Source organism: Cetorhinus maximus, chromosome 18, assembly GCF_964194155.1.
Source record: "Cetorhinus maximus chromosome 18, sCetMax3.hap1.1, whole genome shotgun sequence".
Classification (NCBI taxonomy): Eukaryota; Metazoa; Chordata; class Chondrichthyes; order Lamniformes; family Cetorhinidae; genus Cetorhinus; species Cetorhinus maximus.
In genome coordinates, this window is record NC_135896.1 from 42,016,284 (window position 1) to 42,072,950 (window position 56,667).

The 56,667-nt window shown below is 44.0% G+C and overlaps 2 protein-coding genes across 2 annotated transcripts; both read left to right on the top strand.

Annotated features, from left to right (window-relative positions):
* The first annotated feature begins 1,618 nt into the window (after nt 1-1,618).
* On the top strand, nt 1,619-20,643 carry inf2 (inverted formin 2). Its single transcript, XM_078563338.1, has 4 exons — nt 1,619-2,021; nt 5,138-5,265; nt 16,871-17,015; nt 20,606-20,643. Exons 1-4 carry the CDS (start codon nt 1,619-1,621, stop codon nt 20,641-20,643), a joined length of 714 nt encoding a protein of 237 aa, XP_078419464.1.
* Nucleotides 20,644-20,721: 78 nt separating this feature from the next.
* On the top strand, nt 20,722-56,322 carry LOC144693568 (inverted formin-2-like). Its single transcript, XM_078563410.1, has 18 exons — nt 20,722-20,834; nt 21,168-21,300; nt 22,577-22,712; nt 23,025-23,381; nt 26,968-27,104; nt 36,834-36,895; nt 42,131-42,233; nt 42,318-42,403; nt 43,568-43,668; nt 47,251-47,321; nt 48,200-48,307; nt 48,400-48,470; nt 50,580-50,700; nt 50,782-50,946; nt 51,061-51,163; nt 52,770-52,919; nt 55,110-55,165; nt 56,025-56,322. The coding sequence occupies exons 1-17, from the start codon at nt 20,722-20,724 to the stop codon at nt 55,136-55,138; spliced, it is 2,046 nt and encodes a 681-aa protein (XP_078419536.1). The 3' UTR covers nt 55,139-55,165; nt 56,025-56,322.
* Nucleotides 56,323-56,667: the final 345 nt, after the last annotated feature.

Below are 56,667 nucleotides of genomic sequence, written 5' to 3' on the forward strand. Positions count from 1 at the left end.
AGTGCGTGTGCTTGGCCATCCTTTTCCTTCTACTGGACCTCAAAATTCTTCACCATACCCGAGAATCACAGCTAAACCGTATACCCAAATGTAACTGTACCCCAAAGTCATATATAGCTGAAATATAATGCTCTTATTTTATCAAGTTTTCTAGCAACACAATCTAAAACTCTATTTGCAAATACCCCCTCTTCCCTCTGCCATGCTAAGTTGAAACTTCCAGGGCTGAATTTTGCTGTCGGTGAGCAGGGGGCGGGGCCCGCTTGCCGACACGTAAAATGATGCAGGATGATGTCGGGCGGAACCCCCGACGTCACCACGCCCCATTTAAATTTTCAGGAAGGTGGGGGCGCAGCAAAATCAGCTGCGTGCCCACCGATCTGTCAATGGCCAACATTTAAAGGACCTGCCCGTCCAAACTTAAGGTTGGTGGGCAGGCCAGGAGCCCCGGCGGCAAATAGAGAAAACATGAAACCTCATCCACCGCTGGATGAGATTTCATGTAGGGCTTTAAAAAGTTTAATAAAGTTATTATGTAAATTATGAAAATGTCCCACCTCATGTGACATTGTCACATGAGGGGGACATGTTAGGGAATTTTTTTTTTTCTATTTTTCAAAGTGTAAGTGATCTCCCTGAGGCAGGACTTAGCCTCAGGGAGATGTGCGCTCTTTCGTGCACATGCGTGAAAGAGCGCACTCTCGCTTTTGGAGAATCCCCCTCCGCCCGCACAGGAAGTGCATAATTGGCCCGCCCACATAAAATGGCGGCGGGGCCCACTTCTCCACCAGGGATCAGCTCCCCACCCGCCAGAGATTGGGTCAGGCACGCCCGCCCGACAGGCAGAAAATTCTGCCCCTTTTTTCTTAAATTTTCAAAAGTCCCACCTGTTCTGTTCCCTTTCTTTCAAACAGTAAACAAACTCGCAGAAGCAGGTTGTTAACACAAAACACATTCTACGTCTTCACAGCAGTAGCTACTTTGTCTTCCTCTCTCTCTGTGTCTCAAACAGCATCTGTCCCTTTTCTGAGAGTTACTGTGTGAAGTTGTGAAAATTGTCACTTGATATTTCAATGCATTTTTGTTTGAGTTTCTCCGCCATGGCAATCAGATTACACAGGCATGGGATGCTTTCAGAGTTGTCAATTTTACCTTATGTTTAAGGAGAGGTTTTAAAACATAACCATCTTGTAAAGTCCAGCATTCGTATATATTGAGTTTCCCAAACTTAAATATATAACACTGCTTTTATCCACATTGATGGGGAGGGAATCAGCCACACACACATCCAGCACCTAACCTTGCCAATTGGACTCAACCAATTGACTTGGTGTAAATTCCAACATTTTTGTACATTTTTTTTTCATTCTAAACCTATGAATAGTTCCACTAAAGCCTTCAATCAAAGCCTTAATGAAGATGGTAAACAGTAATTTTCCCAATTTGCAGTCCTCTTGTCCTGGCCACATACAGATTCATTGGTAACACCCTCTACCTACGAGATCACAGCCAGTTCCTCATCCAGCATAATATCCAATCACGAGTCACATAAATGTAATGTATTGTTATATTGCAATACATTAATAATTATAGGTTTTATTTGTTTTCACAGAAAACTATGGCCAGTAAAAAAGATGCACAGCAGAGATGGATTTTGCTGAAGGAAGCACATCTTAAAGGGAAGAGAAAAGCAATTATAAATAATCCAGGAGATGACATAGAATATGGCGATCCTAAAATCTGCATCCTCTTGCTGCAGGACCCTACTCTTCGAAACTACTATGACCTAAAAAAGTACCTGATAAGTAGTAGTAACATGTGGATGGTAACGTTTCTGGAGCTCAGTGGCCTCAACCTGATGCTGGAAGCCTTAGAGAGCTTATCAAGCAGAGGGGTGCCTAAGATTTATGATGCCCTTCTACAACTCACTTGTGTTAACTGTGTAAGAGCTGTGATGAATTCCCAAAATGGAATTGAGCATATAGTGAATGATGAAAACCAGATTAGAAAACTCCTACAAGGTACGGATAGTGCATTCAATTTAGGATACGTTTCATTATACTGCAATCCCAGTGTGGTGCCTTTCTCAACAGAAATGCAGATTGGAGAATCAAATGCAAAGTTCAGGCTGTCCAATTACAGCGCTGCCAATTTTTAGATTGAATGCATTCAGCCACTATTAAATCATGGAGGTGTGGTGCTGATGTGTTACAGGTCACTCAGGGAGTCTGAGTTGTGTGGCAGCATGCATATTGCAGCCTGGAGCTATGGATAGCGATGGTAGAGGCTCAAACATTCTTTCCATTATATGACTGACCAGGACTCTGTCCCACCCTTACCACCTATCATTTGTGTGTGTTGGAGGATTTGCAGGCTAATACTCAACCTGTTTGGCTGCATTTTGCATGCACCTTCCTTAGCCATGAAGTCCTGGGGTGGGACTTGAACCCAGAGCTTCTGGCTCAGAGGCAGGGATGCTACCCACCACACCCACAAGGCATCCTCCATGGATGTGTAGAAATGTATAAATATTCTGGAATTTGCTAGATTACCTGTAGGGATCAGGGGCTGGTTGCACAATTTTCCCTCAGTTGGGGTGGATTATGCACAATGGACCAGATTTTGCAGTAGGAATAATGGTGAAGTGAACAGCACACACCACTATGAAAGAATAGATCACAGCAACTTCCATCACATGTGCTGTTAAACAGAAATCAGGATACTGCTGTCCAATTCGCCCCGCTCCTCCACAAGTGCCATTACACCAGTATCTCGCTGATAAAATCAGCACTCAAATAACATGAAGTGCGTAAAGCTATGGTATTACCCACTAGATACCTACTAAACAAGCCAGAACAAGTTAAGACTGTAAATGAATTCAAACACAAATGAATTTTTAAGGATGGATAAAAACAAGAAGTGCTGGAAAACCTCAGCAGGTCTTGGAACAACTAAAGAGAGAGAAACAGGGTTAGTGTTTTGAGTTGAATGACTCTTTTTCGGATCCGAAGAAGTGATCTTGGTCACGTCCATCCACACCTATTTGGTTTGAGAGATTCTTTTCCTCCGATCCTTGGAAGAACTCACCCCACTGCAGCCCCTCAGATCCCACAGCAGAATCTCCAGGTAAGAATTAGAGACCCAGGGAGCAGCCTTCCCAGGTTTCCTCTTCATTTCTCTGGTTATTGCAGCCTCAAAAATCCAAGGGCTGGTGAGCCATTTTAACCCATATTCTGGTCCCTTTCTTTAGAGATGCTTCCTTCGACAGAATGGACGGGCAGAATCCTCCCAGATTTGCACAAAGTGCAGTGGCTGGCAGGAAAAAAGTTGTTTTACCCGCCGGCCGCAGTGGTGGGTTTTTGCTATATCATCCCAGTCCCGCCTCTTTAACTATGCAGCCACAGGAAACACGCCGTCTCGCTGGTGGGCGGCCTCCAATTTGCCTGCCACGCCTTTACCTCGCCGCTTCCTCACGCAGGGCGCCATATTTAAACTGCAGCCGCGCGCACACTTCTCAATGTTTGCAGCCTAGGACTGCTCTAGTGAAGACATGGCCCCAAAAGCCAAGAAGGATGCAGCTCCCCGATTCAGTGATGCATCCCTGGGATGCCTTCTGGACACCATGGAGACCCGCCGTGATGTCCCCTACCCCTGTTCTGACCGTAGGAGGCCCATCAGTCTCACCACTCCGGCTTGGGAGTTGGTAGCAGAGGTGGTCAGTGCCAGCACTGCACACAAGAGGTCGGTCATCCAGTGCAGAAAACAGATGAACGATCTCATCTGTGCCGCCAGGGTAAGGCAACCATCTCATCACTCTAAACTCACACACTCACAAGACCATCACATATCCCCTGGCATCTCACTCACTGCCAGCTCAAGGGACATCACCACTCACTCACTCACACACACCCTCATATGTCCATCAGGTCTCATCTCCTCTGGAGACTGCCTCCTCAGCCCTCACCATCTTGAGGCCACTTGCACAGATCAACATGTGCCCCTACACACACCCTGGGATACACCACGGTCCCCAGTACAGCCCTCACCCTGTAGGCTCTTCCCTTGTCTGATGCCACTTCTCCCCTTCCCCAAGCAAGACCTTGCCCTGCAGCCATTGAAAAGCCACCCAATATGGCTGATTTGGTAGGTAGAGACCTACCCATGAGCCCCTCTAAAGGTGATGTTTTGCTGCCTGTGAAACCTGGCGCTGATGACTACAAGTGATGCCCAAAGCAAGGTAGGCAAACAAACCTCAAAGTCCCATGTGAAGTGCAGCTCATCGGGTGCACATCGGGTGGGGGGATGATTCCAGCAAGCAGGGCTTATAATGAGTTGCTAAAGTATTGAAATTAGGTTCCTGACATGCGGCAGTGGGAAATGCAGTCCGCCATTAACGGATGGAGCACATGATCACAAACTGGCTTCACAACGGCATGAAACCGATTTTTGGCCTTCTCGCCATATTGTACCCCCCACTCGCCATGACGCCTGATGCCAACGGGGCTGGCAAATTCTGCCCACATCCCAACCACACTCCCTGTTTAGCCTGGGAATCTGGAGGTGGGATGCTAATGCCATGGCATTAGAATTAGCTAAAGAGGCATTGGTTAAAGAGGCGCCATAAAACCTAATCCAGCTGCCTAAAGGTTCCTGACCTGCAAATGACCCCACTGTTTGGTCAGGGACTAAGTTGCGAACTTCCATCCTAAGTTTCTGTTCAAAAGCCCACTGGAAGTCTGTGGACATGTGCAAGTGCTATTCAATCACCATTGACTGAAAAATCCAGGATTGCCTGTGTAGTGGTTTTGATAGGACAAGTGGCCTTTTTGTAATCCATACTTTCTCATGTCCCTGATTATGATTTGAAGACACTTACCTGTACAGAAATTCATTTAAAAAAAAGTTCAAATACAGTATTGTGTTTGGCATGCATGCATAGAGGTTAACAACACAAGCTTAAACTCATAATGTGCCATGTGCAGAATTTACTTGACAATGTTTTTTAAACAGAAGAATATAACATATTGATTTCTGGTAAAACTGCAGTATTATTTATCTGATATTTCAATCTTTTCAAATAAGTGCAATAAGTAGAAATTCTGACACTTACCATTCAACAAATTCTGCTTACTTACAGCTCTGAACTCATCTGTGACCTTGGTGAAGAAACTAGTGTTTGACTTGCTGGCAGCACTTTGCATGTACTCAACAGAAGGGTGTAATCAGGTTTTACATGCACTGCGACACTTCAAGGCAAGTATGTTTGTTTTGAAATTACCACAGGAAACATAACATCGGCTGTTCATTCAAAGAACAGAGGAGATTTTCAGAGGTCAGTAAAATAAATGAAAGGAAAATTAGACTCTGACGCATGAGGTTTTCTAATATCTGCTGTGCCAAACAATCAAGCAAATATTACCCTTACATGTAGAAAGCTGCCAGCTGCACTTACTATTCAGCACATTGTGCCAGGATGTTTGAGAAACAACCTTGTGACACCAAATCCAGTAAGGTAAATTGCTATATCGATGTAGATTCCTAGATTAGGTATAGATTCCTAAAATATCCAGTGTTTGCCTGTGCAAATACCTGTATCAGTTTTTTTAGTGGTATTGGCTATTGTGGGGTACTTGGAATGGCAAATGCATTGTAAAATAAAGGGCAGAATCATCCCAGATTAGCACTAAGTGTGGTAGCGGGCGGGAAAAACGATGCTTTACCTGCCTGCCGCAATGGCGACTTTTCGCTCTGTATCATCCCAAACCCGCCGCATTAATTATGCATCACTGGGATACACGCCATTTAGATGGTGGGTGGGCTCTGATTCGCCTGCCACACCATCACCTCGCCGCTTCAACATGCCAGGCACCAAATTTAAAGTACAGCCGTGCTCAGTGCTTCCAGCCCAGGACTGCAGCAAAGAAGACATGGCCCCAAAAGGCAAGAAAACTGCAGCCCTTGAGCGCCTTTTGGAGCCCTGGAGACCCGCTGTGATGTCCTCTACCCCCGCTCTGGCTGCAAGAGGGGCAGCTACATTACCACTCCAGCTTGGTAGGCAGTGGTGATCAAATTATGGCAACGATCTCATCACTTTAAACTCACACACTCAAGCCCATCACACATTCAGTGGCATCTCACTCATTGCCAGCTCAAGGAACATCATCACCCATTGTCACACACACACCCTCACATGTCCATTTGGCCTCATCTCCTCTGAAGACTGCCTCCTCAGCCCCAACATGTGCCCCCACATACACCCTCGGTTACCCCCTTCCCCAGTACAGTCCTCATCCTGCAGCCTCTTCCCTTGCCTGAGGCCACTTCTCCCACTTCACCAAGCAAGTCCTAGCCCTGCAGCCATTGAAAAGCCACCCAATATGGCTGATCTGGCAGGTAGAAACCTGCCGCAAGTCCCCCTAAAAGTAATGTGGCGCTGTCTGAGAAGCCTGGTGCTGATGACTGCGAGTGCTGACCGAAGCAAGGTAGGCAAACAAACCTTGAAGTCCCAAGCAAAGTGCAGCCCGCCAGGTGTACACCTTATATATGCTGTTGTGAAACATGTCAGCGTGTTTTCCCGCCAAAATGGGCGGACAATGCAACAGAGGGACTGAGTCTGGCGGACTGGCCTTATAATGATATGCTGATGCATTACAAAGTGGTTCATGATACCCAATGGCTGGGAAGCAGTCCGCCAATGACGGGCTGAGCGGACGATCGCAAACTGGTTTCACAACGTCGTGAAACCAATTTTTGGCCTTCTCGCCATATTGTCCGCTCACACCCCAAAACATTCCCAAAGCCAGCGGGCACGCAAAATCCCAGCCAAAGTTATTTTTTTCTCAAAGGGCAACCTCTGACTTCTTGATGATAAAAAGAACCAGTCGAGTTTAACATGGGGTTCGAGATTTCAAACTGTTTTCAACATAATTCCAGTGTATAATCAGAGCAAGTAACTTGTTGGGCAGCAAAATTGGACAGAAGCCATTCATGATGGATTGCCACCTAATAAACCAGATTACTTCTCTTTTTTAAGTTGATCTCACAATATGGCGGTTAAGTGCCAAGTTAGCTCATTTATACTTACTATCAAGAGGGTCAATGTACTGCAGCTCTGAGTTTCCTGCTTTTACACTGGCATTTGGGGAAAGTTAGAATGAGAATTATAAAATGTAATTTTTGCCAGACGCAGTTGAGGCAGGAGGAAGTGAGCCTGGTTAATAAAGCATGTGGGAACCTGAACTTTATAAATAGGGGTATAGAGTCCAAAAAGCAAGGAAGTTTTGATAAACCTGTATAAAACATTGGTCCCACATCAACTGGAGTATGGTGTCCAGTTCTGGGCATCACACTTTAAGAAGGATGTGAAAGCATTAGCAAGGGTGCAGAAAAGATTCCCGAGAATGGTTCTAGGGATAAGAGATTTTAGTTACGAGGATAAATTGGAGAAGCTGAGGCTGTTCTCCTTGGAGAGTAGCAGACTGAGAGGAGATTTGATAGAGGTATTGAAAATTAGGAGGAGTCTGGGCAAAGTAGATAGGAAGAAATTGTTCCAATTGGTGGAAAGATTGAGAAGCAGAGGACACCTATTTAAGTTGCTTGGCAAAAGAAGCAATGACGACATAAAGAAAACTTTTTCACACAGTGAGTGGTTAGAGTCTGTAATATGCTGCCCTTGAATGTGTTGGAGGCAGATGGAATCCTGGCTTTCATAAGGGAATTGGATAATTATCTGAACAGCAAAATTTTTCAGGAGCACAGGAAGAAGGTGGGGAAGTGACACTAGAAATTGTTCATGCTGACAGCTGGCACAGACAGAGGCTGAATGGCCTCTCTGTGTGCCATAACCATTCTACAATTCACTGATTCTATGAAAAGTGTACAGAGTTTCAACAGCAATTTCTGCAGCTGGATACCAATTTTTGTAGCACTTTTTTGCCATTCTCCAAACACAGACTCGACCCTGAGTGTATGAGATCGCTGGAAGCTTTTCAGCCTCCCCAACCCCCACCCACAATGATGGCCTCTAAGGATCACATGTGATATTCCCTATGGGCAAATGCCTTTCCATCATCATGGAGGGACAGCGTAGGGTGAAGCAAAGGAAAGTTAGACAACATTTAAGGAGGATGAACCCTACCAAATATTTCCTATAGTAGGTAGTGCCAGTCGCATGAGGACCTTAGCTAAGAGATGTGCATAAGCACATCATCAAAGAGGCAATAGGGGAGTCCGACCACCAACCGTAAGAGGTACTACAGTCACAGCCATGTATCTGCACTGTCCTCTGTATAGTTATGAAGGTGATAACCACACTCAATTTTGTGGTTATTTCATACAGTCATTGAGGATCCATGCAATTTGTCAACTGACTGATGTGGTTTACAAGAGAGCTGGGGAATTCATCACAACTTGGCATCACAGAAAGACACGTGCTATCCAACTTTGTGGATTTACTGACTTTCACAAGGTCTGGGATACAATGGATTGTTTCTTGAGTTCCTACAATAAAAGCTTTCAACTTTCGCAACAGGATGGGCTTCCACTCTCTGAATGGGAGTCTGGTTAAATGGCCAAAGGAATTCAGCCCTTGTGACTACAGGGTTGTCAACATCAGTAAAACATTTGACCTATCTCACATCAAAAAGAGAGAGACAGAATATGGATGGTAAATAGTCCTGCTGAGTTTTTCCAGGATTTTCTGTTTTTATTGTGGATGGCAAATACATAGGCCAGAATTTTGACGTCGGTGTGCGGGGGCGGGCCTGACACACCGACGGGTAAAATGATGTGCAGTGACATCAGGCGTGCGTCCCAACGTCACCGCGCCCCATTGCGATATTTTGGTGGGCAGGCGCGCTATGAGCTCAAATGCACGCCCGCCATTAACTAACAGGCCATTTAAGGCCCTTGAGGCATTAAAAGACGGCGATTTTTCGGCACCCGTGCGATCTTCAGAGCATCGTACAGGCCAAGCAGGCGGGCTGGTAGGCCACATTTTTAAAAACCTCATCCACAGGCAGGATAAGAAGGGTGAGTGGGCTCATGAGTGATATTTGGTAGACATTTAATGTTTAAACTTACTGCTACTTGCCTGTGTGAACAGGAGAACTTCAAATCTCTTCACAGCTGCTTGTACAGGAATAACAGGCTTCAGGTCAGGACTCTGGAGTAAACATCATTCTTGGGACCTTGCTGGTTTCAGGAAGCCTTCCCTTACCCTGGGAATGGGAGTTGTGCTCTTCACTGAAGGCACTTCTTCTGAGGAGGAAGGGAGGGCCAGAAGTGGGGGAGACCAGGAGTCCATATTCAGCCTCCAGAGGAGCCATCTTTGGGAGGACAGGCGCAGGCACAAGGGGCGCAGGGCCAACAGGAAGTCCAAGGCGGAAGGGGCTACAGAAGACGCCACTATCCTGCTGCCAGGGTTTACAGGCGGCGATGCAGCTACCTCAATATGTCTGACGTGCAGTGCCGAAGGAGGCTTCATCTCTCAAGGGAAACAGTGACCTCCATCTGTCAGATGATAGGTCCTGAGATCATTGCCAACTGTGTGGGTGGACACCCCATGCCAGTGGCATTGAAGGTCACGGCTGCCCTCAGCTTCTATGCCTCTGGCTCTTTTCAGGGGTTGGTGGATTATCTTTGCGGAGTCTCCCAGTCAGCTGTCCACAGTTGTGTCAAGCAGATGACAAACACTCTGTTCAGACGTGCATTGACTTTCATTCACTACCGCTGGGACGATGCCAGTCAGACATAGCGAGCCAGAGGCTTTGCAGTGATTGCTGGCTTCCCTGGCATCCAAATGACTGCACACATGTGGCCATCAAGGCGCCAGCAGGTGAGCCCAGTGCCTTCGTCAACAGGAAGGGCTTCCACTCCATGAATGTGCAGATAGTGTGTGACCACAGGATGCAGATTCTACAAGTCTGTACAAGGTACCCAGGCAGCTCCCATGACACTTACATCCTTAGACACTCCCAGGTGCGTGGCTCTTCAGTGCTCCAGCCCGGCTGGATGGTTGGCTGCTGGGTGCTGCTATCCCCTCAGAAGGTGGCTCATGACGTCTCTCCGCCATCCAAGAACAGAGGCTGAGCAGCGGTACAATAGGAGCCATGCCTCCACAAGGGCTGTGGTGGAGAGAACCATCGGTCTTCTCAAGATGCACTTCCGATGCCTAGACCGTTCAGGGGGCGCAATCCAGTACCCCCCAGATCATGTGTCCCCAGATTGTGTATCACTGATGGTGGTTGCATGCTGCGCTCTCCACAATCTGGTGCTGGAAAGGGGGGACACAGTGGAGGAAGAAGATGTAGACACAGATGCTCTGGCTGCACGTCCAGATGAGTCTAGTAGTGAGTCCGAGGAAGATCCTGCACAGGAGAATGATGAGGGGATAGACGCTGACCCGGGCGACCTCCAGGGAGGCAGGGGCACCTGGGAGGCTTTAATCCAATGAACCTTTAGCTAGCCTACCACAGATGGACTTCCAACACATGCCAGGGCTGCAGGTTCCATACTCGATACCTGAGAGCAACATCTGCCTGGCTAGGAACATTAACTACGTGCCTTGTCAATAAAGCTCAATGACAAGCAAGTCACTCATAACATCATGAGTTCCCGTACACCTGCAGAAGTAAGGAAACACCCTGAGCCTTGTTCACAAATAAAGCATTTAATGAATTCACAAAACAAAACAGAAGAGAAACTTCATTCAAAGGTGTTGAGCTGCACACCAAATTATAATCAACTAATACCAGAAAACCACCAGTGAGAACCCGTGGTGTGCCTAAGGTGCCTTACACTTACTTTTTCAGGTGCTCCATCTAGGTGCTCCCCCGCCTCGCTGGCACCGGCATTGGAGACAGCCTGCTCACTCTGCTGTCCTGTTGGCCTTGATGACCTCGGCGGGCGTCCTCTGGCCCATGGAGCATGTGCTGGCCCCACCTGGGAGGGAGCGGCCAGTGGCACGGCTGGCATCTCCCCAGTCGCCGCAGCCTCATTGGATCCGACGGTCACTGGCAGAGGGGCGGAGGAGCTCCGCCCTGATCCAGAGCGCCCTGAGAGGAGCCCGAAGAGATGACAGGCAGATCGTGTGCCAACGTGAAGTTGCTTCGGAACTCCCAGCTCACCATTGATAGATGGGCACCAACTAGGATACTGTATGCCCAATCCATCTCCCACACTGACACTGACTAGCTGAAGTCATTGCCGCTGTGAGGGCTTGCTGGCCTGACCACATCCCCAGGAAGCCCTGATTGTTCTCCTGGAGGAGCCTCTCCATGAGAGTCGCCACTCTCTCCATGAAGGAAGCATGGCGCTCGGCCATGAGGGTCATTGCATTGCTGATGCTCCTCATGGACTCCTCCATCATGCCACGCATTCCCTCATGTATCTCCATCAGATCCTCCTGCAGACCCTGCTGGACTTCCAGTATCTGCTGCCTCAGGGACGACTCCAGAGGCCCATTGTCAGCCACCGACTGAGCATGTTCCTGCTCCCCAGCAATTGTCCGAGTGCCAGCGCCATGGGCACTCTCTGCCTCCGCCTGCACCTCAAGCAAGTGTGAAGTACCCTCACCGCTGTGCCCCAGGACACTAGCTGATGACCTAATCCCCACCGAGGTGCTAGTATCTGCGCTGGTGCCTGCCTGGCTGAGATGGTGTGACACTGGTGCTTGTAATTCGTCAGGGCCCTCAGATGTTAGTGGCGGTCCCTCTGCCTCCTCGTCCTGGCCCTGCTCCGGTGAGGCTGAAAGGAAGAACAAGGACATTTGATTAGTTGAAGTTGAGACACTGTCAATGTGCATGCCTGGTCCCGGGATCAGTACGCACTCCTCCTTCCATAATCAATGGGAAACCAATATTGGAAGCTTAAATCACTAAACAGTCAACAGTGGAACTGTTGCAAGGACAGACATTGTGACATCAGTGCATGGCACTCTTACCTCCCCCTGGCACCCCAGCCTCACTGTTACCGGTTGACCTGGGCGCATGGTGCCTCTCCAGCTTCCGAGCATCCTGCTTGTATCTGGTGAGAATCGCCAACTGTGCCTGGCCTCTGCCAGTCTGTATCCGCTCTGCGTTATTGTGTGCAGTTCTCTCCTGAAAAGGAGAGAGGAGCATTGATTAGTCCACTCCATACCTGGATTGCCATCACATCCCTGCCACCCCCAGCTGAGTGAAACATTGCAGGGCTCATGTGAATCGTGACCCTGGAGCAGCCATATACTCACTCCAAGCAGCCAGGACTGACCCTCTTGCCCAGATGCTGCCTCCATCACATTTGCCACCCACACTGTATGACCTTCCAAAGCAAGGAAGCACAACCACGTAGAACGCCAGGGGTAGAAGATGGATGGGTGCCCTGCCGCCTGGAAGTTCCCCTCCCAGTCAGTCAGCAACCTGACTTTGACGTGTTTAGAAGTTCCAGCACTGCGCCTAGGTACAGATCCTTGATGTCACCCCCAAAAACAGTACGGTGTAAGTCTACCACGTGCAGCGGGTACAGAACCCAGCTCAGCACTACCCTCTCAGGGTGAATTAGGCATGGGCAATAAATGCCACATGCCATGAATAATTCAATGCAGTAACTACGTTCAGAGTTGTGGTCGGGGGGGAGGTGAGGGGGAGGTGACAGGGGGCAAACCTAACTGCTGTGTTAATTGACCCATGCCAACACGGTACTCACCCCTCCCAATCGCAACAGCTTGTTGAAGCGCTTGCAGCACTGAACCCAGGTGCGTCTCACCACATCATGCGCGCTGACCCTTTCTGCCACCTCCTCCCAGGCACGTTTTGTCATGTGGGAGAGGTTCCTCCTCCCATCCCTCGGCATGAGGATTTCACGCTGTGCTGCCATCTCCTCGAGAAGGGTAGCAAGGCACTCGTCTGAGAATCGAGGGGCACAATGCCCCACCGACGTGCCCCCCTGTCTATCCTGCTCACCAGCAGCGCTCTCGGGAGCCCTTCTGGTTGCCATTGTTGCCAGCCTTTGGAAGGCTGCCTGCACAGCCTTTAAACAAGCCACCCGGTCGCCATTGGACCCAGCAGTCATTTCAGTCCCCCCGCCGCCCACCCCCTCCCACTGTCCTCGGGAGGCGCGAATCACGCTGGGCAGGCCCCCACCCACGCCCACTCCCAACCGGCCTGCCCGACAGACATAAAATTCTGCCCATGGACTATATTTATTTTTAAAAGTGAGGCATATCCAGATATGTTACATTTTTAACCCTAAATGCCACAGAGATATATCAGTCCTACATCCCTATCTGGTGAAGCTAATAATTTAGGAAAACAAAAATTGTCTGTTGTTCCTTGCGCTGTCCATTACTGAGGTGCTGTCACTTCTCTGGTAGTGGGGCAGGTGTGCCTGAAGACAGAAATTGTCATATCCATACTTGTTTAAGTTTGTCTAAAGTCTGTCACTGGACATTCAGGAAGCCACACAAATAGCAGAAAATCTAGACTGATGCAAAATTCAAATACTCTCAGTTAAGAGATTTAACACTTCTTTCTAGCACAGATTTAAAAATACAAACTGCTTGTAAAATGTGTTTTTCGCAAATAAATATGTTACAGATGGCAGAAAGACTACCACAGTGCTTGTATAATAAAGCAATCAAGAAATGAGGCACATGTAGAGCAGAGTTACAATTTCAGTACCTGGTTTATCAGAAGTTATGACTAATACTGAACATTTCTTTCCACCACAGTTTAATATTCTTGCCACTGATTGCCATTTGCAACGGGATAGTATCACAGGAAATATAAATTATGACAGTGTTCTGCTAAATAATTGTCACCATTATGCAAGACATCAATTCCAATGTATTTTGATGAGAACCAGGAAATACTCATTAAGCAAATCGGCTGCTTGGAGCATATGCTGCCTAAAATCGATACTTAATCAAAGCAGATCAACAGAAAATCCCACCTGGAAGTTCCCTTCAATCAGGGCCTGTTGTCTTGCTTATTGACAGATTAATATTAATAATTGTGATTAATACCTCTACAAATTAGATCAAGCTTTCTGCCACATTAGGTGGACCATTACAGTTAGCAGCTTCATTAGTCTGTCAGATTGAAAGCTCTTTAATTTTTTAGTCCTTTGATCTTGCAAACAGAAGTACATTTTAGATCATTTAATTTCCCTGTGCCAGGAAATCGGAGTCCTCCTTTGGCAGATTTCAGCTTGTAAAAAGTCAACATAGAATCTGAATATATGGTTGCTGAGTGACCTAAATAACCACAGCCTGAAATATCGCTATCATCTAATCCGTTCCTGACAGAAAATGGTTTCTTGGTTCCTTTTATCAGCTGCAGCTTTTTAGGCGCTGGGGCAGTACTTTCAGAATCAGCTTGCTGGATAACCTTTTGGCTCTGATCCATTTTTGTCATGCTCTCTTGAACTTTCTAACATTTTTTAATTGCCATCATTGTAAATTATTGTCATCCACAGCTTTATTTTACTTCCTTTTTTATCATCTCAAATACATTCTAATTTTGTTGCTCTAGCTCCTGTTCTACTGCATGTGCAATGGTCACTCTGCTGGAACCAAACTTTCCTGCCTCCCTAGGTTTCCCCACCATGTGAAAACTTGGTTTAACCTGACATTTCCATTATTAGTACTGTGCAAAGGCCTCATCAGTATCCCAATGAATCCCTATTCAATGAATTTTGAGCTTGACACAGTGCTGAGCTCTTCTTCAAACGTCTTTGTCTCCACACCTCCACTTCTTTAGCCAGGAGTATGCCCCCGTCCAGAGGATCCTTTCTCCCATCCTCAGAATTTTTGTTCCGTCTGGACCCCAACTCTGGCCTCTTACCATCCTAGATCTTTCCATTGGGAACTGCTGGTGTAGCACTGATTGTCCCAATTTTTCTACTTTGTTCACTCAGTGTAACCTAACTCCCTCTGAACTTGCAGTGGTCCATTCTCTCAGGCCCAACTCTAACATTGTCAATAAATCCAATGACAAGGGTGGTGTGTTGTTCTTTAGTAAACTGACTGCTATCTTTTTGTGGATACTGAAAGCCAACCCTCTGATACTGCCTCCTCCTTCCTCCTGGACCATGATCCCACCACCATACATCAAGCTATTGTTTCCAAGACTGTCACTGACCTCATCTCCTCTGGAGACCTTCCCTCTATGGCCACCAAGTTGATAGACCCACATCCCAACCCCGCACAACCTGCTTCTAGCTCCTTCCTTAGATCCGCGAATGTGACTGCTCTCCTAGACCCATCGTTTTAGCCTGTGCTAGCTCCACAGAACCCATTACATGCTATCTCAATTCTACCTTTCCCCCCTTGTCTCTTCCCACCCACATCTGCAACTTTTTCAATGCCCTTTCCACTTTAACAGTTTCCTGGCCTTATCAATCTCCTTTTCACCATGGACATCCAATTTTTCTACACCCCAGACCCTACAAGGTTGGCCGTAGGTCGCTCCATTCCTCCTTGAATGGAGGCTCAACCAGTCCCCATCCACCACCACCCTTCTCTGCCTGATTGAACTTGTCTTTACATTAAGCAGCATCCCCTTTAATTCTGATCACTTCCTCCATCTATAACATTTTGCTTTTGCATTATACATATTTTAATGGTCTCTCCTCTTTTGATCATAAATGTAGCCCAGAACTCCATCCTCCCCTCTTCATCATCTATATGCTGCCCCTTGCCAAGATCATTCAGAAACAGTGAGGCCAATTTTTAAATGTTTGCTGATGTCACCCAGTTTTAGCTCATTCAATTCTGAGCTTTTTGTTTTGCTCTCCCATTGCCTAATACAAGCTCTTGGATGAATTAAAATTCCTTCATTCTGAATCGTTCTTTTTAGTTTCCTTCAGCTGCCATATGTCTTTCACTTTAGTGCATCAGTCCCCCGAAATGCCATCTTGGACTAAGTCTGCTAGCTCAGAACCATAGCAGATTGTTTGATTGGGAGAGCTCCCCTGCATCAGGTTCATCATCAAAACTGTCTTTTTTCAACTTTGAAACATTGCCCCAATTCTCCCTCACAAGTGCAAGCCTCTAATTCATGTTTTTAAGTCTGTATGAGTTGACTTTTCTAATGCTCTTCGAGGCAGCCTCTAACCATCATAAATTACATTTCATTTAGAATGCTACTGTCTGTATCCCTACCCACTCAAGGCCCCACAGTTCTATCTGCCCAGTTCCTCCCAGCCTTCACTTGCTCTCTGTGCTCTCATGTATCAATTTTAAGATCCTTATCTTCAACTTCAAATGCCTCCACAGGCACAATACCTCAGTGATCTCCTTGAGCTTTTTGTCCCTTAATTTACACTTTGCTTCTCTGATACTAGCCTATTTCTTGTTCCCCACATGGTCACCATTTTAGTTGCCCTGCCCTCTCCCCTAGAATTCACTCAACCACTTCAACTTCCTGCTTTAAAAAGTCTTCTTCGGGCTTTTGCCTTGGTCCCATCCTATAATTCCATCTATTCGTTCTTCCCCCCGTCTGATGCCCTTTCTTTGTTCTCTGCCAACAGAGGCATTGTAAATTAAGGGTCTGGAGCTGTAATGCCAATATTACAATCTCAGATGAAATATGTCTGTTTTAGCCCTCAATAAATTAGTATAAAATCAAAAAATATTTCACAACATTCTTGGTTAACTTACAAAATTAATTATCTTTCACTACTAATAAGTTTCGATGCTAAAGTATTTCAGAGATGAGAAAGCATGTATTGCATTTCACACGTCCTATAGATAGCGATGATGATGATAGTATTGGACATGCAAGATTTAGAATTCTTATGCTTAAATTATCATAAATCTATTTTATTCCTAATTATATACAAATAAAAGAAACAGATTATTGTTAATTTTTTTTGACAGAATGCGGAGAAGAATCAATATGGATTTAATGTTATTATGCGTGAACTCCAAACAGATAATGTTCCTTATCTGGTAACATTACTTAGTGTAATCAATGCTATTATTCTGGGAACTGAAAACTTGCAAACACGGGCACGGCTCAGAAATGAATTCATTGGTAATATTTTCTTTGGATATTGTGTTGTTTGTCTTAATTTACCTGTTTACATAGTTTAAAGTAATATTTGTATTAAATGCAGATTGTTATGGTAACTTACTTTATTCATTCATGCAATACAAAAAAAAACTGCTCAGACAATGAATATAATGGGTGGAAGTTGATGTAGGCAATGGAGACTTGCTTGCCAGCTAGAGAGCCAGTGAAAGCCCTGAGCTGCCTACTTTTGGAAAGGCCCACAAAATTAATTGCCACTCAGGCACTTAACTGGGCAACTGTGGACATTCACCGGGATCAAGGACCCCAGAGGCAGAAGCCCGCCTGCCAAGAGCCTCCTGCCAATCAGAGGCTGGCAGCTCTTCATTGCTTGGCAGAGTTGTACCGTAGTGGGCGTAGTTTGATAGGTCTTATTGAGGTATTTATAAACTTAGGTAGTTCAACAATAGGTATTTCTTAACGACTAGGAACGTAAGTACAGTAAAGGTCCAAGCTAGGAGCTGTCTCCATGCTTGCTTCCACACACAGCTCTGTCCAACACTACACTGAACCCTAGGTGAAAATTATATAAATTTTGCTTTTGTCGTAATGGCCTGAGTACACTTCACCTTTTTTTGGTGCAGGGTACACCAGTATCAAATGATGGACGTGAGTGGCTCTAAACTTTATTGCACAGGCACTGAGTGGACTTTGGGTTCAAATGAAAGGGTCATTTCAGACATCCGGATGGATGCGGCAGCCCTGGCGTGAGGTGGACACAGATCTTTGCCAGCCTAGCTGAAGGAGTGTTGGATCAAGACCTCCCTGGTGTCCTGCCTCCCTGAAGGACACAGAGGTCTATCTCCACATCCTCAGCGTTCTCCTCATCATGCTCCTCTTCTAACTCATTACTGGATTCATCCTCTGTGGCCTGTGGAGCTGCCTCAAGATCCTCTTCCCAAGTGGGTCCCCCTTTGCCAGTGCCAGATTGTGGAGAGCGCAGCATGCAACTACTATCAGTGGCACCCGCTTTGTGGGGTATTGTAGTGTTCCTCCTGAATGATCCAGGCATCGGAAGCGCATCTTCAAAAGACTTATGGTCCTGTTTATCACCGCCCTGGTGGAGGCATGACTCCTATTATAACACTGCTCCGCCTCCGTTCTTGGGTGGCAGAGAGGCGCTATAAGCCACCTTTTCAACGGATAGCCCTTGTCACACTGCAGCCATCCTTCCCGTCGAGCTGGAGCACCTGGGAGTGTCTGAGGATATCAGCGTCATGGAAGCTGCCAGGGTACCTAGCACAGACTTGCAGAATCTGCGTCGTGTGGTCTCACACTATCTGGACATTCATCGAGTGGAATCCCTTCCTGTTGATGAAGGCACCCGGCTGACCCCCTGGCGCTTTGATGGCCACATGTGTGCAGTCAACGGCGCCTTGGATGCGGGGGAACCCAGCAATCGCTGCAAAACCTCTGGCTCACTCAGCCTGGCTGGCCTTGTCCGTACAGAAATAAATGTCATTACCCATCTGAACAGAGCTTCTGTCACCAGCTTGACGTAACTGTGGACAGCTGATTGGGACATTCCACAAAGATCCCCCACTGACCCCTGGAAAGAGGCGGAGGCATAGAAGTTGAGGGCCACTGTGACCTTGAGAGCCACTGGCATGGGGTGTCGACCCACACAGTTGGAACTGATCTCAGGCCCAATCATCTGACAAATGGAGGTCACTGTCTCCCTGGAGCGGCGGAGCCTCCTTCGGCATTGCACCTCAGGTATGTTGAGGTAGCTGCATCGCTGCCTGTAAACCCTGGCGGCAGGATAGTGGCACCTTCTGCAGCCCCTTCTACCTTGGACTACCTGCTGGCCCTGCGCCCCTTGTGCCTACGCCCCTCCTCCCACAGGTCACTCCCCTGGAAGCTGCATTGAGACACGTGGCCTCCTCTCCCTTCTGTCCCTCTCTTCCTCCTCACAGGAGGTGTCTCCAGCGGAGACCACAAACCCCATTGCCAGGGTTACAGAAGGCAGGCTGATACCTGGAAGGGGCAACATGGGTCAAAATTCTCTGGGGGGCCTTGGAGACACCAATGAGTCCTGAAATGAAGCCTGGAAATGCTAAGAATGAAGCTCAGAACAGAGGTGAAGCTGTCAAGTTCAAATAAGCAACCAGCAGCAAACTATCTCCTTGGGCTAAATCTTCGGCTTGTAGAGCGGGGGCGGGGCCCGCTCGCCGAGATGTAAAATGAAGCGGGGCGATGCGACGTCACCACGCATCATTTAGATTTTCAGTCAAACCATCAAAGGCCTGTTAAGGCCATTAATGAACTAATTAAACCTATTGAGAAAGCTCCCCGTCCAACCTTAAGGTTGGCAGGCAGGCCAAAAGCCCAGGCAGCCTTCGCATTTTTCATGGAACCTCATCCACGGGCGGGATGAGGTTTCATGAATGATTTAAAACTTTCAGAAAAATTTTTATTAAAATTAATGCACATGTCTCAGCTCATGTGACAGTTTCATATGAGGGGACGTGTCAGAAAAAATTTTCCAACACTTCATTACACTGTTTAAACTTAAAACTAATCTCCCTTAGACACCTCCCTGCCTCAGGGAGATTTCTGCACTCTTTCGTGTGCATGCACGAAAGACTACGCTCCCGACTCAGGGAACCCCCACCCCGGCTCGCACAAGGAGCGCACAGCACTCCCTGGCGCGCATCACACTGGGCGGGCCTTAATTGGCCCACCCACGTAAAATGGCGACACGGACCCAATCGGGGCCGCGCCTGTCCATGTCCGCCTCCGCACAACCGCCCCCGATGGGGGGAAAATTCTACCCCTAAATTCCTCACTACTCACAATGGCAATGCTGCTGACCCTTTTTATCCCGCCCTTGGATGAGGTTTTGCAGAAAGTGAGTTGCCCGCCTGCCCGTTTTGCGCATGAGATGAGCACGGAATTGCATGGGCAACTTAAAACCAGGATCAATTGGCTTTTTAATGCCCTTAAGTGGCCTTTTAATTTTTATTGGGCATGGTTCCAACACCCGCGCGCGCCCGCCAACCTGAAGATTGCTCACGTGTGGGATGACATCAGGGTGCTCGCCTGACGTCACTTTGTGCGATTTCACACCCGATCATGTCGGGTGCACGCCCGCCCGCGAGGTGTAAAATTCTGTCCAAAGGGTACTTCTACAAATCTATGCAGTTGGTGTGCATTCTCCAATAATAAAATGAATGGTCAAAAAATGATGAGAAGTGCACATCAAAATGTTGGAAATGGGACATTAACAAGGCATCGGCCGGTATTTTACAGCCACTTTGCATTGGGGAAGTGACCGTAAAATATGGTGAGCCACTCTAAACTCCATTGACTTCGACAGGACTGTAAAATCCCGCTGTCACAAAATTCCGCCTATCCTTTCTGCAGCACAAACTCAAAAAAATCACCACTGGAATATCCCAAATCTAAAAAATATGTTGTTTTGTGCAGATATCATACGAAGACATTGAAAAACAGTAATTGGCCAACTAAATTGGTTCTTGAGCACAAAAGATGCAAATGAGTTCTGATTGTGTTTCGAATCATTTTACAAGAATTATTCCTTTCTTTTGTAGGCCTTCACTTGCTGGATGTGCTGCCATTTCTGAAGTAAGGACTATTCCTATAACATTAAAAGTCTCTGCTTACACAATTCAATTTAGTGTATTTCTTTAACCAGTATATGAGCCCCATGTACAACATTCACTGCAAGCATCAGGCCAGAAATAAAAGTTTTGCACTTGTGTATAAATTGTACCTTGAGATTCACAGGCTGGAAAATGTTGAAAAGCTCACCCTGAAGAAGTACTGCTTTTCTCTCCGACAGGATTTCCACTTATCTCTTTTGCCCTGTTCACCTTCATTGCTTTCCATCTCCCTCCTAGTGTTTGCCACCTACCGCTGGCCTTCTATCCACCTTCGCCTGTTCTACCCCCCCTTACTCAGTATCTATTTCACCACATCTCCGCCTCCCTTTAGATCTGAAGAAGAGTCATATGGACTCGAAATGTTATCTCTACCTCTCTCTCCATAGATGCTGTCAGACCTGCTGAGTTTTTCCAGCATTTTTTGTTTTCATTTCGGATTTCCAGCATCCGCAGTATTTTGCCTTTATAATTTAAGCTAGTTTATTTTCAGGGAAAAGGATGATGCAGATCTATTGATTCAGTGTTCAAAATTTGAGGAAGCCAAGGCAGAAGATGATGAAGAGCTAACAAACATTTATGATATGAATTGCCATAAAGAGGTTTTTGCAGCATTATTTAATAAAGTAAGACCATAATCTGTTATATTGCACCAGAAACTGTACATTAAATGTAATTATAGACATGTAAACAGGGTCATCATCTGTTCTTGATATTATAATTACAGCTAAATGTGCTAGTTCTTAAATTATCACGTACTATCATTTGCTGTCAAAATAACAGTGAGGCTAATGACGCGTGCTGTTATTTATGCACAAATGCATCAGCAACTTCAAACTAGGGCCAATGCCCAGTTAAACACAGAAATATGAACATACAAACATACGAATTAGGACCAGGAATAGGCCATTCAGCTCCTTGAGTCTGCTCTGCCATTCAGTAAGATTATCCAAAAGCTGCTATTTAAGATGTGTTAATCCTCCATTACTTTTTCAGAAATGATATGTCGCTGTTTGCCTCACTATTGAAATGCACTGGATGGCATAAATTTGATATCATTTGCACATTCAATATGAACTAAGCTCACAACAGAAAGTTATTATTGTCCATTTCAGATCAAAACCCTTTTAAAAATGTGGTAAGTGTTGATCACTGCCAAACAACCTCTCTGGCACTGAAAAGTAACACTGCTGAGTGGACATGTGTAGTTGTGACCTTGGAAGCACTTAAAACACAAAATTGTGGAAGTGCTCAGCTCAGAGCTAGCTGCGAACAATGCGTTCAAGTACCTTGGAGGTTTTAATAGGCAATAATTGAAAGTTGGAAGGGTCAGGTGCTGGTATATAAGGCTTTCTGCCTGTCCAGCACACCACCAACTTTATTAACTTTCATGCATATGAACCCCTACTGCAGTGTAGCATTTTTCTCAGATTGTCCCATTTGTTTCTTAGAGATCAATTACTGACATTAATGTAGAGTGACTATTTTGATCATGATTGTGGTTTATGACATATTTTAGCAAATGGGAAATAATTTAAGATTATTTTTGTGTAATTGCATACCTGGAACATAACGCATTCAACCCATGTATTTATCTCTTTAGCACCGCTCTTGCCCACACGATAAACTGTATCTTTGCAGCAGCTTTTAATTGCTCCAAATTTGCTTTGTATACTGCCTTAGAAACCTCTTCCTTCATCAAGCAGCTCTCCTTTCCTAAATTGGTTGCTGCTTTGTGGATGAGTAAATAGCATCATGGGTGGAAAGTTTAAACAAATAAAAAGGGTGAAAAATAATTTGATCTGAAAAGGAAAATGCTCCTTTTGCACTCTTTATGTTTCCTCAGAGCTTTATTTACATTTACACCCAGTAAAGGCATTTTCACCTTGCTTTCAATTCTAGGTGAGCACCTCACCAGCCTCTGCTCAGCTGCTGTCAATTCTCCAGGGGCTTCTGCAACTGGAACCATCTAACAGTGCCCTGCTCTGGGAAGTCCTAGAAATCTTGGTGAATCGAGCCATCCTAATCATTGACGACAGTAAGGAAAGATTATTTGATAAAATAACTACAATTAAAAGGTAGTTTCTATATATAGTTGAATGTAAATAATTGCTTATGGTCTTCTAGAAAAAATCAGAATGCTCTGCACTTGTTCAATTTTACTAGTTTATTATTACATGTTGAAATTCAATGTAAGCTTTAACAATTATATCAGTTACTACCTTAAATTAGTTGGATGTATGAAATTTAGGTTGAAAACTTATTTCTTCCTGTGTTTACAATTCCAAGTAGTTTTATGATTTTAAAACACGTTGAACTATTAATACATCCAATGCCTTTCTTTGCACAGGTCCAGAAAGTGATGCTGATACAATCATGAAAAGGCTCTTATCAGTTAAACTGAAAACAAATGATGACACAGTGAAGGACGAATTGATTGTTAGTAAACCTGAAAACCATGATTGTATTGAACCTAAGTCTTCAACTGAAGAAAGTCTGGAGTGTATTTACTCTACCACCACCCTATTTGTACCACCTCCTCCTCCACCTGCTCCTCCCCCTGCACCACTATTTCTACCTCCTCCACCTGCTCCTCCCCCTGCACTATCTGGATCCCTTCCTACAACTTCTGACAAGACCAGTATCCCACAACCAACATTGCGGATGAAAAAACTGAGTTGGCAAAAACTCTCTAACACAGTTTCAGGTATGTGTGTGATATGTCCCTTTTCAATGTGAGAGTGCCTGTTACGATCCGGTCAGGGACCGTTAACATTTAAAGAAGAAATCCAAACAAACACTGGGATATGCATAGAACACAAGACCACAAGATCACACAAATAGGAGCAGGAGTAAGGCACTCGGCCCCTCGAACCTGCCCCACCATCCAATGAGATCATAGGTGACCTGATTGTTCCCTCAACTCCACTTTCCTGTCTTCCCCACATAACCTTTGACTCCCTTGTCGATCAAAAATCTATCTAACTCAGCCTTGAATTTTTTCAATGACCCGGATTCGACTGCTCTCTGGGAAGAGAATTCTGCAGACCAACGACCCTTTGAAAGAAAATAATTCTCCTTGTCCCACTCTTAAATGGAAGGTCCTAATTTTTAAACTGTGTTCCCTAGTTCTAGACTCCCCTACAAGGGAAAACATCCTCTCAGCATCCACCCTATCAAGCCCCATCAGAATCTTATATGTTTCAATAAGATCACCTCTCATTCTTATAAACTCCAGTGGGTATAGGACCAACCTGCTGAACCTTTCCTCATAAACTAGCCCCTTCATCCCAGGAATCAGTCAAGTGAACCTTCACTGAACTGCTCTGATGCAATGATATCCCTTCTTAAGTAAGGATACCAAAACTGTACACAGTACTCCAGATACGGTCTCACTGTACAACTGTAGCAACACTTTCATACTTTTATACTCTATTCCCTTTGCTATAAATGCTAATATTCAATTTGCCTTCCTAATCACTTGCTATACCTGCATACTTTTTATGATTCATGTAAGGACACCCAGACCCCTCTTTACCACTGAGTTCCGCAGTCTCTTTCCATTTAAATAATATACTGCTTTTCTATCTTCTTTCCAAATTGGAGAAGTTCACACTTTCCAATATTATATTCCATCTGCCAAATGTTTGCCCACTCATTTAACTTATCTAAATCCTATTATAGACTCTTTATGTCCTCTTGGCAACTTACTTCCCCGATTTGCAAAAGAAGCAAATGTGATGTGAGAAAACACGTTCTCACACAGCCAGTAGTTCGAGTCTGGGATGCACTGCCTGGAAGTGTGTTGGAGGCAGGTTCAATTGAGGCATTTGAGAGGGCAACAGATGATTATTTGAATAGAAACAATGTGCAAAGGTACAGGGGAAAAGCAGGAGAATGGCACAAAGTCATGATGCTTAGCTGGTGCAGACACGATGGGCTGAATGGCCTCCTTTTGCGCCATAACAATTTTGTCATTCTGTGATTCTATCTTTCTGTCATCAGCAAATTTAGCAACCAAACATTTGGTCCTTTCATCCAAGTCATTGATATAGATTGTAAATAGCTGAGGCCCCAGCACTGATCCCTGTGGCACTCCACTAGTTAGAGCTTGCCAGCCCAAATATGACCCATTTATCACTACTTTCTGCTTCCTGTTAGCTAACCTATCCTCTATTCATGCTAATATGTTACCCTCTACACCACAAGCTTTTATTTTGTTCAGTAACTCTTGATGTGGTACTTTATCAAACATTTTTTGGAATTTCAAGTACATCACATCTACAGGTTCTCCTTTATCCACCTTGCTTGTTACTTCCTTAAAGAACTCTAATAAATTAGTCAAAAACAATTTCCCTTTCACAAAACCACATTGATTCTACCTTATAGCATTATAGTTTTCTAAATGTCCTGCTATTACCCATATTGCTACCCTCCTCTATTGCCTTATCATTTCTCTTTAATTTCCCACACCTCTCCTCAAGTGATCTTTCACTCCTACAATTCAGTTTAAATCTCTTTCTACCATCCTAGTTATACAATCCACCAGTCTCAGCATGGTTCAGGTGAAGACCATCCCAACAGTACAGCTCATATATTCCTCAATCCTGATGTCAGTGCCCCATGAATTGAAACCCATTTCTCCCACACCAATCTTTGAGACACACAATTAACTCTCCAATGTTATTTAACCTTTGCAAATTCCTCATGGCTCAGGGAACAACCCACAGATTATTACCTTTGTGGTTTGGTTTTTGAATTTAACCCCTAGCTGTTCATAATCCCTAAGCAGAACCTCTCTCCTAACCTTAAAATGTCACTGGCACCCATGTGAACCACAACAACTAGAATCTCCCCTTCCACTGCAAGTTCCTCTCCGGCCCCAAAGAGATGCCCCGGACCCTGGCACTGGGCAGGCAATGCAGCCTTCTGGATTTATGCTTACGGCTGCAAAGAATTGTGTCTATCCCCCTGACTATACTGTCCCCTACTATCACAACATTCCCGTTCCCCCCACTTGAATGGCTGCCTGAACCACAATGCCATGACGTGTTCGCTCATCCACTCTGCAGCCTCTGCCCTCATCCATACAAGTTGCAAGGACCTCAAACTTGTTGGGCAATTGCAAGGGCTGAGGCTCCTCCACTTCTACCTTCTTGATCCCCATACCTGCTTCACTAGCAGTCACACCATCCTGTCCCTGACTTTGGACTAAATCAGAAGATCCTAGCCTAACGAGTGTGACTGTCTTCTGGAACAAAGTGTCCAGGTAACTTTCCTGCTCCCCAAAGCATCGCAGTGTCTGAAGCTCTGCCTCCAGCCCATTAACTCTGAGACAAAATTCCTTGAGCTGCAGACATTTACAACATACATGGTTGCCGTGGATCACACTGGCACCCACCAGTACCCACATACTTCATCTGCAACACATCACCTGCCAGGCACCCTTATTGTGTTTTAATTTATTAATTAATTTTATTAATTAAATCTTAACTAATGCCTCTAGTCCAGCTTGTGCTTATATTCTTATTATTTCAATTAATGTTCTACTTAACCCAATTGAAATTCCCTAGCTTAAATAAGATAAAGTAGAAAATACTAGCCAAACCAATCACTAACCTGCTTTCCTGTCCTGCCACATTTGATTTTTTTCTGAATGCAGGCTCTGAACCCACAGACTGGCTATTGACAGCTCTTTAATACCCAGCTCTCCTGCTGCTCACGCGGTGAAATCTCATTCTCTATGGAGCTCTTTTATACCCCGCTCTCGCCACTCACAAAGTAGCCCAGTCAAGGCTCTTCTTCCAACTTTCTCTTGACTTGTGGAATCGCACATCTGACCAGCATTTACATAATCTCACACCTCTGATAAGGAATTCAGTAGACTGAGGAGGCGCTTTATACATCATACCATTCTGTGATGCTGTGTCACCCATAATATTCCTCATAAGAAAAATTCATATTTCTCATAGGATTTACTATTCTTTCATAAACTTCATCAAAGATTTACTTTCTTGTCCCACTACATTTCCACTTTCATGCATCTGTTCTGAGCTGTAGGATTGTGCAATGATGCCAATACTTTCTTCAAGCCACATTATGGCCCCATACAGGAAGGAGCCTTGTTGCGTGTGGTGGAAATCACTCCATGAAGAAAAGTGAGTTTAAATGACAGTAAAATCTACAATCCTTCTGGATTTTGCTGCTACTGGAGTAACCTTCCCAATCTCGGTTCAGTAACATATCCCACTGTGTAGTGATTCATATAAAATTTCAAATCTTTGTTATTTCAGAAAGGAATTCTTTATGGTCACTTAGCCAAAGTAATTCTATAAATCCTGATTATGACAGCATTGAACTCCTTTTCTGCTTCACATCATCGCAAACAAAAGACAAAGATCAAGCCCTCTTCAAAAAAGAGTCAAAGGAGGTAATTACAGAATAATGCATTATTTTAAGGGAAGCATGATATAACAGTTCAGTTCTGCTCTTCTGATGATGTTATAGTTTCTATGAGAAACTCAAATAATTTGTGATGGTAAGAATGCATTTCCACCTGAGCATATTATTATATATCCTTTAAATGTCAACCTTTGCTCAATGGTAGCAGCCCCACCTCCTGACTGTGGGTTCAAGCTTTATTCCAGAGACAAACACATAATCTAAGCTGCTACTTCAGTGCACTGCTGCACCATCAAAGGACGGGTAAGTCGGCGTGATCCCGTTGGGCAGCGAGTCGGATTTGTCCGCCCAATTTTCTGCTTTTCATCTCATTAATTATGCATCAATGAGGAGCTTGTCAAATCTTGTGACGGGGCGGGCAGGGATTCGTCTGCTTCGCCGTTACCTCATGGGGTCAAAGGTCTTGACGCCATACTTAAACGTTACCCGCACAGACATTCATTCAGGCCAGGTGTGTTGTTTAGTTCTTCTTCACCATGGCACCCAAAAGAACAAAACCCTCCACTCCACAGTTCAGCGAGGTCTCTCTGGGGATTCACCTCCTGGCCGTCCAGGAAAGGCAGGAAGTCCTCCCACCACAGCACGATGGCCTGGGAGGAGGTCTCCTGGGAGGTCAGTGTCCATGGCCAACAGAAAAGGACCACCCTGCAGCACAGGGCATGAATGAATGAACTGATGTGCTCCACCAGGTAAGTGAATCTCCTACTCACTTCAAGCTCACACTTTCAAAAGGGCATCAAGCCATCTAAGGGTTAAAGTCCACAGGGACGCCACACATTACTAGCAGATGGGAAATCAGCCCAACATGTCTGCCAGCCACTTAGAGCTCAGCATCTCACTTAACATCCTGCACACACCTTAATCCTTCACTGGGGTGGGCTCAGCACACACAACAGACACGTCTGCTTCTGAACTGCTCTTTCATCCATAGTGCTTATGGCCAATCCATGTGTCTTTATGCTGGACAAGATGTCCCACATCAGAAGGGAAGGTGCGAAGACCAGAGTGGGGATTCCAGAGCTGAGAAATTCCCCACCCATGAGGAGCAGATGGCTGAGCTCACTGCCGAGTATAGAGATCATTCCTGCGCAAAGGGCGATATCGGCCCTCCCAGCAAGCCAGTGAGAGTTCATCCAGTATCAACAAGATGGGAACAGTGACTGTGAGTGACCTACAATGTAGGAGCCTGTCTAGTCAATCACTAATTATCTCTTCTGTCTATTCCAGCTACCAGGAAGAAAAGGCAGAGGGAGAGCTCCAGCAAGCCCCTCAGCCTCAGCCCCCAGGCCACCTCAGCCGAGGAGGCAGAGGAGCCATTTATTGAAGACCCGTCACTGCATACACCTGCACGCTCCACCAGCGCAGTTACATGCACCTTGACGGGTCCGAGTTCTAGAGGAGGCTCGGGTTGATAATCTGGTTATCACCTCACAGACACTGGTTAACAGCAGGTGGAGGCCATCAAAGCTGAAATTTATGACACTTGGAGGACTGCTGGAGACCAGGCCCCTGCTGAGTCCAAGTCCCATGATGAGCCTCTGGAATCGACTCCAAGAGAAATGTTGGAGATGCAGCAACAGGCAGGGGAACATCAGGAGAGTTCTCAGAAGCTGTCAACAGACTGGAATGAAGGATAGAGGAGTCCGTCAATGTTTTGTCAGATGTCATGGCTCTGGCATGCGAGTGCATCGAAATATCTGGGAAGGGTGGCAGCTGCCTTGGAGACCCAGATCCAGCAGGTTCTGTCAGAATTGCACTCAGACCTTAACACCATCACTCTAGCCATGGGCGCACTTCAGCAGTGGCTAGGCGAGAGAGGGATGGGGCACCTTCACCTCCCTCCAGGTGCCCCTGTTCCTTAAGGAGTCATGAAGAGGCCCTTGGGCACCCACGGGGAGGAGGGGCACCAGCCAGGCACCCCGGGGGCATCCATCCAGGACCCTCCAAGGGTGCCCTGCCATTCCAAATCCCCTCCACAAGTCACCCCACCAACTACAACAGGTCAGGCCACGGAGGGGGCACCTGCCACAGAGCATCTGCCCCTTGGCAGGCCAGAGCCTTCCATGCCTTGGGACGCCAGAGGACACCTACCAAGGTCATCTCAGACAGCAGGGCATTGCAGTCAGCAGGCTGGCACGTCTGCTGCAGATGTCGGGGCTGCTGCTAAACATAGCAACGGGGTAATTAAAATTAAGAAGTTTTGAATGCACAAAGTGTTCATTCACTGTATATAATCTGCACTGTTTCAAATATAGTTCACATTTATCCTTCCCCAAATCTCAGGTAATGAATGTCTAATTGATGTGATGCAAGGACCCATGTTCATTCAAGGGTACAAAATGAATCCTTCCCAATTATCTCCCATCTGGTTCGTCAGTTCCATTAACTCTCACTCAATCGCATCACAGTGAATCGCCTTTATTTCCACATCTGCGACATGAACAAAGACAATTCATACGTGAGAATGATGGCTGCACAATACACATGTAACCCTCAGATGTCAGACAGACACTATTTGGCCTCAGGAGAATTGTTCATCAAATTTAATGATTATCCTGATGCTGTCACACTGAGGTCTGTAGTTTGTGGATATGACAAGTATTTATCATGACGAATGTTAAAATCATTTCTCCAAAGTGTACTTTGCAATGACGTTTATTTTATGACTGAGTCTTTGGGAAAAGTGATATTCATCATCAAATACCATAGGCTTTCATGCCTCCCGGCGTGTTTTCTTCTCCAAGTTTAAGGCTGAATGTTATTCTTTTCTTAGTTCCCACTCTCCCCATGGATGACGCTAAATGATTGAAGTAGTTTCCACTCGGTGACATTAGAAATGTCTGCTAGAGAGGAATGAGTGTATGATGTCACAGGTGTGTGCTCATCCTGATGAAGCCATCTACTTACCTGTGAGGATTGTAATTTGCTCCTGGACAGCTGCCTAGTGGTGCTTTACAGAATGCTCCTGTAAGGGCACAGTACACAAATCGATATGGAATTCATTACGTGACTGCACTCATTGACTAAGGGTATATAGAAAGGATTGGCCTTTGTGAGCTGGAAAATGTTAAGGACTGTAATGCTCTGAATGCGATGCTTTGGCACATCTCCTGAGTGCTCAGCAGGATCTATGAAGGGAAGAAGTTGCCATTGACTCTGTGTCAGTACTGACTGGGCCACGTCTCTCCTAAATGCCAATGCAGAACGTAGACTTGACAGGCTTTCAATGAACGTCATGACTGTGTGTCAAAAATCCAATAATGGCCCTGCTGAGCTACTTTCTGTGATAACAAATTAAACCTAACTCGCAGTTTTGGGTGTATGTGTCGAGTAACAGGTCACTGCATCCTGATGTCCGGTGGCATCCTGGGGCTCAGTAGCAAAATGAGGCCTCTGCATTTTTCATGCATGGGGGCTGGCATTTGGAGAGATGGTGCTGTCCGGATGGAGCTCCCTCTTGAGACGGTCAAGTACTAACCATTGATGAATGTTTTCCTGTTAGCGTCACCTTGCTAAGCTGCTGTCATACTGGCATGAGTGCATCTGTGTGTACAATAGCATTTCAGATGCTTGAGGATGCCATGCCCACTGAATTGTTGACGCCATGGTTGGAAGGAATGCATTAAGTGTAGTTGTGAAAGGAGGTGCACTATTGGAGTACTGATCACATTCCTCAGTGGCTACATGTTCCCTAGGCTATTGCACCTTCCAAGGATGACCCCATCATTAGGGTTGAAGGTGACTTATGCTGCTTCCGTGATCATTGTGAGATTGATGACCTTTAATGATATGTTGATGCTGACAATGAAGGTTTTGTGTGTCCACTGCATCAAAGCGTGAATAGAACTTCAATCGTGAAAACTTGTCTTCACCTTAATCCTCTTGAAATCTTGTAGCTATGAGGTTGTCAGGATGCGTCCGCCGCATTTTGCCCATGCAAAAGCATCTGCATGTGGCTCGGCTAAACCCTCACTCTCTTCAGATTCATCCCCTTCCAAGTCCTCCTCCTCTGAGAAGACATCTCCCTGCGGCAAAACATCCTTCCTTTGTAACGCTAGGTTATGCAGGATGCAGTAAACAATGATGATGCAGGACATTCTCTGTGGTGAGTATTGGAGAGCCCCGCCAGACCATACCAAACATCGGAAAAGAATCTTTAAAAGGCCAATAATCTGCTCTATTAAGGATCTTGTGACAGAATGTGCAGCATTGTATCTCTCCTTAGATGCACTCTGTGGCCAACCAGCAGGTTTCATTAACCATGTCTTCTGGGGATATTCCTTATCACTGAGGAGCCATCCCTCTAAACCCCAAGTTCCCTAAAATATCTCTGGCACCTGGGAGTGACTCAAAATGTATGAGTCGTGTGAACTCCCTGGGCCTCTCGCACAAACATGCTGGATCTGCTTTCTGTGATCAGAAATGAGCTGCACGTTCAGAGAGTGAAATCCTTTTCTATTAATGAATCTCACAGGCTGCTGCCAGGGGGCTCTCAAGGCCACATGTGTGTAGTCGATGGTGCTCTGCACTTGCGTGAATCCTGAGATCACAATGAATCCCACAATTCTGGCAACCTGGCTTGTGTCATCCATGCAGAACTGCATGTAATGGTGAGCTATACTGAAATGGGCATCTGGCACCTCCCTTATGCATTTGTGTGTCGCCGATTGTGAGATTTTACAAAGGTTCCCAGTGGAGGCCTGGAAGAAATAGCTTGCAAAAAAGTTCAATGTGGCGGTAACCTTCAGAGCAACCAGCACTGTTTGCCTTACGAGTCAATGTAGCTGACTTCCTCACAGAGAATGTGGCAAACATGAGCTATCTCATCCCTAGACGAGTGAGGGCGCCTGCGGCACTGTCTTTCACTCATCTCCATTTATGAGCTGTGTCTCCTGAAGACCCTTGGTCGCGCCAAATGTGTTTGTGGATTTGGCCCCTCCTCATCAGCATCTGCAACTTCCTGGGGACCCGCTGGCTCTTGATCCTTGGGATTAATGGTCTTCCCTGAGCTGTGTCAATCAGTGACAGGCCCTTCTTCTCCTCATTCTAATCCTAGCCACCAACAAGGGCAGCATTGCGTGCAGCTTGCATTCTCCACTCCTGCGTATATCTGTGAATGGATACAATTGAGCAATCAATGGTAGCTCCCGTTGAACATTCTCCCTCCATATGCAAGGCAGGAATGCAGTCTCTAGCCCTTGACATTTTTTATTCATTCATGGGATTTGGGCATCACTGGCTAGACCAGCGTTTATTGCCCATCCCTAATTGCCCTTCAGGAGGTGGTAGTGAGCTTCCTTCCTGAACCGCTGCAGTCCACATGGTCTAGGTGCATCCATTGTGCTGCTAGGGAAGGAGTTCCAGGATTTTGATCCAGCAACAGTGAAGGAATAGCGATAAATTTCCAAGTCAGGATGGTGAGTGGCTTGGACAGGAACTTCCGGCTAGTGCTATTCCCTTGTGTCTGTTGCCCTTGTCTTTCTAGATGGTAACAGTCATGGGTTTGGAAGGTGCTGTCTAGGAGCCCTGGTGAGTTCCTACAGTGCACCTTGTAAATGGTACACACTGCTGCTACTGTGCATCAGATGTGGAGGGAGTGAATGTTTGTGGACAGGGTGTCAATCAAGCGGGCTACTTTGTCCTGGACGGTGTCAAGCTTTTTGAGTATTGTTGGAGCTGCGCTCATCCAGTCAAGTGGAAATTATTCCCTCACACTCTTGACTTGTGCCTTGTAGTTGTGGATGGGCTCTGGGGAGTCAGGAGCAAGTTACTCATCTTAGGATTCCTGGCCTCTGACTTCCTCTTGCAGCCACAGTATTTATATGGCTAATCCAGTTCAGTTTCTGGTCAATGGTAACCCCCAGGATTTTAATAGTGGGAGGTTCAGTGATGGTAATGCCATTGTACGTCAAGAGGCGATGGTTAGATCCTCTCTGGCACTCGTGTGGCGTGAATGTTATTTGCCACTTGGATATTGTCCAGGTCTTGCTGCATTTGGACATGGGCTTGTCCTCAGTCTGTACATGGCATAACAAGGCCACTCCTTGCAGGATGAGGTCAGCCTGGAGGACAACAGGTGGCCGAGCTTTCCCCTCAGATATGCCTGCACATTCATAACAAGGGTCTTCATTAGGGTCAAAAGATCCAAGTCTTAGGAACCTTTGTCAGGCTTCTGGTGATTGTTCTCCAGTGGCCTTGACAATATCTATCGATACCCAATCCTTGCACTTATGTCCTGACTGTAAGCATGGTGCCTTGAATGCCATGACCTGTGCGCTGGAAATATGGAGGCTTGTCAGGTCCATATTGGTTCTGCGCAGTTGATGTGGCCCTTGATTGTTTGGTCCTATATCCATTCTGACAAGCCTCTGTAAGGATCAGATGCCAATTAAGGTCACTGCAGCATCTAGACTTAATGGATACTCACCTAAACGTGCAACATTAGTAAAGGAGCCAAAATCACTAATTGTGCATTTGACCCTTGAGTCCAGCACTTAGCTGAGCCGTGCAGGACATTTATCAGGTACCCCTTCAATTGGCCAAAAGTTGCCGCACTGAACTCCTCCCACACACACCTCGGGACCACTCACCGGTCAATTGTTTCCTAGCTTGTCTTTTCAATTGTGTTATTCGTGTGAGGTCGAAAATGTTGCTGCTGACTTTCATCCGTGAGGCCAGCTCCCAACTTCCCTCATCACCTACCAAGTTCCTCCCATCTTTCTCCATACTTCATAATTCCCCTTCCACCTGTCACTGTCCAGCCTCCATCTGTTACCCTTGACCTCATCATTGTCCATGTGGATATTTCTGTTCTCCCCCCGAACTCTTTAATGTTGATGTCCCCATCTTGAGACCACATGTGTACATGTGCCCTTACTTTTTGAGGCCTTTCCTCTCAATAAGACCATCCAACAACCCCCCATGTCTTTTCAGCTACCAACTTAAAGGGTCCAGATTCCTCCCCTGAATGTTACCGTGCCTCTGCCTCATAATACCATGACTCAAGCCCCCAGGACCAAATTCCTTAGGCGACTGACCATGCACTGCACACCATACTGTGCACAACCGTCATTGCCCAGAGAAGCCTTACCCTGCCCAAGACCGGGACAAAGACGTACGTGCCATGCAGAGCCCTCTAACATGGCCCGTACAACCCCAGGACAGTGTCTTAAATATGGCCCCGGCAGCATGGCCTCAGCCCCAGGACAGTCCCTGACTCTTCCTTGGACAGTCTTATAACTCTTGCCCCAGAACAGTCCTTCACTACTCCACTCTGTTCCTAGACACCCCCAATCCTGGCTCTGTCTCACCCCTCTGCTCTTGATTCCTCCTCTTGTCCTGCCTCTGTCTCCCCTCTCCCCTCTTGTGTTTCACACACCCTACCCAGTTCTACCTCTGTCTCCCCCCTCTGTTTTCGTTTACCCCCCCTTGTCCTGCCTCCATCTCCTCTCACATTTTGTGTTCCATACCCCCACCGTGCTTAGTCCTGCCTCTGTCTCCCCCCTCCCCGCTGGTCTTGTCTCCCATGCCCAGCATTGCCCCAGCTTGTGACACAGACACCCAATATGCAGCAATGCTCTTGAAGGTAGGCAAAAGCAACATCTACTGACCCCCCAAGTTATTGATGAAGTGAAGCTCGCCCAAGTATGCTCCACTTTCATACAGTCAGGAAACAGACCATTCTAATTATCCGCGATTGGGCCACTTAATTTGGAGGGGGAACGTAATTCTGGTGAGTTGGCCTTTTAATGAGCATTCATGAGATGTAAATGAATGCAAGTGTGGTTCCCGACGTAGATCAGCACGAAACTCAGATGGCTTTAACCCGTCATCAAAGTCAGGAGAACAAAATTCTAAACTAATTTCCCGCCAACGGGAAACTGACTTTTTCCATCATTACATTTAGTGCACCCGCCCACCATGATTCCCACCTCTGGCAGGGGCGGAAAATTCTGTCCTGAGTGTTAAAGTGGATCATTGCTCTCTCAGATAGTCATCAAAGAGGGTGTAGCACTATTTAAAGAGCAATGAAGCAATGAAGGTGCCATGGTTGGTATTTATTGCTCTACCAAAACCACCAAACAAATAACTTGCTTGTTTGTGGAATCTTGCTTTGCAGAAAACTCACTGGTGTATTTGTGTAGATAATGACAGTGACTATAATTCAAAAGTAATTTGTTGGCAGTAAGATGCTTTGAGACATCCTGAGGATGTCAATGGTACTATATAATTGCAAGTTCTTTCTTTCTATATATAACACTTGTATATGTTAAATAAAACAATATTGTCATTTTATTGTGCTTTTGTGTAAGATCAGTTATTGGAACATTTCCTGCATGTTATGACATGGCAGGTGATGTGTGCCAGGCAGATCAAATCCATGAAGGAAGCAGTGGTTTTGCAATTTGCATTTATTTCAAGATGTGTGCACTGAATTCAGAAGTAAGAAGTCCATCAAGACTCTTAGAGATTTTTTAAAAACTGAATTAAAATATTTACCACAAAGAAAGATTTCAAGCACATACATAGGACTACAAATTACTACTATAATATCTCCTAAAATTCCTAATTAACCTGACTCCGAGTTACACCCCCTTTAAGGCAACAGTCCAAAAATAGATTTTGAGATTTTAAACAGATCCAGAAAATTAACACAATACCATAGATAGTGGAATTCCAAATGGCTTTTCTCAAGCTCCAGTTTCTGTAAACAGCAGGCTTCTGCACAAATACTAGAGGCTTCATTAAGGCTATTTCATATACTTCTATTAGGTCTATAATCTCTGACACATAGGGTGGGATTTTCTGCACCCATCCACCACCACGATCTTCCAGTCCTGCCGCAAGTCGATAGACTTCTGGCTGGGGCACCCCCTCGCCAGCAGTGGGTCCCACCCGTGATGGGGCCGGAAAATCTCGGCCATAGGCTCATTCTCCTTTATATGAGCTTCTCCCTTTTTAACATGCAAATTCCATTGTTTCCCTATGTCTTTGGAACTTTACCTTTCTCATAATATAAAAACTTTCATGTTGCTCATATTCTTATTAACCTCTTTGAAATTCAAACTTCCCTTCATCTACCTAAAAATGCAAATTCCCTTCACACCTTACATGCTAAGTCCTCAACCATGTATACCTACTTAGCATTTTAAAGACACTTCTACACCTTACTTTTGATAACTTCAACTTGTAGTCTGCTTGGCTACAAAATGTAATTAAATCACACACATACAGAAAAACACAACCCCCCATAAACCTACTTTACAATAAATCAGAAAAATATTATGAAAATTATTACACTTTCATAACACTGCACCAGAACAATTACATTGTAGCTGAAATAATGATATAATTGCATGATTAATAATGTCATTGTGCATCTATTTACAAACACCTGGCAAAGGTGTATCAATATTCCTTTCATAATCAATATTCTAATGCTGTAACTACTTTGGCCTGGTGAAATTATTTTACTAAACTGCTTGGTATAAATCAAAAACAATATGTTGTGAAGGTGTATTAGTGAATTAATCTTTCAAACTGATTGCATAATAAATTATTATTCAGAATAACTGAACAGAAAGCTATACATCAGGTTATATTATAAACTGTCTCTAAATCAAAAAAAGATATGCTATGGAAAGAATTTTGGGATCCCTACCATTTCTGTAAAATATGTCTTTGCTCTTTCTTTCAGGTCACATTTCTAGACCCTAAGAAAAGCCTTAATTTGAATATTTTTATAAAACAATTTAAATGGTGAGTCATGCTGCATAATTGTTTTGTTTTATATTATGGTTATTTTCACAAAAATAAATGCCAAATTTGCATTTCTACTTCCTTCATGTTATTGGCTTGTTGCCCTATGTGAGTTAATGGCCCAAATTTTCACCTCCATAACTGCTCACAATTCAAGGATTATGGTGGGGCAGGGGGAAAGGGGAAAACCTGGGTTGAAATCACTTCCTTTGGATCTCCACCCATAATTCACTTGAAACACGGTGGTGTATACGCCTGACACAGGAAGCTCCACCTGAAGTGGGAGGAACTTAATTGTAATATTATAACTGGGTTGATGAGATGCCCATATTACTTTCAATTTGGAGCACTGATGGGCAACATTAGATATATAAATTATGCAGGTCAGCGCTAAACATGCAGTTGAGTGGCTGTGCACCTCAGCAGGGGATCCAACTAACTCCACTTAAATCTAATCTGCACCACTTAAAGCCAGCCAACACTTCTTAAAGGTGAGGTTCCAGAACTAGCTACACTCCTAGCCAATCTAATTCCAAAGGTGAGGTGAGAGTGATAGCCCATATAGGCAGCATTTGACCGAATGTGGCATCTAGTAACCCAAGACAATGGGAATCAGAGGGAAAAGCTTTACGCTGGTTGGAGTCATACCTTGCGGAAATGAAGATGTTTGTGGTTGTTGGAGGCAAATCACCTCAACTTCAGGACATCACTGCAGCAGTTCCTCATGGCAGTGCCCGAGGCCCAATCATCTTTAATTGCCTAATCAATGACTATCCCTTCATCATAACGTCAGAGATGGGGATGTTTGCTGATACATGCAAAGTGTTCTGTACCATTCGTAACTCCCCAGATATTGAAGCATGCAGCAAGACCTGGGTAACATGTCCTCTTCTGTGTTGCCTCTGCTCCATCTCTCTCTCACACTCAGCATAACCACCAAATCTTATGAAAGAAAATAAGGGAAATTCTCCTGGTGGGGACTTGGGGGCTGTGGGTGACTGTGAGAGTGGAGGTGGGGGGGAGGGTGCGGTGTGCACTGGCAAGGTGGGGGGTGGGGGGTAGTGTGAGAGTGTGGGGGAGGAGACAGAAAAGCAGAGGATGCTAAACTACAGGAGAGAGGGGGTGCAGGGTACAGTTGAAGACAAGTGGTAGGCAGGTTTACAGCAATTAGCATTTATAGTGTTCAGGGCAAATGTAGGTTAATTAAGGAAAACCAGCTTAGATTTGTTTAGAGCAAATCTTGTTTAACTAACTTGCTTGAGTTTTTTGATGAGGTAAAGCAAGGGGGTTGTTGAGGGTAATGCTGTTGATGTGGTGTATGGGTTTCCAAAAGGCATCTGAGGAGCACTACACAACAGACTTATGTGTGAGATATCACGGAGGGAGAGTCCCCCGGATATATTAATCTATGTGAGACAGAGCATACCCCGACCTGTCTCACTCAGGATTCTTGACTAATGCTGACCTACAAGGTATAGATTCACGATTTTTAATCAAGTCAGAGAGTTTATTAAGTATCATACAGAAACACAAAGTTACTACTTAACAACAGCAATAGATATACAGCGAGACTCAGATCCAATGGTTCTTGCTTCCATCCTCTCTGGGGCAGTCTTCTCTTCTTCTTTTGCTCTCTTCTGTTACCGGAGTCTGTCTTCTCCCTCTAGATGTGTGACAATGGTGTTTTGTAGCCCCTCTGTTTTATCTCCATCAAGAGCCCCTTGCCATGCCACATTAGACTATAGTGTTATAACCAAAACCGATGATAATTTCTGTGCAAACCAAATCCCAGAGGGAAACTTGGTTTACAGGCCAGAGCCTTTTCTTTTGTATTCTGAAAATGAGAATCTCAGCTGCAAGAAGTCCAGTAACACTTTTGGGATTTTAAAAATTAAAAGTAAAAGTTTTATTAACAAGAATAAAAGAAAACTTAAGATTAAAGTTGCACAATTAAACTTAGTCTTACAAAACCTTCCCCTAAAAAGACTTTCTACTTGATCAGACCCACAAGTAAACAACTTTCAGACAACACGCCCTTATAGATTCTTAACTATAAAAATCTAGTAATATTACCCAAGGTAAACTGTTGTAACTTTAACAGAGGCATACCACTCGACCCCTTAAACTTTCTTCCACTCTGCTGTGGAAACCCAAACTTTGGAAAAAAAACTGCTCTTTGCAGCCCAAGACTTTTCTGGCTTGACTGAGTGGCTGATTCAAACTGCATCCTCTCCAGCCCAGAGCTCCAGCCATAGCTCCAGTGGCTACATCTCACAGCTCCAGCCCAGCAGCTCAAATTGAAGCTCAAACAGCAATAGCACACAGCTAGAGTAACTCTAAAATATCTGTTTTCCCCTTTCATCTCAGGTTCCATTGTTCTCGCACCTCTTTGAAACTCAAATCCTTTCAAATATAAAATCTTCCATGTCTCTATTTTGTCTTTGCTTTTGGATCAATAAAATATAACATCCCCACTTCTGTTTACCTATGGAACTCCTTCAAGATCCAAACATGTTTCTTGTTACCTCTGACTTCCCTTTGGTATTCAAACAAATTCAACTTTTCTAAAAATGCAAATATTAAATCCGACATATTTACTTGTACCTCAAACCCAACGCCTCTATCCTTTTCATGTTTTAAACCCCCCAGACACTCTGTCTCCTATTAATCTCTACCCAGCTTAATTAAATCATACACACGCACACACACACATACACACACACACACTCACACTCACACACACACATACAGCCTTCTTCACAGAATAACACAATACTCCTGAAAAATATTTTTAAAAAACATCCATTTCTCACAATATTCTGTCTTGGCCAATGTGACTGGATCAAGTTGGTGTCATTGATCGTCCATGGACCCTTATGCCCCAACACATAGGCCCCAACACCAGCAAGTGTTTGTTGTTTTTCCAAAGGTTCTAATATTCACATTTCTGTTAATAGCTCAAATTCGCCAAATTTTCAGTTTCACGTTTATCTTATCCTTTATTTTCTGCAAGCAAGTGCTAAGGGCTTAAGGTCTCCATTTATCTCTTCCATTGTTGTTACACAAAGGTGTTTAACAGAGTATGGCCTTGGAAAATTCATAATAAAATAAGCATTAACTCAAATAGACTTCAGTATATTAGTGCACATAATATATTATTAGTTCTAAATTTACAAGCATAAAATATGTTAAAGCCTGCAAAGTTTCAACCTGCATAACTTCCTCTTTCTCAGTGAGTGGTTTCTCACACCCACACACACACAAACACACACAGACACATATTTCAACATTGACAAAATGACATTTTTCAGCAAAGCTAACCATCATGCTTTTCAGTCATTACAGTTTCATAAGAAAAATATTACGGAATGATTATTATCAACAAACCATAAAAATCTACTAATCCCAACATGTGAGCAAAGTTAGAGCTCGTGGGATAAAAGGGATAGTAACAACATGGATATGAAACTGGCTGAGTGACATGAAACAGGGAGTAGTGGTCAATAAATGTTTTTGGACTGGAGAAAGTTTTATAGTAGAGCTCCTCCAGGGCTGAGTGTTAGGATCCCTGCTCTTCCTGATGTATATTAATAACCTAGACCTCGGTGTACAGGACACAATTTCAAAATTTGTTGGCAATGTGAACTTGGATGAATTGTGAACAGTGAGGAGGATAGTGTAGAACTTTAAAAGAACATAGACAGTCTGGTGGAATGGGTGGACATGTGGCAGATGAAATTTAATGCAGAGAAATATGAAGTGACCATCTCAGAATATTGGTTTGGCCATTTAGGAATGAAGAGAAATATCTTCAGTCCAATGGCTGTGAACTTTTGGAATTCACTACCACAGAGAGCAGTGGATGTTCAGTTGTTGACTGATTTTTGAATACTAAGAGCATCAGGAGATAGTATGGAATGGTGTTTAACTGCGATAAAAGATCACCCATGATCTTATTGAATGGAAGAAGCATACTCAAAGCGAATTGCCTGCTCCTGTTCCAATTTCTTATGTTCTTATGGTAATTGGATCCTCCAGAAGGTGTGTAGGCACTGCTGCTGATCTTAGTGTGATGGATTCTGTGTTGTGAGTAGTTGTCTTCTCTTATCCAACTGAGTATACTGAAAGGCTGCTGATTCAGACTTACCTATGATATAACTATGACAAATGTTCCTTTCCTATTTCTGACAAAGATTGTGCATTTATATATTCTCTTTTATGATTGCAGGATGTCCCAATGTAACTGATTGCTAATCAAGTACTTTTAAACCATAGTTACTGTTGTAAAATGGTATGCAACAAGATTTCAGAAAGGGTGATGATATAAATGACCAGAAAATCTGTTTTTGGTGATGTAGGTTGAGGGATATTTGTTGACCAGGAAATTAGAATGCCCCTGCTCTTCTTCAAATAATGACAGAACTTCAACAGCTCCAAGAGCGCAGCATTTCCTCAGTACTGTACTGAAGTGCCTGCTCAAACCTCTGAATTGGGAATTGAACCCATTACATTCAGACTCAGTGAGCCAGGTTTGGCATCTTGACACAGCTTGCAACAGAATCTGTTACAGGACCATAAATATTTTTGCAGTTGTGTGCATGTCTGATTGTTGAGTAAATGGAAAGGGGAATAAGATGGATAGTGCTCTGTCATAGAATAGGGGAGATCTGTGACTTCACCTTATTTTACCTCTTTGATGATCTTATAGACAGGGTTATTCTGTGTGACTTTGCCATATACTCTCCTCCTGTTTGGACCTGTTGCCTTATGTTAGGTCCCATCTTGTTTTGCAACTTGCGAGGAAGTCTTGACACGCTATAAGCTGAAAGAGCACACAGCCCAGACATGTGCTAAAGCTGTAGCCCAATCTGGGTCTTAATAATTGATAGTTCATCATGCAATTAAGTTGTGTCAAAATACTCTTAAGTATGAAGATCTTTGAAGATGTGACCGTGTCAAGTTTTTAATCATATGTTGAAGCAGCTGTAATATGTGCCATATGGGTTTGCATGGTCAGCAGTAAATGAGTTGTGAGATGGGCCAGTGGTGAACATGTAACAATGTGGCATTATATGGGCCCTATATTTGATAAATGAAACCATTGAATTTAGCTCACCTTGGCACCTTCTTAGTTGTGGTATTTTTTTTGTACCTTTTCCCAGGTTTTGCAAGTAGTGAACCCAGCATTGATCACCACATAATTAATACCATGATTTCAATTTAATATATTTACAGTTCTAATGAAGAACTAGCAGACATGATCCAAAAGGGTAGCAAATCTAAATTTGATGTGGAAGTTTTGAAGCAACTTAAGAAACTGCTGCCAGAAGAACATGAAGTAAGCAAGTTTGAGCACAGTCTTAATACTTTATTTTGCTACTTATACATTTATTATTGTAACATTTTAATTTACCATGTACAGAGAGAAAACATAATACTTTACAAAGAAAAAAAAGAAAAATTAGCAAATGGAGACCATTTCTACCTTTGCCTTCTCAATGTGCCCTGGTATGTATGTAACATTATAAATACCAATGATATAACATTGGAAAATTGAAAATGTGATTACCTTATCTGCTGCCCTCTCTCCATTGGTTATTTACTTTCCTCTTTAGATTTGTAGGGAGGTACTACCAATAACCAAACAGGGGATTTCTGTGGAGGGAAGGGGGGAGGGGTGGAGAGGGGGGAGAGGGGAATCGAGGGGATGGGGGGGAAAGAGGGGTAAGGAGGGGAGGGGGAAAGAGGGAAGGGCCAGGGGAAAGGGGTGGGGGAAGATGGAAGGGGGAGGGGGAACGAGGGGAGAGGGCAGGGTGAAGAGTGGAGGGGAAGGAGGGGAGGGGGGAAGAGGGGACGGGGCAGGGGAAAGAGGGGAGGGGGAGAGGGGTAAGGCAGGAGAGAGGGAAAAGAAGGTGGAGGAGAAGAAGGGAGAAGAGAAGGGGAGGGGCATAAGAATGGAATTGGGGAGGGGAATAAGGAGTGTGGTGGGAGCGGGGAGAGAAGGGAGGGGGAGCAAGAGATTGGTTAGGGATGTGGGAAGGGGTGTGGACGGGGTGTGACCCTACACACTGCATACATAATCAGCTCGGATTTAGGAAAACTTTGGCTGTATATATAATCATATTTTGCTGTGATCACTGAAGGATGGCAATTGATAACAATGACATCAGTTGATATCATTTGACATCGCAAGTATGGTACTGAGTGAATATGATAGCTAAATGGTAGTTCTTAGTTAAAATGAAACAGAATGATAGCCAAATGATTGCTTCTGAGTGCACGTGATATCAAATGATGACAATATGATTGCATTTGAGAACAACTGATGTCAAATGATGGCAAAACAATTGCAATTGAGTGCAGTTGACATCAAATGAATGTTGCTAAATGCAAATTTTGTCAAATGATATGAAAACTTTCGAGTAGGGCTGACACGAATCCACGTCTGTCAGACAATTACCGTCTGCATCGGAGCATCAAATGTACTGCAACCTCTTCCCTTCTATACCTCCTCACACCCTCTTCCCCAGCAACATTCAGTGTTGCCTGATCTCTGAATGGTGCAAATGTGTCAATGCACCATGCTAGATACATTTTCAAACTTACCAAGGGAATGAGAAAATAAGACAATTAAGAACTATGTCATATATTGATTTGTTATCATTCCAACAGCTATGAGCTACGAATTGACTGCTTGCTGTCATGTGAAGACATAATAGTTTTACAAAACTTTCACCGACCAAATGCAGAATTGATTAAAAAGGCATGTGAAGGTGAGCATTTTTTGTTCTACTTCAACCATAAAAATATTTATTTTTCTCAAAATATTTGTTCTTGGTTTTCTAGCCTGTCGCATAATTATGACTTGATAATAGTTAAAATGATGTAACATCTAATTATAGAGCAGTCTGCAAATTAAATGGTTAATTCAAAATCATTGTTTAAAATATCAAAAATTCTCTATGAAAGTAATGAAATCAGGATAAACGCATTCCTTAATGAATGTTTTTCTTAATGAATTCAGTGTGAGATTAATAATACATCTTGCACTTATATAGCAACTATAATGTAGAAAAATGCTTCACAGAGATGTAAACAGAGGCTCTGTGCTGCATCTCATCAACTGCCCTATTAAAATGGCCACCACTCTTCCCCTCCACAACCCCCCCAAGAGCTGCCACCCATTCAAAAGGCTGGCAGCTCCACTGCCTCAGGGATGTCACCGGTTATGGGGGCCACCTTTCAGGCTGTACCTGGAGGAGGATGGACAGACACGTTTATCACCAGGCAAATGGGGTCTGGGGTGCCAGGGCCAGTCAGACAGTCCTGGGTGATGGGATGGTGGATGGTAAGCAAAGGAGGAGCAGCCATTGCCACCTCTGCAGGCCAAAGAATGCCCAAATAGGATGGTACCCCAGCTACTGGTAAAATACCAGCAGAGATGGCAAGAGGCATTTAATTGGTCACTCAGGTGGCTCAGTGGGGGTCTAGGTGGGTGAACTCTCTGCCACCTGCCTGCTGCTGGCAAGATGGCATTGCAGCGAGAAGGCGACAGGCATGGATTTCACTTTTTTATCAGCATTTTGCTTTTGTATCACTAGTTACCTCCTTCTCCATGGAAATACAAGGTGATCCTGCTTGCAGGACGGGTTCAGATTAGATTTTAGCCTCTTGGGACTGGGCTACAGGCAATGCCGCTCAGAGGTTGCAGCTTCTAATAATTGTCAACAGACCTGTCATTTTGTGAATCAGCAAACAAACAGGTCCAGAGCATTGTAGAAAAGCAGAGGATGCAGCCAACTACATGATACTTCCGTTCCTCAGGACCGCAGTGCATCTTTGACATTGTCTATCACACAGCTGTGTACAAATGGCAGGTTGGAGATGACGACAAACAGAAGATCAAGAGCTGTAGATTGCACGACCAAGATACCACGAGAGGGCAGCCACCTCAAGTCTATGAGCCTTTTGTAACATAGAGCAATTAATCATCTCTCACGATATTCACAGGTTGCACCTCAGAGAAGTACTAGACCAGGAAAAAGAAAGGCATGTTTAATCAGAAAGTAAATTCTAGAGGCTGGATTTTACCGTCGGCGAGCAGGGGCGGGGCCCGCTCGCCAATGTGTAAAATGATGCATGGTGATGTTGGGCGGAACTCCCGACATCACTGCGCCCCATTTAAATTTTCAGGAAGGCAGGGGCACAGCAAAATCAGCTGCCACCCGCCGACCTGTCAATGGCCAATTGAGGCCATTGACAGAGCAATTAAAGTAATTAGTGGACCTGCCCATCCAACCTTAGGGTTGGCGGGCAGGCCAGGAGCCCCGGCAGGAACTAGAGAAAGCATCATCCACAGGCAGGATGAGGTTTCATGTGGGGCTTTAAAAACTTTAATAAAGATTTTTTGGAAATTATGAACATGCCCCAACTCATGTGACATTGTCACGAGGGGACATGTTAGGGAAATTTTATTTTTCTATTTTTAGCTTTTTTACACTTAGAGCCGATCTTCCTGAGGCTGCACTTAGCATGCCTTTCGTGCGCATGCGCAAAAGAGCACACTCTTGATTTTAGGAATCCCCCTCCCCTCCGCCCGCACAGTGAGCACATAGTGCTTCCCTGCGGAAGTATTTATGTGGATGGTCTAGCTAGATTTCTGGTCAATGGTAACCCCCCCTAGGATGTTGATGGTGGGGATTCTGCAAGGGTAATGCCAAGGAGGTGATGGTTAGATTTTCTTTTGTCAGAGATGGTCATTGCCTGGCACTAGTGTGGCATGTTGTGTGAAAAGAATTACCACTCCCGAGTCTGTAAGCTCCAAGTAACCAAGGACTTTATTTACAAGTATATGCTGGGAGGACACAGCCTGATTCTACAAGGTTAATGTTTTGAGTCCACAGGACTCTTCTTCAGAGCTCTGAAGAAGTCATACAGACTCAATATGTCAACTTTGTTTCTCTCTCCACAAATGCTGCCAGACCTGCTTATTTTTTCCAGTGTTTTCTGTTTTTATTTCAGATTTCTAGTGTCCGCAATATTTTGCTTTTATCTGATTCTACAGGGTGTCTCTCTGATACAAAGGCTGAGGACCATATTTATATCTTTTAGTTATCACATTTCACTATACCGCCTAGTACAACCTCCAGTTACATACAGAATTATTCAGGCTGGCGATGTCCTCTGTTATCTCACTGGGAGGCTGGGAATTCCTCGGATCTAACGCCTCATAGTCTGTGTTCTGATCACCCTAACATTTGTTTACCCATCTTGTGAAGGTCATTAAGTTTTATGACGTGATTGTTAGTTGGGTTTCCACAGTACTAGCTATATACCCATCATGCTTATATGTTGGCTATATTTCCCATCATGCTTAGAAAGAGCTTCATAACTACATTTGTCCATTATAAAGCATTTAATACGCATCTTAATCAGTTACCCCACTTCAGGCACAAACGTTATCTGTCTCTTATCAGCCCAGGCCTGAATGTTGTCCAGGTTCTGCTGCATGAATGCCCCCAAATATTAAAAGAAGTCCTGCCATAAGCTCCTCTGTGATCACAAGGGCTCAGGTTTCCATCACCAGTGAGCCCAGACAAATCAGCACACCTGGGTTCAGACCCAGTAAAATGTCTCCTAATGTTTCTCTTTAGTATTTGCTTGGTTGTTTTTCAATATTACTTGAAGAGCTAGAGGAAAAATTTAAAAACATTATTCATGTAAAGGGTATGTTGAGTGATTAGTACCAGCCTCCAAGATGATTCAAGATCGAAGATGTGGAAACACTCGGCATAGAAAGTACCCATCTCTGTCTTATTGTGTTCCTGGGCCATTTAAAGGATATGTGGAGGCTGCACATCTTAAAAGGCCTAATAGATTATTGCCAAATGGCCTCTCAGCTGTATACTTATACTGACCTACTGGACTGAGAACAATAGTTCTAGGGTCCAGCTACCCTGTTTAGGAAAGAGATTTGCATCTGCTTTGGTAGATGCATACACAAAGCTGCCTCTCAGGAGTTGGAACTTTAAATGATTTGACATCCTGAGCTCTTTGCAAACCTGATTCACCAATCACCAGCACAATGACCCTACGCTCCATGTTGTATCAAACCAAAATGGTGTGAGAATACCACGTCCAGCTTGTCTCAATCTGCTTCCCTCCAAAATGACTTCTGATTTTATACTGCCAGTTTAGCTTTCAGTTCTAAAATGAAGTTGCTTCATACCAGCATAAGCACGCACTCCAGAGGTTTATGGAGCCAACAGGTCTGTTTAAAAAAAACTACCCTGAATTAGAGTTATGGTGTACAGTACCATGAGATATGACTTTCTGCATTTTCTGTTTTTGCACAGATCTTCTGTCTTCTTCAAGACTGCCCCAGTTCTGTCAACTGATTCTTAAAATTGGAAATTTTCTCAACTATGTATGTATAAAACGTGAATGTTACAAAAGTCATTCATTTTTGCAGTACTTTTCAGGACACTTTTTCATAATGACTAACCAAATTTATTAACTAGTCAGTAAATATACATTGAACATTCCTGCATAAATTGGTCAAAGCTATTAAAGTTTGGATTTTCAAACTTATTTAAAAAAAAATTAACTTCTTGTTTTCAAAATTCCCAATCAATCAATTTAAAAAATACACTGGTGCTGAAATTCCTAACTTTTTGCACTGCAGTGAGTGCAGAGGGAGCAAATAACTTGGGGCAAGTTTGCATTTAGGCATACTGCCCCAAATTTCCCATGGACCTGAACTGGCTGTCCATTCAAGCTTGATGAAATTTGAGATAAATGTTTATCCCACATGTATAGGCACTTTAAATGAGTACATCACTTTTATTTGGGCCTCTTGGCTAGAAATTCTATTGGTCTAATTTGGCTTTCTTCCTATTCTAGGGCAAAGTTGCATTTGCAGTTAGGTGTAATTATTCAAATGAGCTGGAGTAGAAATTTGGGAGTGCACCATTCCAGAGGGGCTACATTTGCACTAGTAACAATTTGTGTCACATTGTTGCAAAAAGATATTTTACACAAGAGTGTGCACACATGTGGCAAAGACAAATTTTCCCTAAAATATAGGAGATTTACTGAAATGGGGGGTAAAAACAGATAAAGACTTGCATTTATATATAACCCTATAGCACCTTCCACAGCCTCAGGAAATCCCAAAGTAATTTTGAATTGTAGTCAATGTTGTAATGTAGCAAACATAAAGTAGCACATTTTTTTATTACTGGAAAGTTGTAAAAAGCAGAATACATTGTCAAGTGAGTTCACCACATCTTTTTCTGGTATCAGGGTAGTGCCACAGGAAATGCAGATGGGTTCAAAATAAACACTCTGATTAAGCTGAAAGAGACAAAAGCAAACCAGCCACAAGTCACATTACTACATTATGCTGTGGAGGTACAGTAGCATTTCATGTTATGAATCAGATATGTGAAAATATTTGTAGTTCTAGTGTTACACTGCATTTTTCACTTGATTCCTTATAACAGGAGGTTGAAAAATCCTATCCAGGCCTTCTAAATCTTCCTGATGACCTCAAATCAGCATCAAAAGCAGCAAGGTAGGAATTTTAAGTTGTCACCTGGTAATGACCATGGTACCTTTAGCACACAACCAATAACCACACTCAATGCACTAGGTTTTGCTTGAACTGCATGGTGGGGGTATGCATTAGACGTCCAGCTACAAGTGTTCAAAAACTCATTTGTGCATGAATAGTTCTTGATTTCAGACATGCATTCAAAGGGTAACGTGATGTTTTATTTCAAACCTAAACTGCCTCCCCCTCCTCCCCAATGTAACAAACTTTTTTCCCCCCCAAAATGACTGACCAGACAGTTAACCTGTTTCTATTTTTTTTGGTAAAGTCACTACATATTACTACTACCCTCCCACTGCCTAGGCCTAATCACTGTATCGGCTGGTATAAAGATTATTATGGACATGGAAGTAGCGCTCACATTACAGCATGTCAGGCTGTTAATCAGCCTGTGAATTCTTCCACTTCTTCACTCCGTAGGGTGGTGTGACGGTGCCACATCAACAGCCAGTCACCAGGTATGTAAAAGTAGCTCAGGGTAATTTTTCATCCCTCCCTTTGAGGAAATGCCTGGCTTCCAATCAGTGCTGCCAATAATGTTAAATAATTGATCAGGGGAAAATCATGGTTATAAATCTGTGTCCTATTATCTCATGGGACAAAGCACTGCAACTTGCTGTAATTGAACAAATTTCAAATATAGTACAGATCTTTAAGGACTACAGCAGTATTTCTGTACCACACTAAAAATAATACAAGATTAAACCTGTATTTTGTAACTTTATAACTGGAAACTTGCAAATTTTTGCAATGTTTTTACTGATTACTAAGAGTAGAATTTTAATCACGGCATGCCGTTCCTGATGACAGGACAGGAAGTGGTTGCCAATTCCACTCTCTTGCTTTTTGCTGGTTCCCATGCAATTCCAATTAAATTCAAAGTACAGTGGCGTGCAGGGGAGACACGTGCAATCACGTGGTGGGGGAAGCTTTCCAGTGGTGAAATCCACTGTCAACTGACAATGCAGCGGTACAGCCGGGCTATAAACAAACCATCTGGACAAACAGGGACGCTCTTCATCATGGTCAGAACTCCCTTGTCCAACTCCATTGGCATTAACCACAAAGGTGGCAGGGATGTTTTTCAAATTTAAATTTCACTTGTAAGTATTTCACATTACATTGATTTTGCTTTATTCATGTGTGCATTATCATCATTTGTTGAGGTTAGCCTAGTCAGAGAGCTAAATGTATTGGCATGCCTCATGGTTTGCAGGAATTGATGGTTACGCGGGAGTTAGGGACATTTCCTTTATTGTGGAAGCAATAACATGTTTTTACATTCACTCTTTATTGAATGTTCATATTAACGTCCAATGTTATACTCACCACTCTGTGGGACATAGCTAAGCTCAAAGCCCTGTAAGGACTCTACCAGCCAACAGCCTGAGATGGACCCACACGTGAACAGCCCTGACCACGCCTTTTAAGTCATTCATTTTCTTACTTTGACTGACCTGTTCCCACAACCCCACCACCACGCCCAGGATGCCAGACCCTTCCCACTCCTCCTTGCACCCGTCCCCATGCTCTGTCCTCCATTCCACTCCTCCATGCCCCAATGCCCTTCCACACCCCCTTCCACATCACTGACTCACCCTTGCCAATCCTGAGCCTGCATGCAAGCTGCCATTCTCCTGCTCCCCTCCACTGACCTCAGACACAACTGTACAAAGCCGACTGTTGCACGTCACCTCTAAACAAACGTGAACCAGGTGCCACGAGATTCTCATGCGCTGCTGACTTTATAATGAAGGTAGGATGTAGTTACAAAAGGTTTCAATATAATGAGTATTCATGGCATATAAACATATTACAAGTAGGAACCTGCCATGGAACACATTGAGGCCTAACCCACCACAAACATGCCACTGAGTTAATCTCTAAATTTGAACCCGCCATTGGGAAAGCAAAACTTTAGCTCCTGCCTAATTAAGTCACCCTGCCTGCCACATTTCCCACACTTGCAGGCCCCATAAAATCCTTCCCTCCCTGCCCCCTTAGTGTGAAAAAGATGTGGCTTGAACAGCCCTGAGAGATCTTTATAACTTCTGACTGGTTTCTCTGCAGTATTAAAGTTGATTCAATCCAGTCTGAAGTAAGCAGAATTTCACACCGTTTGGAGAAGATCAGTGTTGACATTGCCTCATCTCTAGATGATGTAAAATTACAATTCAGAATTCCAATTCAGGTAACCTAATATCCAACGCTAAGTTGACTTTCTCAAAATCACACTTGTAATGTTCCACTATTAACAAGAATTAATTGGCAGCAAGGTCTCACTATATCTGAGGAGCTCAAGAATCTTCTGAAGGCTATATCGTACAAAAGAAACCAGGTGGCTGAATATTTCTGTGAAAATCAAAATAAATTTTCACTGGATGAATTTTTCGTCACAATCAGAACATTCAGAGAACTGTTCTTGCAAGCAATAAAGGTAAGCAAAATTGTAATACAGCCTAAATTGGCACAAAAAGTGACTAACTGGCTTACTTTCCTTAGAACTACTCCTTTGCCACACTTGTGTAATTCTTTATGATTCTGAATGTAGGATAATAAAGGAAGAAAAGAAAAAACAGCAAAAATGAAGAGAAGAGAGCAACAACTTGCTATGCAAGAAGCAAACAGGAAAAATGAACCAAATGATTATAGCAGTAAGTTTAGAGGCTTAGTATTAACAAATTTATTCATTAAATATAAGGTTTATGTTTTATTCTGAAAAATAAAGTTTTAGGCCCAAAAAGGATGCATACCACTGTTAGAAACTTTTTATATCACCCCTCTTAAGGATGCCAAAATAAGGGAAGAAAAATGTGTGCCTGTCTCTGGGAGTCCTGCTCATGATCCAGAGCTGTGAGTTTTGAAATTTTAATACGAGGAAGTGTTGCTGTTTTACTGATGGACTGCAATATTTGTTGACATAAATGTCAATGTTGGCCTTTGGGCAGACACAGTGGAAGGAAGAGGAGAGATGTTGGACATGACTGTTAGTGCAGGAATGCAGAGATTGTTCAGATGAAATCTTAATGGTGGGGGAGCGGGGGGAAGGAAAGGAAAAGTCAGTCCCAAACCAACCAACTTTAAATAAGGCTGCCCTGCAGTGATGACATTCCAGGGGCAGCATTAACAAGCTAAGAGTGGGACTTCTACCCCTCAGTGGAAGGAAGTCCTGCCCTCAAGAGCTGCCAGCCAATCAGATTTTCCAGCTCCTCTTGCAGTTCCAGCAATGCCAGAAGTCAGTAGTGGGCATTTCAGGACTGCAAGGAGGCCCCAGGAAGATGACCCTGGAAACCAGGCCCCAGCTTTTAGGGCAGGGAGGGATCAAACACCCTTTGGGAGGGGGCGGGGTTGGGGGGGGGAGGGGGGGGGTTGCTGTGGGGGGTGGTTTTGGAGGCCAGGTAGGGAGGCACAAAGGGGAGGAGGTGCCCCTGATGTGCAAAGGCATCCCCTTCCTTCCCACCTTTTCACCAACATGGGTGAAAAGATGGTCTTCTCACTCTCACTCACCTTCCAGTGTCCACTATATTATGGCAGTGGAGGCAGATTGAGAGCTTTATGTGAATGTTAACTGACCACCTAAGGGCCTCAATAGGTCTTTGGGCTAGTGGGCATCTTACCTCCCTGTACTGTGGGGATCGGATCGGTGGGGGTGGGTGGGAAGGCTGTGGGCTAGCACCTAACATATTTTTATGTGCCAGCACCTCCACCCCCAACGAAAACATGCCCAGCAGGGTGGGGCGGGGTGGGGGCGGTGTAGGATGTAAAATCCAGCCCTATATTACAGAGAGCCACCAGATTTGCATAGGCAGCCAAATTGTTATGTGAGGACTTGAATGATATGCCCCCACGAAATCTCTAGTTGACCCATAAATCTGAAAGTAACGTAATTCCATAGCCAAATGTGCAGGGGACAGCCCTTGGCCCCAAGGAAACAACATGTCACTTGCTATCTAAAGGTATTAAGGACACCTCCATTCTTTCGACCAGAAAACTTTAATCAATGTTACATCTCATGGCAGTAATTCTGTCACAATAGTTTGACTACTGCTTGTTAAAAAACACAAACATTTGTACTAATTTTTTGTCAGGATAATATAATTAAATTTTGAATGTTTTTTTCTTGGCTATTCCTGCTTTTTACAACATTTAAGCTGGAAGGTTAAGACAAACATGTTATAAAGTCTGAAATTAATGACATGAATTTAACTTTCACATATAATGATTTATACTTTCTTTGCTTTTCAATTCGCAAATCATTAGCAGAACAAGGGACAAACAATATTGTTGAGAAACTTCTATTTGATATAAAAAAAGGTTTTCACCAGAAAAGAAATTCTATAACCAGATGCAAAACAGAATTTTCTCCAAAATCTCCTGCTACTGAAACATTCAAAGATCAAGTACAGCCTGGTAAGACAACTTCAAGGTTTTTTTTGTCACACATCATTGCAAAAAACTGCAAAATGCATCTATATGGAATAGTTTTCAATGTGATACATAATTAACTATTATACTGGTTTCCCAAATAAATTCTCCTTTGTGTATTGGATAATATACCAGAGTGTACACATGCATGCCTAGAAAACAAAAGTACAACATATTTGCTTATTATTTTTTACATCCCTGATAATATTATCAAGTCCAGGAAATTCCTAGCTGGGCAATTCCACAAGTGATCCCTTCCTGTAGCTCCCAGCTACATTTGGCCGAAATTAATGGCCATGGCGGTGGCTCCATCCATCAGCCAGAGAGTGGGTCACAACCACACCATGAGCATTCTCAATTATATCCCAGTCAGGCACTTACCCGCCTGCCGTCGCAGTTCCCGGGCCTTTGGAGGTGAAGATTCCACTTCCAAGAGCTGCCAGCCAATCAGAGAGTCACCAGATCTTCAGTCCCGGCACAGCCACCAGGGACAATGGTCACCTCTTGGGACAGGGCCTGGGATGAGGAGCATTGCTGGAGGCCTGAAGGAGAGGTATGTATGGGCAGCTTCGCCAGGACTAGTCAGGCAGGCCTCGATAAGTGAGGGGAGAGGGGTTGATGTGAAGTGTGGGGGGTTAGCCCTTGCCGCCATCAGGGCCCTACGTGGGGGAGGGGGTACATGAACAGGAGGACATCCTTGAGCCGGCAGGCAGGTTGCCAGGTAGAATAGCAGCAGTGATAAGATTAAGCCCATAAATGATCCTTAATTGGCCACTAAAGGCCTCATCTGGCCTAGGGCAGGCCCACCTCTGATTTAATCAAGCAGAATTGGGAAGGCAACGAGCTCTCCACCCTATGCCTTTCCCCTCCACCCCACCTCCTAGCCTGTTCACAGTGTGAGGTACTAAATTCCTCCAAATGTGTGTTCGGACTCCCCTATACTTTTCTGACCCGTAACCGACTTCCCTGCTGCAGGGGGTCTGTTAGGATAAGATGTTGCCCATAATTTCTAGGGCTTCTGCAATTTCTGTGCCCAGAATCATAGGATGTATCTTGTTGGGCCCTAGTCCTTCCTTTGCTTTCAACTTAACTAATTTCCTAAAAAGTTCCTTCTTTCCAACACATCAGTCACCTCACAATAACTTCAGGATTCACATTCTTTCTGATACACTTCTCTTAAGCAAAGCTCAATGTAAAATAAATATGTTCCCTGTTTTTGATCATCTAAAAATTAACAGTTCTCTCCTCTAACCCACTTTAATTTTAATAATTCTTCTTCAATGATATATATGTAAAATACCTTACTGTTTCTTTTGATGTCCTTTTTGAACTCACTCTTAGATTATCTTTTGTTTACTAGTTGTAGACACAACACCCTTTGACTAACTGCAAGTCTCAGAGCACTCTTACACAAGCACCTCCATATATGCAATTCATGAGACAATTGTATCAAATTTCCTCTGCCTTTCTCCCAAATAAGGTGCAAAAACAGGTGCGATGCAGAATAATGGTTGCTAAACCTTTGCTCCCATCTGCTTCTGAAAAGTACTGTGCCCATACTTCCTGTTATCCTGATATTTTCTAATAACTGTACCTGGCTATACCTGAAGACACTGCAATGAAACTTCCATGCAAATTAATACTTCACGCACAGATTTTCTCTTATAATACTGGATGCAGTTTTAGGTCAAAACGTGGGGCTACTGCTTCCTGAGCTATTGTATAAGTGCTATCTCTATTATGGAACAGATTGGGGTTGTTATGAAAAGTCATTGACCGAGAAATTTGGAAGCGAACATTTCTGGACACTCCATGATGAGATCCAAGACACCTCCTGATATTGCAGGGGTTGGAGAACATAGAAAAGGTTCCAACATAGAAAAATGAATACTTTATAACATCATAATCTGTTACTTTTCTTTCTGCTCAAGCATGCATCACCACTGTAACTTAATTATTTTCCCCAATCTCAACATTCAGATGAAGAGAACAATTGAATCATAGGATGTTCAGAATTCAAAAAGGTTTTTCAGCTCTTCCTTCCAGTTCTACAATTTCTCAATTTATCCATTTTTTCCTGCAAATACTTCAGAGCGCCTGAACAATCATTCTAAACGATTTGAACTCTGTGTTTCATATTTCTGGTATGTAACAATTATTCTCATTTCAAAACAGATGACTGCTCTGGAATTGTGAGAAACTAGTATCCAAGAAGTGCTCTATATTACAAGGTAGGTGTAAAAGTGCTGGAACATACAGTCAACTCCTCTTAATTGTTCACCTAATTTATCTTCAAATTAGAAAGGCAAATGGGACCTCGGCCTTGATTGCAAGGGGGTTGAAGTACAAAAGTGGGAAATCTTGCTTCCCTACTAGGGAAGGACAAGGGCAGCAGATAGATGGGAACACCACCACCTGGAAATTCCCCTCCAAGTCACTCACCATCCTGACTTGGAAATATATCGCCATTCCTTCACTGTTGCTGGGTCAAAGTCCTGGAACTCCCTTCCTAATAGGACTGTGACTGCAGCAGTTCAAGAAGCTCACCACCACCTTCTCAAGGGCAACTAGGGATGGGCAATAAGTGCTGGCCCAGCTAGCGAAGCCCACATCCCATGAATGAATAAAAAAAACTGTACAGGGTGTGGGGGAAACCATACCTGCAGAACTGTGTATAGTTTTGGCCTCCTTATTTAAGGCAGGATATATTTGCAATGGAGGCAGTTTAGAGATGGTTCACAATATTGGTTCCTAGGACGAATTGGTTGTCTAATGAGGAAAAGTTTAGCATGTTGGGCCAATATTCATTGGAGTTTAGAAGAATGAGGTAATCGCTTCTGAAGGGGCTTGACAAGGTAGATGCTAAATTACTGGTGGTGAAAGCTCGAAGTTCTGATATGGCTCACTGCTATTGTCATGAATGTTTAAATTTACCACTCCGTTGTCTGTCTTGCCTCTACACCATCACAGACAGGGGAGCTGTACTACTGAGTCTTTCTTACTTTATGGAACAAAATAAAATAATTGAAAAAAATTGTTTGAGGTTTGTCTTCATATCTGAAAAATATAACTTTTGTTTTTGTTTGATAGTTGAAGAATTATGGAGCAATATGAAAGATGACCCTGTCAAATTAGTGAACTTCTGGATTATTATCCACACTCAAATCCATTTGTAGAATTTACTGTATTTTAACTATAAAGCTTTGTAGTGAATGAATTTAGCAATATAACCCTTCAAGTTGTAAAAATTCAGGTGCTTTGTAGATATTGAATAAACATGTAGTCGATCATCAATGTTTTCTAATAGACCACACGGGGTTGTCAATTCTGGATAACTGCATAGCTTAAATGCAACACAGATAATAAAATGTAAATAAATATGTACCAGAAAAAAATACAAATTGCATATGGTTGTGTTAACTATTGCAAAACTTACTGCACTGCTTTAAAAAAAATTTCTTTATTCACATCCCAATGACATGTCTGTTCAAGAACATTAACACAGCATTTCTGCTTGTTGTCATAAAGTTCTCACAGCTCCAGGTCTCAGCACAATCATTTCTGGACAATCTATTTTATTTTTACTCGTTCATGGGATGTGGGCGTCACTGGCTAAGCCAGCATTTATTGCCCACCCCTAGTTGCCTTCATTCAGAGGACATTTTTAAGAGTCAACCACATTGCTGTGGGTCCAGAGTCACATGTAGGCCAGACCATGTAAGGATGGCAAATT

Excerpts from the sequence above, each read along its gene's own strand:
- inf2 (XM_078563338.1), top strand. The coding sequence starts at position 1,619 with ATGGCCAGTAAAAAAGATGCACAGCAGAGATGGATTTTGCTGAAGGAA. Across the intron at positions 5,266-16,870 it reads ACTTCAAGGCAAGTATGTTT|AATCAATATGGATTTAATGT; the intron begins GTTTTGAAATTA and ends AATGCGGAGAAG. Across the intron at positions 17,016-20,605 it reads GCTCAGAAATGAATTCATTG|GCCTTCACTTGCTGGATGTG; the intron begins GTAATATTTTCT and ends TTTCTTTTGTAG.
- LOC144693568 (XM_078563410.1), top strand. The coding sequence starts at position 20,722 with ATGTACAACATTCACTGCAAGCATCAGGCCAGAAATAAAAGTTTTGCA. Across the intron at positions 42,234-42,317 it reads TGCTGCCAGAAGAACATGAA|AGAGAAAACATAATACTTTA; the intron begins GTAAGCAAGTTT and ends TACCATGTACAG. Across the intron at positions 43,669-47,250 it reads GATTAAAAAGGCATGTGAAG|ATCTTCTGTCTTCTTCAAGA; the intron begins GTGAGCATTTTT and ends GTTTTTGCACAG.